The 72,089-nt window shown below is 37.1% G+C and overlaps 4 protein-coding genes across 6 annotated transcripts; 1 reads left to right on the top strand and 3 right to left on the bottom strand.

Moving 5' to 3' along the window:
* Nucleotides 1-14,921: 14,921 nt before the first annotated feature.
* LOC139691059 (E3 ubiquitin-protein ligase RNF25) lies at nucleotides 14,922-26,743 on the bottom strand. The gene is made up of 6 exons (XM_071588790.1): nucleotides 26,519-26,743; nucleotides 26,170-26,238; nucleotides 23,202-23,460; nucleotides 20,068-20,334; nucleotides 16,211-16,432; nucleotides 14,922-15,359 (listed from the first exon to the last, which is right to left on the bottom strand). The coding sequence occupies exons 1-6, from the start codon at nucleotides 26,563-26,565 to the stop codon at nucleotides 14,922-14,924; spliced, it is 1,302 nt and encodes a 433-aa protein (XP_071444891.1). The 5' UTR covers nucleotides 26,566-26,743.
* A 5,658-nt stretch (nucleotides 26,744-32,401) lies between these two features.
* Nle (notchless protein homolog 1) lies at nucleotides 32,402-50,042 on the bottom strand. Of its 3 annotated transcripts, XM_071587628.1 has the most exons (12): nucleotides 50,014-50,029; nucleotides 49,783-49,938; nucleotides 49,544-49,704; nucleotides 46,048-46,184; nucleotides 44,719-44,893; nucleotides 42,939-43,131; nucleotides 40,717-40,858; nucleotides 37,545-37,679; nucleotides 34,763-34,880; nucleotides 34,183-34,286; nucleotides 33,173-33,299; nucleotides 32,402-32,966 (listed from the first exon to the last, which is right to left on the bottom strand). In XM_071587628.1, the coding sequence occupies exons 2-12, from the start codon at nucleotides 49,924-49,926 to the stop codon at nucleotides 32,954-32,956; spliced, it is 1,449 nt and encodes a 482-aa protein (XP_071443729.1). In that variant the 5' UTR covers nucleotides 49,927-49,938; nucleotides 50,014-50,029; the 3' UTR covers nucleotides 32,402-32,953. The 3 variants fall into 3 exon arrangements, with proteins under 3 accessions (XP_071443729.1, XP_071443728.1, XP_071443730.1); XM_071587627.1 differs by having other exon boundaries at nucleotides 49,783-50,042; XM_071587629.1 differs by lacking the exon at nucleotides 32,402-32,966 and having other exon boundaries at nucleotides 33,169-33,299; nucleotides 49,783-50,042.
* Nucleotides 50,043-51,719: 1,677 nt separating this feature from the next.
* On the bottom strand, nucleotides 51,720-57,014 carry Vkor (Vitamin-K epoxide reductase). The gene is made up of 3 exons (XM_071587630.1): nucleotides 56,797-57,014; nucleotides 56,603-56,712; nucleotides 51,720-55,004 (listed from the first exon to the last, which is right to left on the bottom strand). The coding sequence occupies exons 1-3, from the start codon at nucleotides 56,964-56,966 to the stop codon at nucleotides 54,784-54,786; spliced, it is 501 nt and encodes a 166-aa protein (XP_071443731.1). The 5' UTR covers nucleotides 56,967-57,014; the 3' UTR covers nucleotides 51,720-54,783.
* Nucleotides 57,015-57,505: 491 nt separating this feature from the next.
* On the top strand, nucleotides 57,506-68,634 carry LOC139690811 (uncharacterized). The gene is made up of 7 exons (XM_071588389.1): nucleotides 57,506-57,619; nucleotides 57,935-58,111; nucleotides 60,318-60,449; nucleotides 63,019-63,236; nucleotides 64,587-64,749; nucleotides 67,269-67,416; nucleotides 68,270-68,634. Exons 1-7 carry the CDS (start codon nucleotides 57,593-57,595, stop codon nucleotides 68,386-68,388), a joined length of 984 nt encoding a protein of 327 aa, XP_071444490.1. The 5' UTR covers nucleotides 57,506-57,592; the 3' UTR covers nucleotides 68,389-68,634.
* The last annotated feature ends 3,455 nt before the right edge of the window (nucleotides 68,635-72,089 follow it).

Here is a 72,089-nt window from a genome sequence, read left to right as displayed (position 1 = left end):
TGGCCAACAATTCGCGCACAAGTAACGATGCGTGAGCAGGGGCGTTGTCATGGTGCAAAAGCCAATATTTGTTCTTCCACAAATCCGGGCGTTTGTTGCGGATTGCTTCGCGCAAATTGCCTACAACTTGCAGATAATATTCCTTATTTTCCGTTCTGCCCTTTGGCAAGAACTCATGATGCACCACGCCCCGGCAATCGAAGAAAACTGTAAGCAAAACTTACACATTCGACGGATCTTGACGCGATTTTTTCGGTCTTGGCTCGTGCTGCAGCTTCCATTGGGATGATTCAGCTTTAGTTTCCACGTCATAACCATAAACCCATAATTCGTCACCAGTTATGAGCAAATTTGGGGCGTCGCGGACTGAGTCCAACACCTCATTAGCAATGTTAATGCGTCGCTGTTTTTGGTCGAAATTGAGCAATTTTTGTATGAATTTCGTGGCGACCAGTCGTTGTCATGCCCAAATCATTGGTAAAAAGCGAATGGCTGGAGCCAATCGATATGTTTAGGTCATCAGCAACTTCTCTAACGGTGATTCGACGATTGGCCAATACTATTTTCTTCACTTCATCAATGTTTTCGTCTGTTGTTGACGTGCTCGGGCGTCCGGCACGCTCTTCGTCGTTCACATCTTCTCGGCCTTCTGCGAGCATTTTGTACCACCGGTAAACGTTGCTTCGGTCCAAGGTACCTTCTCCATATGCCACAGCTAACATTCGGAATGCGTACGCGCACTTAATTTCGTTTTTCACGCAAAATTGGATACAGATTCTTTGATCCATATTTTGGAACAGGCTAAAGTTGAAGACAAGCCAAAACACGTCCAAGCAAAACAGCTGTCAACAATTAACGGAACATTCAAAATGGCCGAACTTTTCGGTATAATTTAGAGACATAGGTACCAACATAACGCCACAAAAACTCTAAAATCAAATATACGCAACCCGCGAAAATTCAAAATTCGCGATACTTTTTGAACAAAACTCGTATGAAATTGAAGAGTGCGTGATTATGGATGGAGTGCGGCCGTGGACGGAGCGTTGTTAGGCATGGTGTGAACCTAGCCCTTGTGTGATGGTAAAAGTGCGGTTGGTAATCTTAGTGTCATTTTATATATGAGCATTTTGTCTCATATCTGTTCTTCTTGTGTAGATAAGAATGTGCATTGTAAGAGTGGCCGTTGACCAGACTTGACCGTTACCACTACGACAATTGCAACGAGATTTATATAATAATAATTATAGTGGCTGTACCAAATACTTTTTACACATATTCTCTCAGCCTTCCCTAAAATATCAAAATCCTCCAGCATTATTCATTGTTTAAAATAATTGGTATAGGTTTTTTCCTGGTATCAAATGCAACAATAACACAAATTTAAAAAAATAGCAAGTTGATATTCCCCCATCGCTGAAGTTTTGCCTTATTCATGCATATCTATTTCAATATAATATCAAATGCACAATTGCTTTCTCGTCTTAATCTAATACTTGGTACCAAGATTCGAAGAAGGTAGAAAAGAGGATGGAACAGATACTGAGAGGTTTCTTGAAATTACGTTGAAGGCAATGATGGCCTTCAATGGCTAAGCAGAGAATAGGAAGGAATAGAAAATTGTATAAAATAGGAAAAAAACCACGCCAAGTCCAGGTTAGAACTAGGCTTTTCAGACGGCGTGGAGGGGGAACGAAAACATGAAGAGGAGAAAATAATTTAGTACGAACGGCAATTACAACTGCTTTGAGAAGTCCAGGACTAGGAATGTATCGGCCGAAATCTCCCTCTGATCGGGATCGGGGAGTAAACAATGAAATTTAACTCCATTTGATGCAACACACTCGTACTGAGTTAAGAGTCTGATAAAATTAATTCTATTGAATTTAAATCAGAATCAACATTCAACTTTTCAACTTAAAAGTCAAGTTCATTTAACGATATTCTTACTTCGGGAGAGAGCAATGTTCCAAGGGACGCGATTTTTCTATATTTTAAGAAAGGCTGGACCAAGTAACTCATAGTCACTGGCTAGAACTAGTCACAAAGCTAGTAGCATATGGCATAGAAAAAATATCCAGGGTTGGATTGAAGACTTTATGAATGGTCGGGTTCACAGAGTAGTGAAGGATGGAGTTAACTCAAATGCAGTAGAAGGTACTTCAGGTGTTCCCCAGGGAAGTGTCATGGGCCCTCTTTTATTCCGACCTTTCGCTAACGACATTGACTCCGTAGTCACTAGTAAGATACGTTTATTTGCCGACGATGCAGTGGTTTACCGTGATATCCGTGATCCTGAGGACACGGCAGCTTTGTCAGATGACCATAATGCTATACAATGCTGGTATGACACTTGGCAATAAGAATTAAACTTAAAATAGTCCGTTGTTATACATTTTTAGGACAAGAGTAATTCCCACCCGAACGCCTACTGCATTGGGAACACCGAAATGAAATGTGTAGACTCAATTATATAGTTAGGAGTTTCCCTCACTCACGATCTCTCCTGGGTGAAACACATAAGTGGACAAGCTAACAAAAGATTAGGATTTATTAAAAAATTACTTGGTCAATATGATGAAGAGATCAAAAAGAAATGTTATCTGTCGTTAGTTAGGCCTTATTTAGAATACTATATGCTGCAAGTATGTGGGATCCTCATGAAGGCGGATTAATTGCCGAATTGGATTGCGTGCAGCGTCGAGGAGCTAGATTTGTAAAACGTTGTTATCATAGCAACGTATGCGTAACGATATAGCGTATCCAAAATAATAGAGTAGCTACGCTGGAAACCACTCACAAGATATTACAGATTGAAGCTCTTGCATAAATTGGAAGGTGATCTCTTTAGCAGCGATGTTGAAAAATCATTATTACCCCAATCGTGCTACGGTAGAAGAGATCATGCTAGTAAAATTAGAGAGACTAAGTGCAGAACAGATAGATTTAAGATGTCATTTTTTTCCACGAATGATAGGGGATCATAGCATTGTTCGAGCGCGGTAGGGTCTTGTTCGGGTAAAATTAGTCTGGTGCGTATTCACTCCCAGCCACACGCCCTAGGCTATATAACTAAATAATAACACGTTCAAAAAATTAAAGAGTTACGGGTTACTCAAAAAAATGATTTTTTTAACTTAGCTTATTAACGATTACCACCTAACCTACCAATCCTGTACGCTACATATGGTAGACCTATTAAGGGTTCTCAAAAACCATGTCTCCATGGACTTCAGTACCGGTGCAAGGATGTATGGCATAGCGCCCTAAGCAACCCTTGAATCCATCGATCGGATACGAGTCCTGGGAAGGGGGTGAGTTGATTCGCAATTTTTTCAGTGAGGAGGGTCTTATAGGAGTGAGAGGGAGGGGTTGGAGCGCCCTTGAATTAAACACTCTCCATGAAAATCTAATATAAAAATTAACCGTTCCCGGCGACCGACCGCCTAATTATTTTGGGACTACGACATGATTCATCCGACTTGAGTCTTCATTTCGCGAAAAAGATTTTACATTCGATATCAATTAGTATGGGTAGAGCGGTGCATATTTAGAGTGCACCATTTACATACTGCCCCCAAATTGCCACGGAGGCGTGCGGCAAGTGGTGCAAGATCGTCAGCCATTTGAGTAATCGGTGAGAGGTAGTACATAGTATGATAGCTATTATTCGGGAAGTTCAAATTGATTTGACGTACTTTATGTTTCTATACATCTACATATATATATATATATATATATATATATATATATATATATATATATATATATATACCGTCTCTTCTCAAGTCAATATCCTTTAACTCATCAATGTACTCTCGCCTGTCGTCACTGGAATTATTCTTTCAGTGTCAGCGTTAAAAAAGACGGATTCTACTTTTGATGGTTTCTGGCTCAATTTGGTGGAAGTTCATTATCATGGAATTAAGAACACAATGTATTTTTCCACCGCTCTTTATTTTGGTACCACTAGTTTCAACGCTTAGGCTTCACCATCAGGCACAAATTCACTCAAGTTGCAATACGTTTATATGCCCTTCTTATGGAGGAAAGAGTGGGCGAGAGAGGGGGGAAAGAGGAGGGGTTGTGATCGGCGTTGATGGGAAGGAGTAGAGGGGTGTTTAGCGTCAGGAATGGAGATTAGTGGGGTTCACAGTGGAAGGGGGGGAAGGGTAGTTCGGTCTTTCCGTGATGGAAAGGGATGCTTCCAGGATTGGGGAGATGTGTTCAAACGATAACTCGTTGATCCAATGATTCTTTATCAACTTCCTTCTAATTTCCAGCTCTTCCTACTTGCTCATCCCCCTTCCTTTGTCCATTTGGTGTATCGGTTCCGGGTTGACATCGCTCCCATGATTTTATTCCCATAGATGCTTGGCGAAGTGAGATTGCTTGAGGTCACAATGTCTAAAGCAGCGTTTATGTTCCTCCGCCCGTGTTTTTAATGACCCAGCCGTTTGGCCTATGCATCCATATAGCACTGCAGTCCTTACAAGTTAACTTATAAACGCCACTTTTATTTTGTTTTTCCACTTTGTCTTTCGTAGTGTTCCCGAATGATTTTAGGTTGTTCACATTGTAAAACGCTATCCGACATTGTTTCCTAGAGAAGAGGTTGGCTATCTTCTATTAAATCAATCAATAATAGAAGAGTCCACACCATTTGCAATCTTTAACATCCATATTAACTGACTTAAACAAAAAATTGTTTGTTCAAAGGGAACGATTTTTGTGTAGTATTTTTTCTATTAAATCTTCATTAAATCAAGGTTTCTACTTTTCTAAAAGTCGAGCATGTAATATTTGTATTTCCAGTGTCTCCCAAACCAGACTTTTCAATAACAGTCCTATCATAAAGATCCTTTACGAAAAGGGCATCATTTCTGGGTATCCCGTTTGGTTCCTAAAGTAAGTCCTCCTTTCGAAAGGGTTTCTAATAACTTGATGCACATTCGAGAAGAGGTCTCACCAATGCGAAACAGCATTTCTCCCTAGGTTTTCTATGAGAATATTTCCCCGCTCATAGCTTGATGAACATTAGTTTTCTTTTTTCCTTAATTTCAAGTTTATTCACTGTTACCGCTATAAGTCTACTTTTATAAGTGTTTTTGTTGTTGTTTACCGTTATAAATTGGCCTTTTTCGGACGGAACGAGATATGTTCTTCAAATAAAAATCTTGGCGAATAAATTTCTTCAATTAAATTATCCTCCTTAATTAGATACAGAGAGGAACTAATATTTCTAATAGGTAGCTTTTGTTCGCTGGTACCACAATCACTACTTTTCTGAGTAAAATTAGGCTAGTTTCACACCTTTCAACGTGGCGACCATGAAAAAATAACAATATGCATGCTTGGAGGAGCACGACCTACCAATTGCCCAAAAATGTGCGTTATCTTTCTGCATCGCTCAATTCCAGCTACCTAAAATATTTTCGACAGTCGTGTTTTGATATAAGATATTTACAGTTTACGCACCATGTTGCAGGTCAATGCATTTTCATAACCAACGACGACACTGCACAGGTATTTTCTTAAACAATATGTCTACCGAAATTCTCTACCCAATACCGACTACCGGATCCCCTCCTCTATACCCTTTACCGAAAACATGTGTGTTCTCCAATACCTCTGGAAACAGGTAGTTTTATTCACGCTTCTTCCAGCTGTCCGAATTCAAACTACAGGACAATATTCAAAAATCCAAAAGATCAGTAAATCACTATTACTTTGCTGATAACCATCGATCTTCAAGGCTTCAAGTGGAAATTCACCGAATCCTTCCATTCAAACCCGATAACTTCCACTATAATAATGGTCTTCAGTTATGTTATATATATATATATATATATATATATATATATATATATATATATATAAAATATCTTCGAAATGGAACGCTCATCGGCGACACACAAATATATAAAAACACAGATGTAGATTTTTAGAATATAGAGACACAAAGAAAGGACACTCACAATTTGTTATTTTACGTTTCGACAGCACGGCTGTCGTCTTCAGAATCTGAAAATCTACATCTGTGTTTTTATATATATATATATATTTTTTTTTTTTTTTTTTAAGGTAATCTACCGGTTAAGGTAGGTTTTTGGATGGACACAACTACCAAACAAATATTTTATTACTCCTAACAAAACACAAAATCCATCATCCTACTCTATATCAGGCCCCTCTTCATCTCCGAGTACTTTCTTCCTCCCTTCATCCCGTCCAACATCCCTATCCTGTTCCTTCCCTTTCCTCTTTTGCCCAACATTCTACCCTCTATCACAGTCTTCAACATCCCACTGCCGGTCAATACCCCCTTCATCCACTTTTCCTGCCTCCACAGGATTTCTCCCAACAAACCCCTCTCTTCGCCCACCATACCAAGTACTTCCTCATTTGTTTTCTTCTCTGTCCATTTCACCTTCCCCATTCTTCTCCACACCCACATTTCAAAAGCCTGCAATCTACGTCTATCCTCCTGCTTCAATGACCACGTTTCCGCACCGTACATAGCTACGCTCCATATCAAAGTTTTTACGAGTCTTTTCTTAACATCCTTACTCAGAGTCCCCGTCATCAACTCCCTCCTCCTCGTGAAAGCCTCTTTGCCTAGCGCAATTCTTCTCCTTACGTCCCTACTACTTTGACCGTGTTGGTCCAAAACACTACCGAGATACGTAAACTTCTCTACCTGCTCTAGTTTTTGCCCTCCTATTTTAATGTTAAGCTTGGCCTTTTTCTTTCTAGAAAATCGCATAACCTTTGTTTTCTTAATATTGATTCTCATCCCATACCTGTCGCACTGAATTTCCAATTCACTCAGCAATGCTTGCAGCCCCTTGGCTGACTGACAAACTAAGGCTTGGTCATCAGCAAACCTAACTGATTTTACGAATTCCCCGCCCACTTTCATTCCTACCTCGAGTTCTTCCCATGCCTCTTTAATCATTTCCTCTGCATACAGGTTGAACAGCAACGGTGATAATGGGCAACCCTGCCTCACACCCCTTCCTAACACTGCCCATCCTGACTCCCCGTTTCCCACCCGCACCTGAGCAGTCTGAGACATGTACAGGTTGCGGATTAGCCTCCTTTCCCTCCAATCTATTCCTATTTTCAGCAATATACTCATTAGTTTTTCCCAATTCACCCTATCAAACGCTTTTTCGAAATCTACGAAACAGGCAAATACCTCCTGGTTGTGTTCTATATTCCTCTCGATTAATAATCTCATTACTGCAATGGCATCACGCGTACCTCTCCCCTTCCTAAACCCAAACTGATCATCCCCTAAGTAATCATTGGCCCTACTCTCTATCCTTTTGTTTATGATCCTGAGAACAACTTTAGCTGCGTGGGATATCAAACTAACTGTCCTATAGTCCTCACATGACGTGGCCTTTACCTTTTTCGGAATAGGAACTAAAACTGATCTCACAAAGTCTTCCGGCCAGATTCCCTCCTCATAAATACTACGGATCAGCCCATATAGCCTCTTCCTCCCACATTTTCCTAAGCATTTTAAAAGTTCCACGGGAATGTTATCTACCCCCACGGCCTTATTTAGTTTCATCTCCCTTAATGCCCTTTCTATCTCATTGTCTAGTATGCCTGGACCTAAGCTGTCTTCCTCTACGTCATTTTCTTTTTCAATGTCTAACTTTGTTGGTCTGAGCTCTTTACTATACAGTTCTTCTATATACTCCTTCCATCTCTCTTGGATCTTTTCTGTGTCAACTATTATCTTACCCGCCTTATTCTTAACTGATAGCATAGATCTCCCTTTCTTACTTCCCAATAATGATTTCACTTTGCTGTACGGCGCACCAATTTAACCCTTTCTCTGCAGACTTTCCATATCCTCGCACTGCGTCTTCCACCATGCTTCTTTTGCTTTATTTGTTGCCCGCCTCAATTTATTGTTCAATTCTTCGTACTTCATTTTGCATAATTCTGTATTCATATTCTTCCATTTTCTCCGCTCATCCATCTTTGTAATCATCTCATCCGTGATCCTTGGTTTCCTAGTCCTTTTAGCGTTAACGGTTCCAATAGTGTCTTTTGCGGCTTTAGACAACCCCTTCTTGATCATTTCCCATTTTTCTTCGATAGTACTAAGCCCTTTACCGTCCTCCATGATTTTCTCTACCGCCTGTTTGTATTCCTTCCTTTTCAACCCATTTAACGCTTCTACATTCCATTTTCTAACTCGCCGCCCCTGCCTTATCTTTTTGAAACGTACGCTACATTTCATAACAACTAAATTGTGGTCTGAGTCCGCATCCGCTCCCGGGAAGCTGTGGGAATTTATCACACTATTCCTAAACCTGTGTCTAACCATGATATAATCTAGCTGATATCTTCCTGAGTCACCTGGCATTTTCCATGTATACCTGCGTCTTTTGTGGTGTCTAAACCAAGTGTTGGTGATGACTAACCCCTGTCTTCTGCAGAACTCAACTGCTTTCTCCCCGCGGTCATTCCTCGTGCCTAAACCGTAGTCCCCCACCTCATCACCATCTCTTCCTTCGCCTACCGTCGCATTCCAATCCCCCATCACTATCAAATGTTTCCCTGCAGGAACACACGCGATCATGTCCTCTAACTGATTGTATATCCTATCGACCTCTTCTTCCTTATGGTTGCTCGGTGGCATGTATACCTGAATAATAACTAAGTTCGTCGGTTCTGCTTTTATCTCCACTAGTAGTATTCTATCCGTTACCTGCTCTATGTTGACTACGCTTCTCCCTACCTCTTCATTTAATACAATGGCAACCCCTCGTTGGCTCTCGTCCCCGCCGCTGTGTATTATTCTATTCTTATCACTCCAGTAATCCCCGCTATCTTTCCATCTCACCTCGCATAGACCTAAAATATCTATATTTCCCCTTTCCATCTCTCGCTTAACATTCTCCAATTTCCCTGTCCTCATCATTGTCCTAACATTCCACGTTCCTATTCTAACTAATTTGGTTTTCTTCTCCTGCGTCTTCTGTCCTGCTGCTGCTGGTTTTCCCTTGCAAGGGTTTCGTGGGATGACGACCGCGGAAGCCTTGCCTCCCCCGCTGCCGGGCACGACACACGGCCGATTGGGCCGAGCCCCGTGGTTGCCAGGACTGAAAATATCTCTATTATCCATCATATTTTTCTAGGGAATGATAATTGAGGTGGTTTCCCGTTGCCTTCCTCAATAGTGTTTTTAACGTGACACCATCACTTACTGGCCGCCCCACTGGGGTCAGACGCCATTGCAGCCGCCTCACTGAGGAACAGACGCTGCGTGGACTACCTTTCGTCTGGCTCCTAACCTTCGACCTATCTGGCATGGGTGGCCCTACCGGGAGCAATAACTATTACTCCCGCCAGCACAGCTCTAGGGGTCATCGGAACGCACAAGCCCTTCCACCACGTCAAGGTTGTAGTCCGGGGAGGGATATATATATATATATATATATATATATATATATATATATATATATATATATATATATATATATATACACATTCATACACGAAATCCCGCCAAACGGCGAATAAATACTCATATATACAGAAACAGATATAAGGAAAAGGGATAGGAACACATATGAAGGACGAACACAATAGAGGTGGGGAAGGCGGAATCGAACGGATCACAAGAGTAAAAAAATTTCCTCAACCGGAACTCGAACACCGGATCTTTCCACTTGCCGGGCGGATGCTCTTAACCACTTGAGCTATCGAGGATAGTCAATTTACCCTGAGATCCGTGGGTCTAATATGTCGCCAAGCGCCCCGATTCTTTCAGCCAAGAGATGGCGTCAGGGGGCTGTTTCACCCACCATATGTGTTCCTATCCCTTTTCCTTATATCTGTTTCTGTATATATGAGTGTATATATATATATATATATATATATATATATATATATATATATATATATATATATATATATATATATATATATATCGATTATAAGGAAACACTCACACGAGCAGTATGTCCAACAAGGGAATTACTAAAATAACCATTTCTGCGCATAAATAGCTGCAGCCCAGCTGAATAAACCCGTTTTTGTTTTTTAGACTCCAAAAATTCAAGGCTCATTCAAGATGATTCCGGGAGAGATGACATATTTGTTGTACTTCGCTAAATATGCGAAAGAGCGCTTTCACGACGCTTTTTCGCGCTGATTCTGAGATGCAGTGCGTGTCAAGGTAGTAAAACTGTGATTTTTGCTCTCCAACAGCTTCAATAACCGATTATTCAGATCTTTAGGCCACGTTAGAACCATAAAAATTTTACTGAGCCATTAATTCTGCAACCCCCGACTGACGCCACTAATTCTGTTTATATCAACTGTAGATGTTCATATGTAATAAACGTGATACTATATTCGCCGTGCGTTCAGGCCTTGAGCTCAAGCGAAGCTTAACGAATAGGTGCGCCACGTCCACCAAACGGCAATAAATTGTGACTTTATTCAGGTCCCGCAACACGTATTCCTGTAAATTAAAAATTTTGATGAGCTTGAGCACAATGATTCCTCAGACTAGAATAATGATTCTAGAGGAGGATAATTTTAGAAAATGCATCATCAATGATTTTTAATGTTTCCATGAGGCCTGCCTACAGTACGCCGTCTCCCACCAAGCGAACCAACACGCGCAACCTTCTATCTACGTACACACCTAAAACCATCAAATTACATATTGGAACCAATCATGTAATTACTTTTCAACATAAATTATAATTTATTAAATCAAGTCACTCACATCTTCCAGAAAAAAAACGTCGTGACCTTCAAGAAAACTATTAGGCGGTCAAAACCTATAGAGAAACCTTAGAAAGCAAATGAAAATCGACAAGAGAGGTAATTTATTCTCCAAATATTTTAGGATTGAATCTGAATTTGAATGAAGAAACATTTCCTGAAATGGATCGAGATGCGAAGGAAGAAGACGATAAGCAAATTTACGAAGAACACAGTGAGTACTCTCCGTTTATTTGTTATAACGAAAATTTCACGTTGCAAGTCTGGGTGACATGACACGTCATTATCATCGGAAAAACGTTATGATGGCGTCTAGCTCAAAAACATGTAATTGAACGTTAGAATAAATGAGTGAATTGGAGAAGCGTCTTTCATTTATACAATGTTGTTAACCAAATCATCCTGGGCACGATTGGATTAAATTTATAAAAATTTCATCGGTCGAACTTCATGAACAATAAAATCAAAGAAGATGAAAGTCAAAGTGGGAGACTTGTTTCATTGCTTACAATCCAATCCTTTCAGGCAAAGACAAGGACTTGTAAGGGCTTACTGGCCTTCCTATTGATGAAATAGTGCAAAAGTTCGAATCGAGTTCGATGCAAAAGTTTGAGCGATTGTAGAGGCGCAAATAAATAAATAAAGGTATGAAAATAAATACGCTTAATATTCTCGAGCGTACTTTAACCTGTAGTTGTCATAGCAGATGCTGTTTAACTATCCGCGAAACGGTTTATTTGATTGTAGTCCTCCAAATACTGTAATATTCTATGGCTCACCGAAAAGACGTGTTAAAATGGCAAAGAGCATTGATCGAATAACACAAACCTCTTGGGAGAGTAATGGGATAGTTGGCGTTGATACAGTCTGCATCCATATTAAGTTTAAAATGGTCTTGTGAAAATCATCGAGGAAAGAATGACACATGCCAGCAGCGGAATCTAACGTCGTACCTAACAGTAAAATAGCAGCAATTTGAATTTGTACCAACGATGTTGTCTAGGCACAATATATTTCAGTGAGCATATTAAATACAGTCTGAAATTATGGGTCTACCAAACGCATTACAATTGCTAAATACTTGCGCGAAATCTGTACAATAGGAGAGGAGTTACACGTCTGCACGAATTAAAACAGCCACGGAAAGATCTGCTCAGGCTGTAATAAAGTCAGATTTTAAAGCAACACCATCCCGAAGAAAGAAGACATGCGAATATGAGGCAAGAGATGAGAGACCATTTAAAACCCACCGAAAAAAATGCTAACCAACGTCTTTATTCAATGAATATCACATATGAAAAAAAAACTGGTCACTCGATTGAGACAACTATCAGCATTCAAAGACACAAAGTCTTATCTATTCTACACCAAAATTATTCCTGAATAATATAGATTTGAAAATGTTGTACATTTACAAATAAGTGCCATGGTTCATGAAAAATATAATATTTCTGGTTCTTAATTGGTTTATGATCTTTTAAGAATGAGCAATTGTAAAAGGACATCGATTCATCCAAACCATAACAGTTCTTCAAGTTATTAAACGAAATTGTTGGCTGGATATGTTCCCGAACCTAAGCTATACGTAAAAGTAGTTTCAGGAAAACTGAAACTAATTCTAACTTATTGAAGTTTCAACATACTATTGGATCCAGAGATTTTGTCCATTGAAAATGACCTTCCCCAAGTTGTAAATTACTCGTTTGATTCGTAAATTTGCCAATGTTAAGGCGGGAAAGATGTCCAACTAATAATTGAAATTCTTCTATTCAAGCATACATGGCCCAAAATAATTTCTGTATTTTCCTACCAACCACAAATCATAGTCATCCAAACGGTCAATGTGAAGGCTCAACGCGGTTATCTCGCACTGCCTGGAAAAATTACTCAGGTAGCACCAGCGTATATGGAGAGGTAATCGAGTCTTAGGAGGGTAGGGACCGATCACAACGGATGGCAAAATCGAATGCCATAAATTACTTGAATTATGTCGAATTAATGTAACCAACTCCTCGGGCAAAAAGATATGATAATAACTTCTGGATTTAAGATTGAGCTTCCAAAGATAGCACAGGCTGTGGAAAATTATCCAAGGTATTCTAATTACATTCAGTGTAGTGAACGCCAAGAGACCGCCAAAGAGATCTGCGCAAGTTTTCTTCAAAAGTACAAAAAATGTCTGCAAAACTTAAGGAAAGTAGATAAAATGTGTAAGCATAGGACTTACCAACCGCAAATCTCAAACAATCTTTGTAAAAGACCGTTGCCCTTAAGGTGTTCATCCTTCTCGGCCGTCAAACACGTTCTTGCTGCCTTCGTAGCCAAGTATTCAAAACCACCACTTCAGACTTCACTATTCCCGGTATGGTGATCCAATGATTAACTTCTTTTCTCTTTCTTATGACCGACTAAAATGGCTATAACAAACATCACGCCGTGTGTGTAGCATTAATCCCAATTACCGCCGAATTACCCAGCATCCATAGCAGGATTAAAATACAAAGAACGTAGAATGACGATAATTCGATAGCGCAATTTCATCATTGCTGATTTTTCGAATTTGCCGTTTAGCAGGTTATGTATGACATCGAAATAAACGATGGAAGCACCTGTGAGAAAAAATCGATGTAGCACAATTTCATATCATAAAGGTAAAGTAAGTATTTATGCTAAACTGCGATTCAGCGATGAGTATCCGTAACAGTCCTGGCCAAAAACGATTCCATTGAGCTAGATTCTCTATATTTCTTCATACGATTCATATTCCCGCTGAATTTATCATGCAACGAAGGGCGGGAAATAATCTGTACTTTCTGTTAATTCCTCTCTTAGTCATCTTCAACTCTTGGTATTAGTTTTTCCAGTTGTTCACTTTGTTTCCAGCTCAGAATCGTCGTAATTTCTTACGTAATTGGGGTACTAAATACACAACTTACCAATAAATTCATAATGTGATCCTTTTATTTCATTCTCGACATCTCTTTAATTCACCTTTACGGTGTATTTAGCACTGTCTAACATATAGTGTTTAAATTTAGCTATTCCTTTTCATAATCGTATATTATTTGGCCTCCACATTGTCCCTTTGTTTATCTCTTTAGAACTTCCCTTCCATTAAACTTATTTCCATCATATCTAATCTCATTTGTGTCCAGTCCATTTTTCTTTTTCATGAAATGAATTTGATGGGCTTTGACAACTTTTTTTTTCTGCCTACTCCCTTGTTTCCCCAATTTGCCTTTCAATTTAAACCTCAGCATCCAAACTCAAACTCTAGTTCAAGAGGCTTCTAATCTCTGGTATATACTATATTTCCATTAGTTCAGGTATTAAGTGTGCATAGTATGTCATACTCCACATAAAACTTTGCTGTGCACCTATTGGTTCCTTACTTGCAACTATTATTAATGTTGGGCATAATAAATGATACCAATCATAAGATAGTGATACACTAAGGTGGTGGGACTATTTTTACCATTATTTCAGCAGATGGGGAGGAGTCAATATGGGTCTACAGCCCATTCTAAAATTCTTAGCAGAACTTACCGTTATACGATCAACCTCCTTCTATCCTATGTACTTTCAAGGTTTGTGGATTGCAGTTGGTTCATAGCCAATTATCTCATGGGTCCCATCACTTACTCATCCACAGTTTTTCTTATAGATCTCACTGACGGTGAAATACAAGACTTTAACCAGGTGGTTTGAATGGAATAGGTGAAGAAGGCCTTAAAGGATGATGTTGGAATTTACTTGGAGGAATGAGGAAAGTGCCACCTTCCTCCTCAATTGGCAGAGCAAAACAAAAATATTGTAATGTTAGAGGACCTTTATTTAGCAAACAAATCATGAAGGATAAAAAAACAACAAGATGGCACTCTTTGAAATGGAAGTTTACAATCTTGAAGGCAAAGGATACTCATTCTGAGAAGCTTCACCAAAGCAAGGCATGTGTGTACATATTGATTAAAATTAAAACAAAGGAAAAGTAATTTAGAGATGAACCTGTCAATTGCATGTCAATAATTTATTCACAGAAGAAGCAATACATAATGAATACATTTACATACACACACACATTAGCATACATGTAGATAAATTTGCTGTTGTGCATATTTCCACCTCCACCTCTGCCATTGCTTAAGGTAGGCCCATCGTCAGCTGGATGGCACGGCACCACACGCCATACGCACTCTCCCCCTGGAGGCCCTTCTGCCCCGAGACCTGTGGTACGACCAGCGCCCATGGCCCCCCCTCCCCCTCCTCTGGCCCCCACCTCCTTTGCCGCCACCCTCAATCGGCAGGTCATCACTGGAATCCTCATCATCCTCATGGCAGCGGTCAACAGAGTTGCCATCAACAGGACTAGATAACGACTCCTGCCCCGAACCCCCAGTGGGGCCCCCGGGCCGCCTACTGGCCCCACTACTCCGATTCCACGAACGTCGCTGATCTTGCTGGTTGGTCACATTGGTCCAGCTAGAACCACGACATGACCTGTTCCCTCTGTTCTGGTTAGATGCCAATGGCCTTGGTGCTCTTGCTGATGATGACATCCCCATCGAGACAGAGGCATTGGTTGTGCCCTCTGCAGGCTAAAATTTAACACATGAAAAGCTTTTAATACATTACTGAATGAAACTAAATTGAACTGGAAACAAATTATACCCTAAATGGTGATTACATACAATGATAGGAGACATTAATGACAAGGGTTTATTTAAGCCAAGCAGCCTTTAAATCAACCTCATATTGTAAATAATGAAACAAGAATTGCCTTTGCAACAACATGAGAGCATAAATATATTATTAATCTAGTGCTGCACCTTTCATGAGGATTGCTAGTATGCATTAAGCAAGGTTGTGCATGTACCTGAATGGCACTTGACTGTCAAAGTTCCACTGTCATGGGGCTAAGGTACTTGAAAGACTGAGCACACACTGATTCACTGAGCAAGTTTGGAGAAAGTGGCCAAATAATTATATATTTGCGGCAGTCCCGTAATGCAGCACTGCAATTTTAAAACTGTGATTGTGAATACATGACCTAAGAATATGAATGAAATTCTTACTCAACCACAACAAAGAGATGTAAATGTATCGTCACTAATATTCCAGAAAAATTAATACGACAGCATTGATATAGCTTTCATTCTTATTGTTTGCATATGCAAATTTTGCAAAGTGATGTCAATTTATTTAGTATCACAACCACTGACAACACCATATCTATGGGACTAAAACAACTAAGTAAGTGTTTGAGGTTCCTAAGTGTAGTGAGGTGCACTTAGGTCTGGAAAATACCTATTTGTTCTTCCTGCACTAGTTCTTTGCCTTAAAATATGGTAGCCAGTATGCAACACCCAAATATGAACTGAACAAATGGAAAATTAGAAACGGGCAAAGCAAATGGCAGTGCCAGTATGAAAGTGAAATTTTATATTACCCCAGAAGTTAAGAGCAGAAGCTTGTTCTGTTCTGCATTGATATCAATGATTCCTCCTCTGCTCTTCTGGTGCAAGTAAAGGTCAGCCATCTGATGTTGAAGGGCACGCAGCTCTTTAGTCACTTCAAATGGAGGGGCAGCTTCCAGTGCTTTTGGAGGGGCAGCAGCTGACAATGATTCCAAATCTGTACTGATTGGCTCTCGACAAACTGGGCAGGGAACCTGTTCAAAGAGGCAGGTGTAAGAGAGCTTAGAAGATTGAGTTACACTGCTTAATGTGAAGCATCCATTTCAACAGTCTACCAAACACTTGCTCCCTCATAATTCCTAAGCAACACATTGTCCCCAAAGAACTATGTAACAATTAAAAATGGTCACATTTTACATTCCTTCACAAATGAAAAATAAATGAATGAGTTCTTGAAAGATATTTTCTCGGTAATAAATGCAAAGGTCAGTTCAAAGACCTGATTCCATACACAAAACCTCCATTCAGTTATTTAACTGCACATGGTATTATTTGTAATTATAGATGTTTAAATGCATTTCAATGATGTACTTTGGACAACTATGCAAATAGGATTTATGGGAAACTTGATGATTAAATGAAATATGTTAGAATAAACTAAATTATGAATAAGTATTGAGGTAGGACCAAAAGAGATGGAGACAACTTCAAATAGAGGTACCATGCCATCAGCGGGTGAGTAAAGGAAAAAACACAACTAATTCCAAAACTTTATTTCAATCAGATTTACCCTAAATTAGAATTTACTAACGGCAATATTATACAAAGAATTTGGTTTTCTAAGTGTGTGATACTTGAATGCTATATATTTTTGGAAAAATTAGTTTCCAATTTTCAAGGCTCATGATTTCCAAAATGGACTGAAAGAAAAATGGATTATTGGCTTGTATTAACCACAAAATACTGTGCGGATTCCTGCTTCATGCAGTAATTGCATTGATGCACTACACAAAACTCAATTCCATGTCAAGCCCCAAAGCACTCTGATTATGAGCTTCAAAAGAGGTCTCAGAATGAGCATAATGATGTATTAACATGCATAAATTTCAAAGTGTAAAAATCATTAATAATAATAATGTCTATTGGCTCCTAAAAGATACGAGGCATATTCATTAAGTAAGGGCTGTTTGCTTACATTTAAATATTGGCACTTCAGAACACAGTTTCACTCCTGCAGCGCCATCTACTGATTCATTGGGAAACTATAGCAGCATTTGTTTTGTTTCGGTAGTCGTTTTCTTGCCTGCGCATGCAAACAAAAATTTCCGCGACAATCGTTGATCTGGCTAGCTGTGAAGTGCATTCTGTCATACGATTCTTGTTTGGAAAAGGATTGTCGGCTGCTGAAATTCATCAGGAGCTATGCCTAGTTTATGGACCTACAGTTATGAGTGAAGGAAAGATTAGACAATGGTGCCGTGATTTTAAAAATTGACGAACTAATGTCCATGAAGAAGAGCGAAGTGGCAGGCCCAGTATTCTGACCAATGAAATTGTTTCGCAAGTGGGACAAAAACTGCGATGTGATCGTTGATTGACAATTAATGGCCTGGCTGAACAATTTCCTCAACTTGGATGCACTACTGTCTACAATATTGTCACAGAAAACCTCAGATACCACAAATTGTGAGCAAGGTGGGTACCGAAACACTGCTGCCAAAACCAATAAGAAAATTCAAGATTTTCGTTGGGAACTCTTTGACCACCCACCGTACAATCCTGACCTTGCACCTAGCCACTACTTCCTCTTGTTGCACTAGAAACAGCGGCTTGGTGGACTTTTCGAAACCGAAGAGGAACTCAAAAATCATGTCAATTGGTTCAACTCTCAGGCGGCGAGCTTCTATCCAGAGCGGTTAAAGAAGCTGGTGCAGCAGTACGAAAAATGCTTGGAAGTGAAGTAGGTTTGTAGCCAACTAAAAGTGCCAATAAAATGTGTTTCATATGAGTATATTTTTCCTGTGACCAAACGGCCCTCACTTGATGAACATGCCTCGTATGTTTGGGATATATATGGAACACGTCATACTAATTGCAAATATTGCAGACAAGCATAATTCATTGCAATTAGAGTTTGAATACAAATGTACCATCGCAAATAAAATAAACAGTAAACAGGAGCAGTAAGAGCATGCACAAGAATAACATTATACTTCCACAACTAGAGACATGAATTGATCCACAGTATAGCATTGTTGCTCATTCAGGAACTGGTCAAATTTAGACTTAAATAGCAATAAAATTTTCTATTTCCCTTAGGTTTCTATGCAATGTATTGAGGAATTCCACTCCAGCATAACATTGGCTCTCAGCAAACAGAGCTTTATTATAGACAATTATCCTTAAGTCATTACAATCTCTTGTGCTGTCCCTAGGTACATCAGTATTGGCTATCAAATTGAACATGGCTTTGTTTTACTGTACAACAATAATACCATGGAATTTATAAATGGTAGTCAAGTTTTGAAGTTTTTAGGCTAAGGTCTACTACTACTTGCCCTTGGAGCTTGACCTAGGATTCTCATTGCTCATTTTCGCAGTCTAAAGAGGCATGGGGATCAAGATTATCATGTACTGGCTTCTCACCGAGAAGGCCTGGGTTGGATCCCTGGCAACAACAGATCTTTTTCAGTGGTATCCCAATCCCTACTTGAGGTACTATATGGAGAGCATTTTGAGTGAGTAAACCGTCATTGGATGGAATGTTAAACTGCGGATCCCTTGGTGACTTTCATTAAGAGTAGGCTAATGCTGATGCTGGGTTTCTCTCAACCGTTCCTCCTTTCCCATCAATCTCCTACGGTGAAAATGACCTTAGCTACCACTCGCCTCCCCTAAATCTACAACTACTACTTAATGGGCACATGGAATGATACGAGCGCCACCTAATGGTAATTCCATAATTCAGTTGACTATGAATAAATGCATTATTAACTGAGAGGGCCATAACATCATCAACCAGGGTCACAATTTTTCTCAGGAGGTAACATCCCATGGCAACTTCAAAGCTTATTTCATCAACATGAGTTTCCCAGGATAGTCTTTCATGAACATGCATCCCTAAGAACTTTATCACAGCAGGAGACTTATGAGATGACCAAATTATCCTCAAAGCATTCTCCTTGAGTCAAAGCGAATGATTTTTACACTGAAAATATTGCATGCTAGTGCATGTTAGCAGATGACTCCATTTAAGTTACTGCTGCTGCAACTCCCTCAGCTATTTGAATTAGAATAAAAATTTGTCAATCTTTAATCCTGGCATGCATCTACACTATATTACTGGGCGTTTTCTTACCAGGGGCCTGCTAGGACAGCAGTAAACTTTGTTAGTCTTCAATAACAACATGCTCAATAAAAAGTATTAATTCTCAATGGCAATGATATATAAAAAGGGCTTGATTTGTTTGAGGAAAAATGATGTTGAGGAATTAATAATACAGCAAATCTCTAGTTCAAATCTCTCCAGAACAAAGTCAATTAATACATTTTCCACTCACTCCAAATTTACTCTCTCTCAATTTCACATCACCTTCGTTAATTTATAATTGAGAAAATAATGGACAATGATGGAGTGACACATTTTGATACATTCGAGAGAGCAGAAATTTAAAGCAGGCCTGAGACACTGTCAAAGCTCTTTGCCTTCATTGAGGCCCATGCATCACATATCAAAATGTGTCACTCCAGGAAAATTTTGTGCCATGTGACCACGCTAATTCAAGTGCCCCATGATGCCAAAAGCACAGACTCATTCACTCACTCCTCATCAAATGGCCATTTTTGCTCCAAGTGGATTAATCAGGGAAATGTGTGTCAGGGGACTGACCTGGAAGGCTTCAGACTCGTCTTCTGAGCGAGTCTTCCTCACACTCTGGCCCTTCTGCTGCAGCTGCTGTTGCTGCCACAGGGGTAGCTTCTCCCGCTCCTCACGCAGGGTGCACTGGGTGGTGCGCACATAGCAAGCCAAACAGTGAGAGTGGAAGTAATGGAAGCACTCTGTTTTCGAAAATGCATCTCCTTGCTGGAACCCAAACAAGCACACGGCACACACACAGCTGGGGCAGTTGCTGCTCGTCAAGTGCTCTTTCACCAACTGAAACGTTTAGAGGAAGAAAAAAAATGAACATGGCCACCTTATCTTTAAATTCCTGTTTTGGGCACAAGGCAACCCAAATGGAATGCAGAGAAGTAAAAAAATATTGAAAGGACAAGAAAAATCAAGAATTCTTTCAGGGTTGGTAGAGGGAGGAAGCGCTAATCACAGGTTTAAGATTAGCTGCAGTAACTTTTGATGTGCACTCCTCTTCAGTTATTATAGGAACAATCTTGACCATGAATGTTAGAATTCATTAAAAATCAGATCCAAATTAAAAATTATATCCAGAAAGGTGTGGCAGAAGAAGAGAGTCAACAGGAGAAATTCAAAAAAGGCAAGAATTCTAAGAGGTAGTGGGATGCTGAATACTTTAATACACAGGAGAATGATGGAAAAGCAATGTAGAGGGGGGAAAATACAAGTACACACTTTGGACTCAATTAAGGGAACTAAAAAGTATGCTGGCATAGAATATGAGTTATTTTAATGGGTATGATGGCAGAATTTGTGTTGTGTTAGGCAGGGTTTGAAGGTGCAAGGTCTATCAACTAACAACCTACCCAAATACAGTACTAATAATAAAAGATTTCATGCATAAACTATAGGTAACCTATGTACAAAGATTACTTCTGAAAACACTGAAGTTTAGTGGAGTTAAGTGCATAGGTAGGGACTCTGAAGACAACTGAACACTCATATTTAGAGTTCACCATGGAAGAACAATTTCCAAAGACAATAACTAAGAACACTGCCTTTTACATTATATGCTATTTTCTTATTCAAAAATTCATTAGTGATCTCTTACATCCAGAGAGATAATGTGCATTGTTGGTGGTGAAAAACATTTAATGATGAACTAATGGTACACATTTTATCTACATTAACATATGTCCCCAATTTATACATTTGAAGTTGTCAGGGCTATTGCATAAAGAACAACAAAGAGAACAAAGGAAATTTTTGGAGGGTACTTTTTGATTTCCTTTCAGCCTATTTTTAACTTTTCCATTCTTCTCAGCACCTACATCTTGAAAGCCTCCAATGCACACCTATCCTCTAGCCTTAATGATCAAGTTTTAAAGCCACACACATCTTCACTCCAAATTAAAGTTTTCACTAGTCTTTCCTTTACATATTAACTCAAGGTTCCAATCATCATCTCAGCCCAATTTGGTGAGCTTCTTTGCATTATGCAATTTCTTTTTTGGTGCCATGACTAACTTGTCCACCATCTTGTACTACACCTTATAAATAGGTTAACCATTCTATCAGCCCACCCAACTTTAATGTTAAAATTTAATGTCTTGGCTTTCCTAGTGGTAGTCTAACATCTTAGTGTCTCACCTCAGTTCATTGTTTAGTTCTTTGTTCCATTTCTTTTCCATAGTACTGTATTTACATTGTTACATTTCCTCCTCTCGACCTTCTTCTGAATTATATATACTGCATATGCATGGCTTCCTAATTCTTTTCCTTTTTAATGCTCTTAATGTTTAACACAAGGTTTCCTTGCCTGTATCTCCTTTCTTTACTGCCCCTTTCCCCTTATCCTCACTCACAATGTCATCACCAGTCTCCTAGTACTCCTCCTTTTTCCTCCTCTCAAGTCTTTTACATTTAATTTTCTCATACTTCTTCCCTTTCCTATTTTCTAAAATTTAATTTTACACTTAATAAGAACTAAATTGTTATCTGAATCTGCATATGTCTCTAAGAAACTGTGTAAGTTGATCACCAAATCTAAAACTGTATAGAATGTGATTGATATCTTCCATCATTTCCCTTGTGCATCTGTATCTACCACTGCGTGTAGATACCGTATCTACCATGTGCTAGTTAAGATTAAACCATTTCTCCTGTCCTCAATCATTCATCTCTCTCTTAAACTGCCCTCTCCTACCTTATTCATCTTTCCATTCAACTAACATGGCATTGCAGTACCCTATGTAGTGTTTTATGTGTTTATGTACTGAAAAAAATCAATAGCTAATTTATTGATTACCACAATAGCAATTTGAGGCTGCAGTAACATTCTCAGCTACATTTATAAAGATGATCCATGTCTCAAGTCCACATCATGGAAAATTTTTATTTTTCATTATATTTTGTTGATTTTCAGGAGAAACAATCCTTACCAATTATTTTAAGATGATTTTGCGAATGGCCAATAACATTTAACATTGGATGGACAGTAAATTTGGGCTTCGCTATTGCTTGCTTTTATTTCTTCACAGAAGGATTTTTTTAATTTCTAAAATTGATTCATCTGCCTTCACATTTCTCTCAATTTTGCCTGACCTCACATCCACTTCAGCAGTAACTCTGGTACTCTGGTATTTCTGAGATCAGGCAGTTACAGAGAGCAAGACTGGCAAGTGTCTGTAAAACCCATTACCTCTCCTCAATCTGGTCCTCCACATCGAAGATATTAACATATATCTTCAAGATCTGATTTGCATGGAGATAGTATGAATACACCTTTTGGCCATCGATAGTGATATAAATTCACTAAAAAGGTATTGAATTGGCCAAATTTTGTCCGTGGGTATATTTGGAAGGCCTCCATGCCCAAATACACATCAGGACAACCACCATTTCAATCATGCACAATGCCAGACTCTGATGTCATTCAACAATCACACGAAATAATAGACCAAAATCATCACACACCATTGCTATTTCAAACTGGTGACTGGTTTATTGCTTCCATCCAATTATTCCCCTTTTGATGCCAACTGCCACTGTGCAACCCAAATAGCTCCTCCATCACTTTGCCTATGTATTCTACCTTGGTCTTCCACATGGGAACTTCCCCCTCCTGTTTTCTCTTAATGATCAAAATGCATTGATGAAATATTGATTACCTCGATGATTTCATATATGACAGGCTGTCCACTGAAGTCAGCACATTTCAATTTGACATCATCTTCAATCCTCAACAAGACTTCATCGGCCAAACCGCGAGGGTTCCGGAGGACCACATGTGGGCTTTCATCTGGGTAGGCTGCTGGAAGACCAAGGGCCACCGTGACTCTAACGTACTGCTGGTCTGCATCAGCAGCAGTTGATGGCAGGACTACAGACTCGACCACCACAGGAAACAGCTGATCACCAGGACTAGGACTAATATACATGTAAAGAACAACTTTAACCTGGTGTTCTTAATAGTTTCATTGGGTAAGAAAATACTTTGCAAGGTAAGAAAATATGCATGCATGCAACTACTAAAGCATTCCACTTCTTAGAAGTAGGCAGAGTAAATCACAATAGTTATCGTCACGTTTGAGAAGGGAGTAGGTATTAATAAACTGCATTATACCCTTAATTGCATAAGAGGTATTGAGGAGTGAAAAGGGAAGAGATGTTTATGAATAAGTGCAATGTCACATCATATGTCAACTGTGTTATTCCATTGAGTATAATTCATCTCCTACACACAAATAATACAAACAAATTAAAGAGTTCTTTGTGAGCAATTAAAAAAGCATGGATGCATTTCAATCAATCTGTTTAAAACCCATTTATAAAACTTTGTAATCAGTCTGGGTTGGAGAATATTAATTTATTATAACATCTTTGCATGAAAGATTTTTCAGTGCATTTATGTAAAATTCTTTGTTCTTACTTTTGAGACATCAACATGGTAGGCAGATAAAAGGAGCAAAACCTACTCTTAAGGAGTCAATAAACAATTACTACATGAAAATGAAACAGTTGAACTAATATAGCGGATAAAATTAATAGTACCCACTATCTAACTATCAGGTAATCCCAGTTTTCCAAATTTTCTTCCCAAGGAATTTTTACCATTCTGCAACACCAAACAAGTGTATTTTTGGTCATGTGGTAGTAATTATCGACATCAACTGCCAGAGACAAGACAAGGAATGTTTGCTAGCATGTGCCATTGAGAGCCTCTACCACAGTGATATTAGGTGCATACTATGCCATCCTCCTGTGTGCAAGAAGCATATGCTCATTTCTCAATAATACGGGGTAAATACACAAACCTGATCAGAAATTCTCTTTTAATCATATGCTACGAACCATGTACCCTCATTTCAAGGATCATGGACTTCAAGCAAAATATAAATCAGAATTTAAAAAAAATTAATTCTGCATTTTTTAATTTTAAAAACTGCAGTGATGTATTGCTTCAATGCATAGGTACACCAGAACGAAAATAGCAACAATGGAGGTTAGGACAGTAACTTTTCATTAGAATTAAAAATTTACCATTCTCGCTGATCAAATGGAAGCCGTAAAATAACTCACAGGCATAAGAAAATCACATAACTAGGCTGCTGGCAAACAGTGAGACATTTCATTAAAGTAACAAAAATCACAAACATACAAGTACCACAATAATGAAGCACCAGCTCAATTCGTGAAATCTTAATGAGTCATCCCTCAATAGGGGGTCAATTAAGGCAAGAGCTGCAAATAAAAGCAGAAATGCCTAGGTGTAAATTAGTACCATCTCCCAGATGTATCTCAAAATGGCAGGTTGGGAACTTTCCTAAGAGAAATAAGCAAAATACAGGTTTTTCCATAACATCCTCCAAATTATAGATATAATAATTAAAATCTTTTATTGGCTGCAATAGTGCTGGAGAATTTTAGTCATCTTTCCTAAATTATGACTTGCATAGTTAGGTTTGGTTAGAACTAGGTCAACCTGCCAAAACTTTTTTCTGCCTTTCAACTCAAGGACTAAGGATACCAATTACGGCCAAGAGACCAACACCGTAAGTACGCGAGAGAACGACTAGAGGGAAATATAGATTTCACTGGAAGTCATATTTATGAGCTGCAAGATCACCACCATGCCCGGTAACCAATCTCAAGATTGATTTACTCCCAAGGTTCCGCTTAATTCTCCTCCAGTTGGCTAAAACATTTGCTTGCCTTTATATTTCTTCACTTTAATGCATACCTTTATGAGTTAAATGTTCCTCAGCCCACAGGTCTCTATTTGTTCTATAGTTCAAGATAAATGCTACTTCACTCGTTTACCTTATCTTTGATAGTTTTATGTAAGATTTTTCACAGTACCATCCATTATTTTAACTCTAGGAAAAAAATCGTCGTGGTAAAAGGCCATTTCGTACCAATGTATTTCTGAAATGTTTAGGGACATTCCGCACTGTTTTATCTTTGTTGTTTCCAAAAGGAGTGTCCGAAATGATTCATTACTTGGGATTTCACTGGGTTGGGGTATAGCCTACAGATTGGCAGCGTCGCTCACGCAATACCAAATACACAATACTTGCAGCAGAGCCATTCCTTGAGATTCTATTTGGCTGTTTTCTAAAGAAAATTATGGCGAAGTTGTTAGAGGGTATAATCTCCATGCATTTGGACTTTCCTTCTTATTGTGACATAGGCGTTTAAGGAATAAGGCTAACTCACTCCAACGATTCAAAATAAAATGAGCATTTTTTCAATTACCTGCATTTATTGTCAATGTTAAAAAATTAAGAAGCAAGCAAAATAGTTGATTAACTTTACATTCAGCCTCGGATGATAGTTTGCCTCATACTAGGAGGAACCACAATGGTAAGGTATTTCATTTCACTAGCAAATACCATATTTAAAAGATTTAAGAAATAGAAAAGCTATATAGCAACGGTAAAAAAAACCAAACCATCGTAAAAAAGTTAGTAAAAGAAGCTCCTGCTCTCGCTACTTTAAGCTGATTCACGTCGGTATATTGGTGTATAAAAAGTTACGGTTGCCAGAAAAAAAACTTAGAAATATTTCCGAATCATTTTTATGATCCGTCAATTTCCTGATATGGATTTTTGGACATACGGAACTTCATTCACTCACCTTTCATTCGTCTTTATAATGATTTCATCCATAAGAATTGCCTTTAAGGCTTCGATTTCTTCGTTGACCCTATGGAATAAAACATTAAATCTCAATCACTAATAAAAAATCTTTAATACTCCAAAATCGCCCATTATGAGGGATGTGCACCCCGAATGACATACGGAAACAATATGTCAACAAAAACCATGTTATGTATAAATATTTTTCGCCATATTCGAAGACACAGATTTTTCAGTCATTTAGCAATATATTCCACAAATTGGCGTGAAATCAGCAAAATTTCAATGGCAGAATTAATAGAGCATGTTATTTTTGTTTTAATAGCAAAAGCAGACGGTCATCTTACCTTTCATCGATCGAATTGTTCTCCCTCAAAACATCTAAATCACTCATAGTTCCAAAACTTTCGAGCCCTTTCGGACAAACACTGTACAAAATCACATAAACTATAGATTATCACAACAAGTGAATATAGCTCCTTATTTAGATATTTTCCCCATATTTAATAGTTTTTGTCACTCCTTCCTACGCATATCGTACGAAAGCACTGCAAGCCCCTACGTGAACGCCAGAGCGATCTGCTGGCAGATTGTCGAACCTTTCCCCGAAAGAGTAATGGCATGGTGCATCGGTTGAATCTCATGATTGGATGATGCCCCTCGGCCCGGGCGTATAACCGGTACAATGTTCCATCAATTCCGTCGGCGAATAAAAATGATCCCTGAAAATATTTTACCGAAACTATCGAAGAACGGAACGGAAAACATAGAAAAAGGAGTCAAATATAACTCAATATGAAATGGTGTACATATTTTTTTATTTTAAACCAAAATAAACTCAACTGGCACAATTAGTTGTACAACACCTTCGGCCTGAGTTACCTTTCAGCATAGATTTACATTAAAAAATAATTTTTCCCTTTCCTGTCACTGCCTGTAAGACAAAAAGTAAAATTTAATCCCCAGATAGGTTACCAAGGATTACTTGAGCAATGCTTGGTAACTCTATAGGCATGCTTCAAATCCTGCATGCCTATAGAGTTAGTAGTTTCAAATAATAATGATTATTTACCCTTCTTACTCAGAAAAAAATGTCCACACAAATCTCATAGGTGTATAAGTAATTTTTTTTAGAATCAATCGATTATTGTGACATTTTAATCTACTGTAGATGTAGATTGGTAAGCTTTTAGATTGATTCCATGTTGATACGCCTTACTTCCATGAAATTTCATTCAGATACATACAAGTACAACTTTAAAATCATAGCTAGAAGGAAGGAATGACGTATTTCTACATTGGTGACAATGGCTCCTCCACTAATGAGGTTAAAAATTGAAGAAGTTACTCCCAAAAGTTTGAATGAAAGGCAGCAAAAATTGAATGAATTTTAAAATTATTTTTGAGACCATCTAAAATGCTTGTATTTTCTTTAAATGATAACCAAAATACAACCTTAACTCATAGTCGATCCAAGGCATCACAAACCTTAGCAGATACATATTACTAAACTACATTCATATATTGAAATACAGTATACTCAAAGGTTTTGAAATAATTACCAAGATACAACCAATGATTTTGCAGGGAATGCATTTAGGTTGTGGTGTATGGACAATACAAAAATGTTTTCAGAAAGAGCAGACCTACATTTAAGGTAAAAGGACAGTAAAGTAGTCCACGCAGGAATTAAAATTCAAGGGAGATGAGTACCATTTTTTCCATAGTGTTACAAGGGAGAGCAGGGAAGACAAATTATATTTGCAAGTGAAGGCAGAGTAAAAGGGATTGAGAACTGGATAAATCATGTTCAGCTGAAAAGACATGGCTCTGTAGGAAAGGAATTCATTGTATGGAGGGAAAAACTGAGTAAAAGCACCTGATAATACTGCATGGCAGCATGATAAATTTGGAATTGTGGAACTGCAGTTTTTTTACCATTCCTTGCAACTAGGAGATCACAGAAATTTATACTCTGATGACTGGAGAACCCAGGCTCGATTCCTAGGCACGCCTCTCAGGGAACCCTCACCTTCACCCAAGCTGTGCGAGTTTTTGGGTATCAGAACTTCCTGTTAAGCCATAGGCAGCACAGGGATAGGATCTATCCTCCCTATCCTGGTGTGTGAATTTCACATGGTGTTGGCCTTAGTATTGGGTGAACTCAACCATCACCTAACAAAGCGACCTTCGGACTGAAAACTGTGTTTCTGATTTTAAGGATATTAATGAAACTGCATCAAAATGCTTACACATTATGAGCACCCTTAAAATCTGATAACTCTATGATAACGCTTTTGTCTGCAAGGATATGAAAGTGATTTCTAATTACATCAACAAAGGGCAATACAATTTACATTTACAAGCTATTCAACATCTAATTTAGCAATTGTAATAATTTTCTCAAAATAATTTTTCCAAAATTTGTTCTTCATCGACATTGCTATTGTCTTGAAAAATTGTCAACCACAAGTTCAAAGGACTCAGGTGCACTTTACCTTACATTGTGAACAAATACTTGAATCCCAAAGAATTAAGGGTTGTTCCCTCAATTAAATACTCAAATTTTCAATAAGATGAGAATCTCTATACATAACAAAGTTTCTAGTAACTATAAACTCAGTAAGAAAAGAAAATGGTGGCATATAAGCACCTTGGTTGAAGTTACTGGCTTGTTTTCACACTCCAAAATTTAGGGGGCTTTTAAGGAACAAGATGTATTGACGATATACCATACATACAATGCCACAGGTATTCGTAGTCGTGTGTGAAGCACCACAGTCCACGAGATCAACCAGGTTGGTTAAAGCCAACTTTAAACTCTATGGTGTTTTACCATTGACAAATTTCAAGAAACTGTAGGAGATGCCGCGACAGTAACTTTTTTTGAGTCATTCATTAAATAGGCATTACAATGCAACAATGTCAGTGTAAAAATCATTTGCCTTGACCTGGCAGTGTTCACAGGGAATCGAGCAGAAAGAAAGTGTTCAGAAACCCATTTTAGGCCTGGACTTAATCCCTTTGAAGGACTGCAGGGGGTTTTGGGTCAATGTAAAGGTGAGTTGACCATTGGGACTTCGCGAAGACCTCGTGTTCACTGACAACCTTGCTGCTTTTTGTTTTTTCATCAGCGCACCCCCCTCTCATTCAGGCCCTCCTTCTCCCCTCCCCCATCAAGGTACAAGAAGAGGGGAAGAAATTTCTTCTCCCTCAACAGCACTTTCCCCTTCGCTCACTGTTGTTCTGAGCCATGAGTGGAACCTTCAACTAAGCTTTTGGCTTGCTCACTCTGTGGCGAATGCACCTCTTGGAACACGATAAAGCTTTCAGTTGGGGCTGCTTCCCTCCACCCTTCAGTTTCCTTCCATCCCTCCCCACTTTAGGGGTCTCTCTCCCTCTCTTGCAAAGAAATGTTGAATGAGAGATAGTGGGTAGATCATCAGTCAACACCCAGAGGGGTCAGGTTAAAATTTGGGTGATGCCTCTGAAAATTTCAGGCTAAACACAAGCAAGTGGGGATCATGATGGTGCAGCAGCTAGCATACTGGCTTCCCACCCAGAGAACCTGGGTTCAAATCCTGGAGATGGAAGATCCTTTTCAGTGATAACCGGATCCCTACTTGAGGTGCCTTGCACTTTGAGTAAGTATGCTGTCTGTCAGATAGGACGTTAAACTGTGGACCCCTAGGTGACTTTCGTTAAGAGTAGGTTAATGCCGATGCCAGGTTTCTCTCCACCCTTCCTCCTTTCCCCTCCACCCGTAATGGTGCAAATGACTTCAACTGTTGGTTGCTTCCCCTAAATCTACTATTAGAAACTAAACACAAGTTAGATGCTTTTATGAGCACCAGAACTGTTTCTATGAAACCACAGGCACAATTAAGGAAGAATTGGAAATCAGAATGTAACACTTTCACAAAACACCGAAAATACTATGAGAGGACCTCTACAAACAACCTTGGTCAAAAATTAAACTGATGTTTCCAAGACAGAGGGTATATTGTTGTGTTACATACTTTAAAGATTTGTTTTAAAACTCTTAAGAAGGAAGTTGTGACATATATTGCAAACCTTCTTCAATGAGCTCAAAAAGCACCATTATTTTTCACCAATTATCAAATACCCACAGTTCAATTAATAAGCAGATTAGTTTTGATGGTCGAATCTAAATACAATCTTGTATTTTAAGAGATTATGAGAAGCAGACCAATATATAACAGTGGATCCAAAAGCCAAACCTAACATATCTTAAATTCACAAATTAAAATGAATTAAAACAAAATCTGACCTTATGTGAACACCAAAAGTGTGAATTAGTCAGTTATTTCCTATTACTAATCCATTCAACAATTTCCTAACTTTGAAAATTAAATCAATAACAGACATCCTAATGCCCAATGACCATGGTAGCCACTGATTTCATGGATTCTTATTATAGATTTTTCCCCCAAAAATTATGCAATGTCTTTGTCTCAATATTTCTCCCAGCATTTGGAATCTGATTACATATTTTTATGGATCATCCCTCAATACTTGCCAAGGGTATGAGGCACATTTGAAAAGGAATGGCCATTTTCTCATATTGAAAAAATTGCAATATCAGAACAAAATTGAAGTCATGCAGTGCCATCTATGATTGTTTCTGAAGCTATTGTTTTGATTCATTAGTTGTTTGCCTATCAGTGAATAGAGATAATTTCCATGGAAAATGTTGCTCCTCCCAGTTACAAAGTGCGTGCTATGATTCAATTTTTGTGTGCAATGGGATCATCAGCTGCCCAAATACATTGACAGTTGTGCCTAGTCCTAGGATGATTAGTGCTCTGGCTGGCAATTTTCCTATTGTTGGATGCACCACTGTTTACATTATGTTACAGAAAAGCTACGATATCACAACTTGTGTGCAACGTGGATACTTAAAATGCTTACCAACCAGCACAAAGAATTTAGAGTAGATGAGCATTAATGGGCTGCTATCAACAAGACAGAAATGACTTCACCTTGCGCTTAGTGACTATTTCTTCATCTTGCAAAACTTGAAACAGTGGCTCGGAGAACAATAATTTGAAGATGATGAGGAACTCAATACTGCCATTGTCGACTGGCTTAATGGCTAAGTGGCGAACTTCTATGCAGAGGGATTAAAGAAGCTAGCACAGCATCACAACAAGTTCTTTGAAGTAAATAGATATTATGTAGAAAAGTGAAGAAGGTCTGCAGGACACTACAATTGCCAAACAAAACTTTTTCTAATGAATATTTTTTATGACCCAATAGACCTAACTAAAAACACCTTCCATTAAGTGAAGTCAGTTGAATGATAACATCTATTGTTGAACATGATACCCTGCAGCAAGCATTGGGATACTTATCTCACAGCAAAAAGGAACATCATTCTTATCCATTCCATCCATTTGGTATTATATGAGATATCCCATTTCTCATAAAAAACCAAACTCCTGACTTAAAAAAAAAATTGATTCATTTCCTCAATTCTCCATATTTTTTAAATAGAATGATTCCATACTTTTTCCCATGACAGATCGGCCACCCTAATGGAGTGCCCTAGTGCAATTTCCAGGAAATGATGTCAATATCTCAGGAATGGTCTTCTACAGATTCAAAGAGGTATGTGTATGGCATTTAAGCCATTAAAATTCATCAGAAATCAAAAAGAAATATACTAAACTCGAACGAAATACATTTGGTAAAAAGAAATTAATTTAATAGATATTTGGGCTAACCACATACTATTTAAATCTAGACCCTCAAGTTTTCATATTTCATGCCAAAACGACAAAAAAAATACAAAGAATTTTCATTTGTTTTTTATGAAGAGATTGAATGTGTGCACATGATCATCAACCACTGGAAAACTATGCCACAAGCGAGTAAAATAAATATTGGTGTAAAACTTAGGAACATATTTGGGGATGTTTCATTAAGACAGTAAAGGAGAAACAGAAATAGATGAGTTGTACTGATGGCCATCATGATTGAAACTGATTCAACTGGTGATCAAAAACATTCCAGATGATGAATAATGACAGGAGTGGGAGTTTGGATAAATTTCAAGACTACATGGATTTCCTTCAATTTTTTTAATGCTGCACATGGTCATCAATTTTATCATGTACTTCCAGCATCAATCATCCTGATTTTACTCTCAGATTATGTGCAGAATGTGAAATTTAGCATTTTTTTGTGAAAATAATAAAAGTCACATGTAAAAGTTTTAATGACAAAATATATTCCAACAGCAACATTAAAAATGACCAACAACACCCGTGCCAATCTTCTTACTTTTCACAATTCAAATATTCTTGTCACAATGCCATTCCATGAAAAGACTGTCCAATTCACTATCTGGTAACTTTTTTCATTAAACACAATGGGCTTAAATGTTTTTCTCCAGCTCTCAAATTTGTCAACTCTCCTCACAACAGAGGAAGTTTTTCCAGAATCACCACACATTAAACCAAAAAAGTCATAATAAAATATAATTTTCAATGCAATGTGAGCTAACTTATGCATATGTTTGGCTACACTAGCACAGAAAGAGTAAACTACTTTAAGAAAAATATTAGAGAAACCATTATTAGCCCACCGACAACTTAAGATCCTTCATAGACAAGACATTCAACTCCGCCAAACATCCCAGAAGCAGAAGACACATCTCAACATGTCAGTGGCACATTCATCTGAGGGCATCTCATATCAAAAGTCAATTATATGTCTTCCATTATTTCGAACAGCTTTCATACCAACTAGTTTCCAATTCACCTCTGCCACCTAAGTACACAAAAAACAATAATCATTCAGTCATATTCATTTGACAGAAATATGTATTCACTTTAACATTAACAGATGCTAATCAGTAAAAAAGAGACATTCATTAGTGAATGTAACGGTCAAAAAAATACTATTTTTACAGTCTATATCTAGCACAGAGCATGTAATTTTTCAATAATACACGGAATAGTTGCTAATCTGCTTACAGTCTGAGCAGTTTGTCCTTCCCACCACTGGCAACAACAAGCCCATCAGGAGACCAATCAACAGCATAAACCTCATCAGCATGTCCAGGAAGGTCCATTTCTAACTTCTGTTTCTTCACATTCCACACTAAATGAAATCAAAAGGTAAGAATATTATGTGGATTAATTAAAAATTCCCAAAATAGATAATGTATACATTGGACAAAGAAATAGAGTCATGATACATATCCAATTACCAATATTTTCCTTTAACAGAGCAAAGAAAAATTCAACACTTCAACTTTGAATGAACTTAATGAGACCCAGCTGCATACCTATTGTCCATTTTTGCATTTATGGCACTCTTTACGATGGGTTTAATGTTTGAAGATGCCTTTGGTTCCCATTGACCATTAACCAATCGCTGGTTTATTACAACATTGGCCAAACACCCTCGCCGAACATTCAAGTAATGCAGGAGATGCCGTGACAGTTACTTGGACAAAGTCATCCACGGTGTGATAACCTTCTACCTTGACTGGAATTCAAAGCCAGATCCCCTTAATTTCTGGCTGCATGCTTTAGTCCATTAAGCTATCGAGGCAGCCTCTTACTATGTATATTTCTGGAGATTTTAGAGAATCAAAATGTCATGACCATGGTGATTATCCCAATTACATTGAATGACTTTAACACTCCTATTTTGACATTTCAATCCCCATCGTGGTTTGCCATGTAATCACCATCCAAGAAATCTAATAACACCATTAAATCATTTTTATGGATTTAAAGCATTTTAGTTATATTTTTATCATTGAGTTACCAATTAATGATCTCATAATGTATCACTATGAATGATGGAAGTCTTGCAAGACATTTATCTCAACCATATTTGCATATTCAAGTTCTAGGCAATTTTATCTGCGATCTCTATCCAAAATAAATTTCCATATTATATGATGGGGATATTGTAAAATACCAAACCCAATATTCCATACAAAAATATGAAATTTAACTTGACAAAATAGTACCTTTCAATGTTGAATCAGCACTTCCACTAACTAGAAGACGAGAATCAGCAGCCCAAGAAATAACATACACTGCTTGAACGTGACCACGTAATGTGCCTAGGAAACTGATAAATGGGAAAATTTAATTAAAGGATTGAAAGCATTACAAATTACAACATTAATATAATTTAAAAATAAAATTACAAGTCAAAAAATACAGAAATGCCAATATCCAAGGGTGGAAATAAAAATTGCAACTTTGTTAATTCCCCTTAATGAAACTATGCTAATTCCCAAATTAGTAAAATTAACAAAGTTACTATTTATCTTTCCACAATGCTAAGCCTAAATTTACCAATTTATTATCTGAGGAAATGCAGTAACAGTCAGTTGATTATGAATTGAATCTAACAAAAGCCACACTATATCAAATAACTTTGGAGCCAATAAATAGCTTCATGGCATTCTATTCTGATGGGACTCTATTTTATACTGTATTTTAGTCATGCTCCATTACCATGAATCACAGGCATCATTTGACTAATAAGTTTATGGAAATTATGAAATCAGGTAATATGTAGAAAATTTAAAGAAATCTAACCTTCCACTCCTTCCATCCCAAAGCTTGATAGATTTGTCAAAGGAAGCAGATGCCAAGAGACGAGTGTCTGGAGAGAACCTGACATCATTCACCAATTGCTGATGTCCAGTTAATCTAGCTGAAACAAAAATGCATGAGAATTAATTCTTAAGGAAAGAAGTCAATGTCTGCAAAGAAAATAAGTATCTACAGCAAGCCTGTGCATGCAAGAATTTAGAAATGACTGAGTTTGAAACATTATGTACTTCATTTACTCCAAGTGGGCAAGATTTGGAAGAACTGTTTCTTGCAATGATTATTTGATACGTCTACATACTCATGAGGGAGGCAAAAAGAAAAAAATTAAATATTCAAGCAGTTGTTATTCAAAACAATACTTGACTGATCAGGAGAAGTAGAAGAGATAGCAGTAGAATTCCACATTACAAAGTTAAGAAACTTAATCACACATTGGGTTTTAATGTCTGATATTCTTTTCTTAGTCTTCAATATTTACTCTGTTATTACTGTTTGTTAAACAGATTTCTACATTATACTTTGATGTTCAAATATCTATCTTTTCCTTAAGCAGAAAATTCAACGCCCATTAAAAGAAGAAAAACAGAGGCCAACCATAGCTACTAAGAACAGTCTGAAAGCAATAATAATAAGAAAAAATAATTAATTTTCATTCCAACATATAGAGGGGACTGTGGAAGATTTAACAACCACACAACGCAAAATCATTGAGCATTGAAAAGTGGGGATTTGTTTTATAAATCCTGATAGGCCCATCTAATTAAATGCTTTCACCCTTTGAACAATCAAAGAAAGGCTGTGCTCTGGCTTCAACTAAAAGAGATGATCATTGGCATACTTCAATATTGCCCAACTATTTCTCCTGCTAATGTGCTTTTTGCAAATGCACCATTGTCAATGTTTGCCAAGCCCTGTTCTGCCACCAATCTAAAAACTATTGTCTCCTCACCAAGAAACAAATCCAGTACTGGCCCAGATGAAATTCCTGGTAAAGTTGTTCATCATTGTTTTGAAGCCATAAAAAAAACCCCTTTTATTTTTAATTAATGAATCTTTGATACAAGGGATTTTCCCATCCCAATTAAAAGAATCAAAAGTAGTGCCCATTTATAAAAACCATGGCTGTGTTAATGATTTGAACAACTACAGACCAACAGCCATCCAAAATGCATTTGCTAAAATATTCGAAAAAGCCATGTATAGGCAAATAGCATCTTATCATCATCGAAAAAAACTTCCTACTTTCAAATTCTAAGCGTGGATTTATAACTGAAAGGTCTACCACAACTGCTATATGCCAGGCAATTGACAGCATACTTAACTCATTAGATGCTAAATGCAAAACTCATGGAATGTTTTTTGACTTGTCAAAGGCTTCTGATAATGTAAACCACAATAGACTACTAATTAAACTCAATAGAACAGGAATTAGAGGAATTCCTCTAATCTGGATGAAGTCCTATATTCATAATCACACTCAGAAAGTAGTGTTATCAGTTGAAGGGTCAAAATATTCATCTGAAGCATACCAAGTTAACAAAGGCATTCCACAAGACTCAATCCTTGGGCCACTCCTCTTTCTGATATACATCAATGACCTACCTAACTGCTTACCAAATAATGATGGAATAATACCAGTGTTTTATGATGACAAAACTAATGTAATAATATCAAGACAAAAATATCCCAGGATTGTGGAAAAATATAAGTCTGTCACACTTGCAATAAACAAGTGGTGTACAGACAACCTTCCAGACTTAAATGTAAATAAAAGTAAAATAGTATACTTAACACACAATAAGAACGTGTCAGATGATCTGCTGGTAAAAACTAATGACCAATCAATTGTGCATGTGAAAGAATGCAAATTCCTAGGTATTTCTCTGTGCGCAAATATTTCTTGGGATACGCATGTTAAAGTCCTTCAACACAAGCTCAGTTCAACTTGCCACTTATTAAGACACCTCTATGAAACTACAAGTAAAATTGTACTACTCAATTTATACTATGGGGAAATTTATTCAAATATAACCTACAGTTTAATATTATGGGGATCAGCGGCTATTTCTCAAACAATCTTTAAAATGCAAAAGAAAGCTATTAGAATCATCACCAGGAAACCTCACAATGCTCCTTCAAGGCCTCTTTTCCATAAATTAAATTTGCTATCACTCCCGTGCATGTAAATTATGTTTTTAATTCTATACATAAAAAATAACATTGGCAACTATTCTCTTAACTTTGCCTATCCTCATCATTACACCAAAGGAAGGAATGACATCCATTATGGGAATATAAGAACTAAAGCATTGAAATTAGGACCCAATGAAATGGGCATCAGATTATATAACTAACTACCCAAAAGTATCAAGGATACAAACGGAACTGCTGCATTCAGGCATAAATTAAAACGGTATCTACAGCACAATATGTTCTACTCAATTGAAGAATATCTCAACAAATCCCTGACCAGTAAGTTCATACATTTAGTTTATAGCAATTGTCATGGTCTGATTCATGTTGGTGATCAATGATTTTTCTGAATTTGATATTTCATGTGCATGTTACAGCCAATGTTCATGGGTTTGTGCCAAACATTATGTAACTGTGAGCATCATTTCTTTTTTTGTGTATCTTAATTGAGCCTTATATCATGTAAATACACCACCCACCTGGTATTTTTGTATTGTGATCTCTAGGCAAATAAAAAGTAGTAAAAATAATAATAATAAAATGCTAGGCCATGTCAATTAACAATTCTCACCAAGAGGTTTCTTGTCTTTCTCTGGTTGCCACATGAAAAGTGTGAAATCATCAGATCCAGAAACTATTCTTTCGTCACCCTCATTTGGGCACACAGCAAGGTATCGATCCGTGGCTCTCTTCAGCATCTCCTCCCCTGGAATAACAAAATCAGTCTTGCTCATGGAAGCACAGGCAAGGTAAGAATGCAACTTCACTGCTCAGGAGAACTCAATTATGCAGGCAAATAAATTTAACATAACCGCAAAGGAAAAAATTATACCTTTTCATTGATCTATTTGATTTAGAATGAAAATTAGTGGAACTGGGAGTGAAAAGAAATTCAAACTTTAATATATAATTGTCGCAAATTTAAAGTCTCTTAGACTCTACCAACATATCTCATGAAGCCAAAATGGAGGTTAAAAATTATTCCTCTCAGATTAGTGGAATCATTTTTGGCATTTAGAGTGGCTTCACAAGGTCCAAGTAGATGATCCATCAGTAACTGATAGTCATAACAATTTTAAAGCTAACAATATACATGACTTTTATAAAGAGTATCAGGAAAAGTTTCAGAGAATTACATCTATTTCAGAAATTGCTAGAATTCCTCAAAATTCTTCCCTTACATCCCTTGAGCGTCGACCTACTTTTTCCTGTGGCTTTTCCACAACTCAAAAGCTCCCTGGTAGGTAGGTTCTGGAAGGTCCTTAAGGGTATGCATGCAATCTTCTTTGTCTGCACTTAAGTCCCATGGTGGTATCCTCTGAGGGAGAATTTCCCTTTTGGGAATAGGAAATAGCCTTCTGGTGCCAAGTTGGGACTGTAAGGGGGTTGGGGAATTGTCGTGATACCGTTGCAGATATCTGCAGGCAGACACTTGAACCCTACTCTTGGTCCTCCGTCAAGACCTTCCGGTCGAGTTTAGCATAGATCTTTTGCATCGCCGAATTTCCAGTGATAATGGTGTGCACTATCATCATATCAATGCCTCATCTTGCGCACACTTAACCAACAGACTCCTTTCAGCACTTCACGCACATGTCTGGAAACAATTGCTACCAATACTTTTTATACAAACCTTGTATTTAATCGAATATAGAAACGAACTGAGTAATTTACTTTTAACCCTCTTAGTGCGGCGGGCCGATATATCGGCTTTCGTATCCCTGGCGAAAAGTGCGGCAGGCCGATATATCGGCTCTTGCGTAGGCTTTTGTTTAAATCGTTGTAACTTATGGTTTTTTCTTTAATAATTTATGGTTTTTGTGCTATCGATAGGTTGAATTCCATAGAATTACGTTACTATTTTTTAAATTTTTTATTAGCAATTTTAAATGCTTTTAAAAAAGTATAATTCTTACCATAATTTTTCGTTCAGTTTTGTACATGTCGGGAAGCTCTGCCTAATTGTTTGCTCGTTTTTTTTCTGAGTAGTCTTTCCACTATGAAAAGCCACTGAAAGGCTACTAATCTGTTTTCATCTGTAATCTCTTGAATGTGTTGTGGTGTCGTGGTGTTGATATATACCTGCTTATTCAGACTTTGTTGAGACGATGGAAATGAGAGAACTGCTTTGTAATCATTTTGGTTTCTCTTGCCGTCCGTCGTATCTAATCAATTGCGCCCTGTGTAATGGATTACATTGTCAGCAGTTCTCTGTGAGTTAGATCTTAGTTTTTTTCTGCCTTTAGATTGTAAGCACATTGCCGCAGTCTCAAGGAAAGGGGAAAAGTCCCAATTTGACTCAGTGAGATCAGCCTTTTCAACAAAATCGAACTATGCAGAGGCTGACAAAAAAATTTGTAACTCACTGGTTTTTCTTTATTTATTTATAATATTTTCTACATGTCTTTTTGATTCTTTATTATATTTAAATATCGTAGTTTAATTGAAAAATGTTATTAAAAAAATATTAGTTTTGTGTCTAAAAATCGAAATATTATTGCTAAAAAATTTTATTCAAATTTATGATACTGTAATAATTACATTTATTATTCAGATGATGTAAATGTATTACATCATTATTAACTACAATATTATATTTTAAAATAAAAAAAACTGCATATGGATATCTAAACAAATAACTTCATGATGTTTTTTTTCCTAAGGTGATACATTTTCTTAAATTACACTTCGCACTTCTCACTAGTACCCCTGAAATCCCCACTGCACTAAGAGGGTTAATTCTTCAACTGTTGTAGTTAAAGATAGAAATGTTACCTTTCCCCCAATATTTTAAATGTTTCATTTACTTTAACTAATGCTTAGAAAACATGGAGGAAAAATAACAAAGTAGCACGCACTAGTCACTCATATGTTGTGGGGAAAAAACAAAAAACTTTCCTCCTGAGGGAATGATCATCTGAAGGTTTAATAATGCATGTCAATGTAGGGGGTAAATATGAACTTCCATCTATTTGATTATTATATCCTTTACCCATTAAGTAAAAACTATTATAACCACTGACACACTCTAGGTATGGACACATAAAAATGACAATCATTCATGGGAAAAAAATGACAAATGCTCTCAACCTATTCAGCCATCAAATTCCCTGAATGGCTGCAGAAGGTAGTCCAATAACTATTGTTAAAACTCTAAATTAAATCAATTTATTAAAATACATTTGTAAAATGTATAAAAATTGCAACTGAATTTACCAACATTTTTTGCATTTGGCTAACTTATGTACTCTTTAAATAACTGTAATTTTGACAAAAAAACAAAGTGGAGAGAAAGAATGAAATTCCTTTTTAAAAGCGAACACTGTGTACAAATTAGTGGCCAAGATATTAATTTTCATCCCACCACATTAAATGAAATCCCATGAACCACACAGATATGCATAAAAAGATTCATGCCAAAAATATGCTTAATGATTCAAAATATTTTAATACTGGAGGCCTGTCACAAAACACTTGCTTAGTCAAAGCATCTTTGTACATGTAAACAGAGATTCTATATGTCAAGATTTACTACTGATCTGTTGTAATCATGTTTTGGGATACAAATTCAGGAGAACACAATAAAAATAGAAGCCCAGCTCTCATCGCTAGGATCATAGATTATATAGATAAGGATATAAAGTGTATTTTTTTAGTCCCATAAATATCTCATTACATGTATTTAACTGAAACCCAAATGGAGATTTTATTTAAAATCTCCACAACTTCTACTTCATACTCACTGTGGTCTTGGTTGGAGTTAAAAGCTCCTCTCCTGCCAGCCAATGCTGGTTCAAATGGCCCGGTTCGAAGGACATAATCTGTGTTGAGTGTCAGCGAGTTGACCCAATGAGCATGACCTAGCAGAGTGCGGCAAAGTACTCCCTAAATAGAAATAATTCATGTCAGTATTTTAAAGAAAAACTCCCCATATATTATTTAGAAATGGAGAAATGAAATCTTACACCATAAAAAAACACGGTAATCAACCCGAAGGTCGGTTTAGTAGGTGATGGTAGAGATCTCCCAGTACTAAGCCCTATATGGCGTGTGAAATTCACACATCAGGGTAGGGGGGCCAGTTCCTTTCCCTATGCTGGTTATGGTTTCCCAGGAAGACCTGGTACCCGAAAAATCACATAGCTTGGGTGGAGCTGCAGGGGCCCAGAGTGCCTTACCCGGGAATCGAACCCGGGACCCTATGGTCAGCAGCCCAACGCTCTACCCACTGGACTACCGCGACCCACCTTATACCATATACCTCACAAAAATACATGCATTCCAAAGTATTTTAAATATCAGATGAAACTTCAAAACAAAAAAAACAAGTTACATTTCAATGTTTCATGATAATATTTTTTCAACACTAAGGATTTTTTAATATAAAATTTCACTTTAATGCAATTTTCTGAAGTCTTCAGTTTAAATTGAACACTTCCCTCTGATTGAGATTTCTGACAAAATTCCCTTGTTATGCTCATCGCACACCATCAAATACCTTGAATGGCTTTCCCATTTAAAACAGTGAACTTAAGAGACAATTACATATTAGAATAACATGCTTGATTTGAGGCTGATGAAATAATACTTTTGATACAAAGTAATGAAAGTTTGCACATAAATATTACCATCAACCCACTATCCAACCAGATTGTCTTCAATGCCAACATACTAAATCATATGTGGTGCAATGTTTGTTTAAAACACCTCATTTTATTTTCAAATTCACACAATGGCAAATGTCTATCTGTTGCAATCATGGCCTAACATGGCCTAGTGTGTTCTGCTGCAAAATATAAGTGGTGATCAGAAGACATCATCATGATAAAATGGCACCAGAGCTTAGCAATGATGTGATATCAAAACAACTGGTGTAATGATAACATCAGATCTTCAGCTGACACTATCTTCAATCAAGATCAACTGAACCAAGACAACAAGCAAAGAGCTGACCGTGAATCCATTGCTACAGCAGATTGCATATCCAGTTTGAATCTACAATTTATCACGAATGCCCAAGACCCCAGAGGTGCCATAAATCAAATTGATAATACCCATCCATATGGTATCAGAGTGTGGTAGGTCCATTGTGAAGTTTTGCTGTGTAAGAATATGCACGTCATCCACCTCATAGCCTGATCCACCCCTCACATGACTTTTACACCACAGTGTCAAATAACGAACTGGAAGATCAGTATTCCTCCAGCAATAATGAGATTCATGCAACTGTGGAAAATGGCACATCTCAGCCATCCTGCAAACATCAGGTTCCCATCCATCCTCTTATTATTATTTTCTAGCAATCTAACTTTGTTTTTTGCTCACAGTGTCAGCAAATTTTGGGTTTCACTTGTTTTAATGATAACTATCACCCCAGAAACTAACCAAAATAAATAGGACTCAGGTTGGTGTAACTGGTGTTCTACTGTGCACCCACATAAAGCTTCTGCATTCAAATGCCAGAATGATTGGTGATACATACTCCCAACTATGGAGTAATACGGAGCACACTGAAAGTACATTACACTATCCATCAAATGAGAAGTTATAAGCTGTGTTACCTACCAGTATGTTGACTAATCCGACAAATTTATCACATGCATGACTTTCCATACATGTACAGGGACCTGTATTTCTAAAATGCTAAATTAGAAACATAAAATAAATATATTTTTGCTAAATCTAAAATCAGACAGAACAAGACAATCCTATTTATCCATGACCAAAAACTTATAAAATTAAGAAAATATACAAATGCGCAGCAAGAAAGTAGGAATCTTAGAAATTTTGTCGTCATCAATGGTTTTTGGTTAATGTAGAGCAAACAAATTTCATCTAGTTTAAACACAAGGCTTTAACTGGAGATAGAACATGTTGCAAATATCAAAGAAAAAATTTGATTTACAAATATGCCTGATTTTCTATGCTTGAATTTAGAGGCTTTTATGTGATATCGCCTGCTTACATCATTAGACCTCCAAACTTTGATAGTACGATCTTGAGAGGCAGAGTACAGGAGACCTGTCCCTCCCCATCGAACACAGGTGGCTCCCTGCACATGGCCTGACAGCACCAGCAAGCAAGTCCCCAGAATTGCATCCCAAACGCGCACATCACCATCCTTGGAGGAGCTGGCCAATTTACGGCAATCTGGATTTCTGAAAGTTTTCACAATTTGAGAAGTAAGGCATGCCATATCTATACATTACAACACACAACCTTAATTTTTAAAGGAAGGACCTATTTGATCTAGTTGATTTTTTTACTTTAAAAAATTATCATTTCATATTTTTCCATTTATAAAACATAAACATTTCAATCCATACAATTTTTTAAAAATTTAGGATGTGTATTACGCATGTTTACAAACATACAGGATTTTGACTATCACACTTTGCCTGGGGTGATAGTGGACACAAGGGTAGTTTGAAAGGTTCTCGGAATCACTACCACATGGCAGCGCTAGCAAAATGAGATTCCACGTAGTAAAAGGTAATCATTTATGAGTGAACACCCAACACATCAGTGCTCGGGGAAGAGATCTGTGGTGCAAATGCCTCCGTGTTGTTGTTCCCGTGAAGTAATTTGTGATGATGGAAAAAATTGAGATTCAAGCAGTGATTACATGCTTTGTAAAGAAAGGTATGGAAGCAAAGGAAATACATGCAGACTTTCAGAATACTCTGGTGGACTCTGCTCCTTCATATTCAACTGTTGCCAAGGGAACAAAAGAGTTGAGAAAATTGTTTCCCAGATGGGTCGCGACTCTTGATGCAGGATCACAAATGCATCAGAATGGAAATTCCAAACCGACCCGAAGAGTTACCAACAAGATTTTCTGCACCGGTTTGTGACAACAGATGAAACTTGGTTCCAATACAATACTCCAGAGACAAAAGAGCAGTCAAAGCAGTGGAAATGTGTTGACTCATCAACACTAAAAAAAGCAAAGGCAATACGGTTGGCCAGAAAGGTGACAGCTCCAGTTTTCTGGGATGTTAAAGGGATTCTGCTGATAGATTACCTTCCCACTGGTCAAACAATTGCTGAACAATACTACGCTAACCTCCTGGACCAACTACACTAAAAGATACACGGAAAAAGGCCAGGTTTGGCAAGGAAGAAAGTCATCTTTCATCAAGACAATGCATGGCCACACAAAAGTGTCATTGCCATGGAAAAAATACAAGTATGTGAACTAAGATATGAACTTTAGCCACACCCACCTTATCTTACTCCATCAGATTTCCATCTCTTCCCCAAGTTAAAAATTTTCCTCGGTAGATGGAGATTCTCTTCAAACAAAGAACTAACAACCAAAGTTGACAGGTATTTTGCAGGCCTGAAGGAGTCTGATTTTTGAGATGGGATCATGACATTGCAACATCACTAGACCAAGTGCATGAGTGCACAGGGAGACTACATTGGGAAATAAAAAAAATTCACTCATTTATTTCTATTCCATTCCAAGAACTTTTCAAATTACCCTTGTATTTTCAAACCCTTCATTTCATTTCTTGCTTCACCTTCACGGGAATAGAACCGAAAGTAAAAGCATTGGTCAATACTACCCTGACACACTCATTTCCACAGTTCACTACATCTCATATCTTGAGATTTTATATTTTTTTCTAAAGAATAACCTTTCTTTACATTTTTACAAAGATTCATTCATACTTTCCAGGACTCATAAATGTTACCCCGATGGTACGCCCTTCTCCCACCACCATCAGTGATCTACTCGCCTGTGGAATGGTTCCCAGGAAAGTGATGTTATCCACTGCTTGTGCCCAACCAGCTGCTTCCCCTTCTGCTTCCCTGCAATGGGATCCCATAGGAGTATCTGCCCACTCTTGCAGCCAGAGGCCAACGAGGAACCATCAGGAGACCATGCCAGCACTAGGACCCAATGCTTGTGACCTGACACACATCAAAGTACATCATTACATTATTCCTACATTCAACTGCACTAATTTTCTTCAAGTTAATGCAATTTATCATATTGATGAAATACTTTGATTAAAGTATGGCAATGAAAACAGTAGAAATCACCACCATAAACTGCAATAGGCCAAGAGTGAAAAAAGAGCCTTTCAATTTTATTCGAGCAGACTTCTGCATATGATCATGAATGTTTTCCAAAGAATCCTGCAGTATGAAACACCTTTTTTTGAAAAAGTCATCGATGAAAAGCTCTAAATATTCTTTGAAAGACAAATCTACTTTAAATCATGTAATATAGTTTCCAAAAGGAAAGTTATACCATATCTGCAATGTATCAAGCAATTAATAAAACACACACTTGTCAGTATGCAAGAGATATTGGGACTACTTTCTGAACTAACTTAAGTATGAGACCATGAACATTGTGATACTCTTTGACTGTGTAGGGATGGCAATAAGAAATGTCACTTGCGGGAGTCCTCGATTTTGCCTCCACAACTGCACACAGATTGTAATATTATTATTACTTCTCAGAGATACATGCCCAACCACGAACATATAGTCCTGGTTGTCCCCCAGAGTACCACTTTAGGCACACTACTATTCTTAATTTGTATCAATAAAAAAACTTTCATTGGCCTTAAATAAAATAGGTGTAATTAAATTTACTGTTTGATGATTATACAAATTTAATTTTATCATCATCCTCAATTCATTAAGTCAATACTAGAGAGAGGCTAGTAGCAATACCAACAATTGGTGGACAGAAGACCAACTCACACTCAATGTTAACAAAGTTCAGATAATTTTTTCCCATCTCTTTTAAAATATATATACAAATTCAATTCAGCAGAGCAGTAAGGAGAGAAAAGAAGCAGAGAATGACATCTGCCACTGTGATTAAGCTACTCTAAACAAAGTGAGGTGGCAGGGATCGATCTATATTTGTACAGGAAAAGAAAGAACCAATAGATATCTAAGCCAAGATTTATTTTTTATTATGAAACACCATCCATTTTCTTTGGAAGTTTAAAGGAAGGATTAAAATTAGACCAAAAGAAAAAGTTTTTTCAAACATCAAAAAAAAGCAACGAGAATCTTGAAATCTACATTAACACACAAAGAAATACCTTTGCAAACAAAATGTGGTGTCTGAGTCTTCACATCCCAGAATCGAACAGTAGTATCTCCAGATCCACTGGCTAAATGCTGACCATCAGGGCTAAAATTAACTATTGTCACAGCCTCTGCATGCCCCGGGATAGAACTGGAAAAATCACATGAGTATTATCAGGTATGCAGAAATTCAGCGTTACATCCACCAACCATAAAACTTCTCCCAAACAATTATGAAACTGTACTGGACTGGGGATCAACCATGAGAAAACAAATATAATGAGATTCTCAAGAATTAGAAAAGTTAAGATCAACAGAGTAGGAGGGAATTATCTAGAGCACGTTTATCAATTTGGGCAGCATTTTAGAGGAAAAAGCTTATGGTAAGAGTGGCGTTAGGAAAATGATCACATTAGAAAAAAGAGGCATTTGCAAGAAGAAAAAAGATGCCTGGTACATTGAGTAAAGATGTGAAGAAGAAATTACATAAGGTTTTAATATTGAAGCTATTGCTTTATGGATGTGAGACCTAATATTTAAAGTGAGGGGATGAAATTAGATTGGGCAGAGAGGACTACAATGCTGAGGTTTTACATAGGGTGGGTGAAGAAAGGAAACTACAGGGGAAAACCAAAAAAAGGCAGATGTTGGGTAAGCAGGGTAGAAAGATGACGGCAAAAGTTATGATGAAATAAATAATAAAGGACAAGAAAGAGGAGTTCGCAGACTCATTGTACCCCTCATGTGGATTATTTGCAGCAACTCTATGATTCTCTTACCTCTAATTTCTTTTAGAGAGCACGGACTTTTTATTAGTACCAAACTTTTTTTACTGCCAAAACTGTGATACCTCGATTGAATAATTTCTGAAACCCACAAAGGCAGGTCCTTCACACAAATTCATGAAGACTGATAAAGAAATTACGGGTTATTTCGTCAATGGGCTAGGCAAAAGTGAATCGCTCTCTTCATCAGAAAGTGATTTTGAATTTGAAAGAGTGTGAATTTAGGCCAGAAATAACAGACAGTGAAAATGAATCTGAATCAGTGAATGGCAGATGGCAAGTCATTGAAGAGCCCGAACAACCCCATCCCATGCTTCATTTCTTCCAGGAAATGGTTGGTCCAACATGCACCTTCATCAGACTATCTTCCTAATGCATATTTATGCCTATTCTTGATGGAATCCTTATAACCTCTTTTTATCACAAACAAATAGTAACACCCACCAGTATCTTTCAACAAATGCCAAACAGCTATCACCGCTACTGAAGAAATGGAAAAATATTACTGTGGCTGAGATGAAAGCATTCTTGGCATGCATTCTGAATTTGGACTTAACAGAAAGTCTTCTATATTTCTTACTCGTCAACAGCAAATTCAGGACCATTGTTTCGTGAAATGTTTTCCAAGCATTACTTTGCAGTGATTTTGCAATTTTTTCATTTAGTGCACAATGGAAATAGCCCGGATCAACCAACCTCTTGACTCTTCTGATGTATGTTATATATTTGCATAGATAAAGGAAAGAGCGCAAAATATTGGAAGAAAGTTGTATTGAGTATAATATCAAGGATAATAATGAATTTATATTCTATAAAAGGAAAATCACAAAGGACCTGGGAAACCTCAGTCAAGGCTAGCATTTGTAATCAGTATCTTTGAGCATTTGGGTAAAGCATGGGTTTCAATGAGGGACAGTTCATCAAAAGTAGGAGTACTGCATGCAAAAAAAGAGGCTAATTGCTGTGTGTGAAGCTCTCAAAATAAAAGAATAAGATCCACAACTGTCTAGCATTTGACGCAATAAAGGCTTGCATGGGGAGTGTTTGGCCAAACAAATGCTGACGGTGTGAAAAATACTTTCCATATAATGCATTATTTTACATCATTAAATAGGAATATTGGCATCACATTTTTATAAAATAGAGATGAATGTAACATTTCATAATATATCCTCCATTATTCAATAAATGTACAGTTGGTAATAGTTATATTATTTGTAAAAAAAATTTAGTCTTTCATCAAAAAATTTTTTCGCTTAATATTTTAGGTAAATTATTTTTAATTTGACACAGTATAAATTTCTAAATAGAAACTAAAATGCTTTTCAACATTAAGTAAACTTTCATTATCCATGACCTAAAAACAGACTCATCATCATCTTCTAAAGGCAGAGCCTCGTCATTGCAGCCATTGGTCTATCTCTATTTCCATTCTTTTCAAATCATTGTACATTACCACTCCCATAGTGCTTTTAATATCATCAATAAATTTCCTTTTTGGCCTTCCTCTTCCGATTTTTCCTATTATTTTCCCCTCCATATTTTCCAGGAAGGTGTACGTCTGAGAACATTTTAATTTTCCTTTTCTCCCTCATTTATCCCAATACTTCTGTTGCTTACTTGTCCGTCCATCTTGTTCTTGTTATCCTGCTCCAAATCCACATTTCCATTGCTTCCAACCGAGCCTTTCCCTCTTTCCCAATGCCCAAATTTTACATCCATATAATAATGTACTCCAAATAAACGTTTTTGCAACGGATTTTCCAATTTCATATGTTTGTTTCCTAAAAGACTCATTTGATTTTCATATACCTTCTTCGTCAAGGCTATCCTTCTTTTCACTGCCGAGGTGCATCTGTTGTCTCTTGTAATTACTCTCACAAGGCAGTAGAACTCTTCTACTAGGCTTATCACTGATTCTCCTATCATTAAATTTAGAGGGGGTTTGTTCCTAGAAAGTATCATATCTTTGGTTTTCTTTGCACATATTTTCAGTTTCCATTTTTTAAAGCTATGGGCAGGGTGTTGAGCATTCTATTCATATCTTTGGACGATTCTTCCAGGGTCACAATATCATCTGTAAACCTGATGCAGTGCATATTTCTACCATTTAACTTTATACCAATTGTTTCCTATTTTATTGTCTCTATAACCTCCTCAATATATAAGTTAAATAGATATGGCGAAAGTGGAAAAACAGACTAACAAAAATTATTTGAAAAAAGCTTGAAACGTGCAGAAATAAGGCAGGAGCTTTCTTGGCTTGAAAACCAGAAGTGGTGTAAGAGCCAAAGGGCTAAGGGTAATCATTAATAGAGGCTACTTTAGAAAAAGCCCGAAGGCAAGTTAAGTTGGTTTCCCAGGAAGATATGGTTCCCAATAAATTAATTTGAATTTATTTTATTGGCTAGAGAAATTACGTGTAGAGTAAAAATATAAAAATCTATTTAGTTTTAATTCAAAAAGGTCATAAAACAAGCATATGCATAAAAATTCAATGAGTAAACTGCTAATGTTGAGGAAAAATTATAACATTTAATTGAAATCCATTTAACACATTTCTGTTTTTTTTGTATTTACAATACTCAGTACTAATATTAATTAATTCCTAACTGTAGTAATTACACAGCATTGGTTGTGGCTTGGGGTGTCCACCAGCACCATGCACTAGAACACAAGACCCTTCTCCCAAGTTTCCCTTTATGGCTCACAAACTCGGACTCACCTCGTGCATCTAGTAACCGGTCTTACTCGGAAAACAGCTTGTCGTTGATAAACAATATCCAGTACCTGCTCAGTATTCAAAGTACTTTCATCTACTGCGGTGCCTAGGGTATTGGTTATCTCCTTGTCATTCACAAAAAACGCGAAAGGAGTTTCCTCCTCCTATAAGAAGGGAGAGTTGGTAGGAAAAGGATGTTGGTAGACACCACATCCGAAATAAAGTGTATAATAATTACATACCTGCTGTAAGAGGGCGTTACATATAAGCTGCAATTTGTCGACTGATATTTCTAGCGGTAAATCGATCAAATTCCCCACAATTTCTCCGCCTTCGGACTTAAATCTGGATAACACGCGGCGAGAACTCGAGTCACTTTCCATCATGACTGAATAACACTATTTTTTGGGGAAGATTTTACAATACCCATAAAATTTAACAAAATTACAAATTTAGCCGGAAATTTAGCATACCTTCTAAGTAGTAAACAAACCCGCACGCCTTCAATACATGCTGCTGATAGCTGTTTTCGTATGTCAAATGTCAATATGGATGTGCGATGAGACTATCGATAGAGTTCTTCAAAGTCGATTGATCGCACTATATGATTAGGCGCGGCAGCGTTCCTTAAATATCCCAGCCAACGTCGTTAATGAATGTAACAACTGATAATTACGCTGAATTGTTTCGATTCAATACCTGAATTGAAAAAATACAAAATCCAACGTAACTCACATTATTATTAGCTTTAACCTACTGGGTTTGGGGAGGTTTTACTGGACCCTTGAACTATTGTACGTGTGGGTCCTGACTAACGTGACACGAAACACCCTTGAATCCCATGCTATATATTTTAATAACTTATCTTTAGCTCTGCATACTTTCTACATCTTTTGAATTATGTCCGATTGCCTTTTTTTGACAAGATTTGCCGCGCTTTTCCAGTATTCTCTACAATTACGATGTTCAACATGCACGGCCTCTCAGTATCCTTTTGCTTGATTTCCTGAAATTTCTCCAACGGCCCTCTCTTCCTACATGGTGCTTCAACACCTTTCATTATTCTTCCCATCCATTTTATCTCTACCATTCTCCTCCCACCTCGCATTTTAAAAACATTTAACCTATCCTTATCCTCTTTCCACGAAGATATGATGCTAACCTACCCCCCATTCTAATGTGTTCTCGAGTGTTTTCTTTGCATCATCACTTAAGACGCCTATCACCATCTTCCTTCTCTTTTAAAATGCATCATTTTCTAATCTGGCTCAGAGCATTGGTGGGTGTTAACCTAAGATGCTTTTTGTTGCTAAGATGCCTTTTAGCTGCTGATATATAGGTATGGGGTATTTGGACTTAGATATCACGCTTATGCTTCCTGGGATAATTCTTCCACTTGCAAATGATGGAATCAACCTTTGTTACCACACTCTAACTTCAAAGTTGCATACCACATCAAAACCTAGGACAGAAATATCCTTCAATAAACGAGCGTGGTACTCTTACAAGGGTGTGTGCACTTCACATTCAAGGAATGAACTCAATTCCTTGCATCTGGAACTATCCATGACCATGTAACTGAAAGATCGAGGCAACATTTGTTCTCCAGCCCAAGGACAAATAACTCTGACAGCTCATGAAAAAAAGACATCCAAACCTAATGGACGATAATCCCAAGGATTTTGGGAATTCCAACAGAACATACAAATGATGGCATTCTTCAAAGCTAACTCAATGGGAAATTGTAGAACTTATTGTTCACTCACTTCCCTGGAAAACCCTGATGCCCTTCAGCTATTGAGTTACATAGGGTGAGACCCAATCCAAGACTTCTTAACCATGTCAAGTGCACTGAAAGTAATGATTACTTTCTTGCGCAAAAAATGCCCCAACTAATAAAATTAAAGTATTTGATTATGTATCTACAAATGGAAGCACATATATACTAGAAGGAAAGGAAAATAAGAATATAATTCAAAAGATAAGGAATGCAACTTATACCCAGAGTAGAAACATAGGATACAATTAAATGAGGTAAAACTAATTTTCTGAAGTCTGAGGTTGCAAAAGACAATTATGGTTTACTAGCTTGATGTAAAGAATGCTTGCCTCTTTTTGTGCTTCATGTAAAACAAGCCGTCAGTGTAACTTCCTTTTGCTCACAAAAATAAAAATCTGATAAATTTTAGATACTGCTTATATTTCCACATTTATACAAATATATCACAAGACATGACAAAATTAAAACATTAGCAATAGATGCATGAACAAAAGCATAATGATAGTCATCAATTGTTCCCCCCAAACTCCATACATTTGAATAGAGTGCAATGAATATTTATCTCAACATTTTCCTCCCAATGAGGTTATATACCACTCTGACCATCATACATACTCGGTCAAATCATTTTTTATTTCATTCTCAACTACTACAAGTATACTACTCCAAGTAATTATGATTTGAAACTGAACCAAATTTGTTTGTAAATAAATAATTGCTCTAATGTAACCTGCGACTAGAATATTTAATGTCATGGGAACAAAGTGAAAGAAAACTTATGCAAAACTAAATGTTAGGATCTCTCTTTCATTAACAATTATAGGAATTCCTAATTTGGAAAGGCATACTAACATGAGTTGATACACTGAACTCATCTATTTTCATAAGAGTAATGCCTCTAAAGCCTGTCATCTTTCGTCCACAAGTTGGCAGAAACTAGACTTCGTCAAAAAATTATAAAATAATGTTTTTCTTATGAATTTAGTGATTGTACATTACCCATTAAAAATGCTCTTCTTCAAATTTTTTGAATGAAGAGTCTTTCGAAGGACGGAAATTTCTTTACGTTTACTATTTTAGATAATAATCTTTGATAAGATGAATAAAGCTAATATTAACATTGTAACTAATGTATTAAGAAAGAGTAATTACTGAACAAAATTATTTAGTCGCCGTTTTGAAAATGTATATACATTCAGAACAATGTAATAGTCATACAAATTAAGACAATGGCAGCTGAAAACAAATAGGAATGAAGAGTCATGGAACAAAGTAGTGGCAGTGACAGCCTAAACAACAGGTTCTCAATGGCATTCACTGATGACAGTAAAAACAGATACCTGGACAACCTTAAAAATAAGATACAAATCTTAACAATCATTATCAATTATAAAATTTACAAAGTGCACAGAAAGTAATACCCATAGTAAATGACCTAATTGCTTGTCATGAAAATAATGGCATCATTCATCATATTTATCTATTTAAAATAAATTGGGCAAGCTGCCTATGGCCTATCACATTGGTAGAATTTAAGGGGACACTTCAAATACAACGGCATTAACTTTTCCGATGGTGGTTTCTGCTTTATCATGGAAACTCTGAACATAAGTGATCATCGCTGTCTTCTCACATGTGAGATATGTGTAATACTATTTGAAATGTACTTAAATGCAATGAAAACTTGAGATCTTAGGTCTTTTATGTTTTGTTTCCTGATTTTCACATGTGTCACACCAAGGCCATATATAGATACAAGTCTTATAATATGCTTAAAATATGCCATCAGGATAGAATCAGTGAATGCAAAATTACTTTCCACCGACAAAATGAAACTCCATTTTGTGAGTGTATGATTAAATAGACTTAATTACAATAAATAGGAACATTAAAACTGAGGCTGATTAGTTACTTATGTTGAATTGTTACTATTACTTGACCACATACATTCTACACTTAGATTTGAATATAATATCACATCTAACAGAGAACACCAAATATACCAGCCAGCACATTAACATTTTACATAGTAGAGACTTAATAATCTTTACTGGAATGATCAAGATCATGAGAGTCTTCTTTTAAGGGTCGGGCAGGAAATATGACAGGATGCATATTCTTAAGTAGTGGGGGATGATAAAAATCAAAGGAACAAGTATATGAAACTTCCCAGAGCTAACAAGCTGGGTTATACTTGTAAGGACAGAAAAAATTGTACAAAATAAAAAAATAGGATAAAATATCATCATCTTTAAGCAAAAACTGACAAAATTGTAGATAATATAGGAAGTAGTGAGTGCATTTTAAAGTCAAGAACCCTAATGCTTGCTTTCTACAAGTCACTTGGCCTCAAATAATAATAATGTATTGGGTTACAAAAACTGATACTTATCATTATAATCATGATGGAAAATATTGGAAATGTGGAATAAAATTAGAAAACTATATTGTACTGGTTTTCCATATATCTTAGGAAACTTTCCTCAAATATACACAGTTGCCTGAGAATTTTCCCCAAGACATCACAAGAATTTGGCATAGAAGGCCCGTAGAATGTCAACTCACAACTGTGCACACATTGTCATGGCAAACATTCAGAGTCTTCTTGGGAATAAAAACTGGATAACAAAATTCAGGCAATCCTTTACACACAGGAGAGACTTAAGTTCCGTTTTTATATGGGAGCAAACATGAATCAGCAAACCAGAATCTCCAATCCTCTCATTTTGTGAAATCAAGTCTTTGGTATAAGATGGCGATTCCATTAAAACATATCGTATGCATTCAACAACAAACACTTTTATGGCTCAATGGTAGCAGTTAAAACAATGAAAAGATGTAACCTTATTTCACTAACTAATTTTCTTGAACCATAAAAATCACACAAACAAGTACATGCAAGTGTACAAGGTTATTTTTATGCGGTGGAATTAATTATTTGAAAGACAGTCCTGGGTTGCACGGAAAACCCTTACATTTTTATGACTTTGGTTAACTTTATAAAGATGAAAATCTTCGGGCGGAAAATTCGGCAAAAGTTGAAATTAAAGCATAGAGTAACTATCTATGCGATAAATAAAAATTTGTTTTATTCTACTAGTCCTCAAATTTTCATTATATTAACCTCAGACTCAAATAATTTAAGGAACAATGAGGAACTCTTGAATGACTCCTTAGCCATAAACATAGTCAGTCTCAAAAATTGTTCACTTTAGTTATCATTCATGATACTTTGGAATACCAATACATTTTCATGACTTTCCATGACTGCACACACAGTTTACTTATTTTACTTTAAGGTATATACCTGAAAATATATTTGTATAACATTTATGCATAAAATAATCTACCAACCTTAATATATACCCTATCTATCACATCATATATAGAAATAAATATAGCTCGTACATAGAAATATGATTCTCCATATATGCTTTTAAATCATTCCACAGCAATTAGTCTCTTAATTCATCTTATGGTGTGGAGTACGATGGTTCTTCAAGTTTTTAAACCTTAGATAAGTGAGAACAGTAATCACAAGATTGACAAAATAAGTTGAAACACAAACTACACAGAAATCATGCAAAATAAAAGCAAGTATGTAGGCAAGATACGCTGAGCCTATGTTGGAGAAGAGACTGATCCAAAACTGAATCCTTGATGCCAAAGAAGAGTCCAAGAAAGCTGGAATAGAGAAATAATTCTACATTTAAGCATATGTACCAACATACATTTGAATTCATGAGTTTCATTCCTCGACTACATGACAAAAAGGCTCTCACTTAAGGCAAGGTTTTTGAAAATTCTTGATAAGAAAAGATGGTGACAATGATTCTCCATGGGCATTTATAAAAGGGAAAATTTGGTTGATAAATCAGTAGGAATAATGAAAAACGGAAAAGGTAAAGGCTAAATGCTACATCAAGTAAAATTTTGAAGTGTGGTTGCTGATTACTGATGACTCATCTGCATAAAGTTTAACTTAAGCTTGCAAACTTGAGCTGCATGAACTAATTGGAAGCATGCATGCTTGCATCAATGCACTTTTGAGCAAAGAGAAGGAGAAAAATATAGAATATAAGAATAATGGAGAAATTAGTCTTTTTGAGTACTCTAGATATAGTTTTGATAGCAAGGCTACCCTGGGCCAAATCTACGAAGTGCAATGTGATTTTATGTCCAGTAGGGGGTGAATTGACCAATTGTTTACACTTCAGTGAGTACTTGAGGAATGTATGTTTTTACAATAGAGAGTATATTGGGCATTTCCCTAATGGGAGAATTAATACCTAAGTGAAAAATCATGGAAATTTGAGGAAGGTTTTGATAGAATATGGAATTAATGAGCAGTTATTAAATACTACAAAAGAAATTAAGGAAAATAGCAAAGCGATTGCCAGAGTGAATGGCAACCAGAGTGACTGGTTCGAAATGAAGCCTGGCTTGAGTGAGACAAGGATGTGTCATCACCATAGCTGCTCATTGCTTATAGTATTGGAATGGGTGAGAAATGGATGCAAGGATAACGTAGTTGTGAGGATTGGAGATGTAGTTGTAAGAGTTGGAGATGTAAGTTCTTTGTATGCTGGTGATGTGGTATATATTGCTGGCTGAGAGGCTACAAATATACAGGAGTCTCCGGATAGCTTATGTGAGCCAACAGAGAAACTGACATTAAGGATAAAGTCATCAATAATATATGTAGTCATATTTGATAAAGGAGGAGGGAAGAATTACTGCTTAATTGGTCTTATGTGGAGTATATAAGAAAAGAATAGTGTGCCAGAAGAAGCATGCATGGCAAATCATTGAGTGGGTAAGGCATACTTGAGGAATATTTGTGCTAAAAACAGGGGATGTAGGGTGATAAATGACCATGTCATGAAATGCTGCCATTATTAATGAGAAGTGCATAAGAAGAGTGCTCTTCGGGCTATGCTTTGTAGGGATAATGTATCCGAGGCTTATGAAGATGACATTTAGCACATCAACAACAAATGTCAGTATGCATTACTCTGAGCAAAGCAACTATTCAAGTTTGTATCGCATTAACGCTTTATGACAACCATATTAGGACTTATTACGTCATATAGTTATGAATAATTAAAATACACTTTAAGAATAAGAAACTGGAACTTTCCCACATAAAACGTTTTTGCGAGGTTATAAACAATATAGTTTTTATGAGGGTCCGAATGCGCGTCTTTGAGTAGTGACACACTATATGCACGGCCACTCATACGATATGTTAATTTTTAGGCGAAAGGATGTAAAATGCTTACTTAAAGCTCCGATGAGGCAATAAAATGATATTCCATAGACGCTATTTGGTTGATTAAAAATGGAATGTTCTCCGAGAACTGGCCCGACGAATCCAAATCCTTTTCCATATCTAAATTTTGGTAAATAAAAACAACGTAAGAAAACTACTTTTTAACGTTAAACGCAACAAGAAGGTCAAACTTGTTTTAAAAACCTGGATGTGAAGGCCTTGGTGCAGCTCATGTGCTCACTGATATCGCACATAGCCTCATAATTTTCATCCTCTTCTTTACTGGTTTCTACCACATAAGCATAGTAAGACAAGAGCACTCCACAGATGCACATAAAAAGTATACCGTTAAAAAGAGTCGTAAATTTCTTCATATTTAGTTCGGCTAATTTACAAATCTCCCACGTAGTATGTTCAACGACTACAACACCAAACGACAATAAGCTATACTAAAAAGTAATAAACAAAAGCCTATCGGTACAGAAGTGCAATTGTGCTATGTTGTCGTCAGTCATCGTGAATGGCACAAATTTTAAAATGTTGTAATAACATAATTTTTGATTAATTGTGTCCAATTATTTTTCATTAGGAAAAATCAAATGAATGTATTTCGATTAAGCGTTCTCTAAGTTTACGTTAAGACCCAACTATAAGCTGGGTGGTACACATTTCTACATTCCTGATAAACACTAATATAAAACATAAAAGTCGGAAATTACAGTATTATTTGAAACTAAACAGCTGGAAAAAAAATAACCCCATACACATGGCAATCGTAATCCTATTGTGGATTAATCGGATCCCATATCGCATTCATTGTTTTTCAAAACTTGGCAACGTTGTCCTTAGGGGAAATGCGCGCGATAGTGTGAATTTTAGCTGAGCAATTGCTACTGGAAAGAGTTTGGATTAACTAACGCGTATGATAGTCAATCTGCGTTAAAAGGTTATGACATAATTTATTCTAAATACAACAAAATTTAAATTCACGACACTGCAGATGATTGAAATGGATACAATTGTGGAAGTAAGTTCTTAGATTTTGAATTTAGGACAAAAATCCAAATTTTGGGGTTACCTTGCGCAAAGTAAATTCTGTTTCATGGCCAGTTGTTGCGTTCTTATGTATATATGTGCATTATTAACCCATTCAAATTCGATGTACTGCATAGCTTTAGATTGTCGGGCTTACGTGAGAGAGTAATGGAATTTGTGAAAACGGTTATGATATGCTTTTCTTCTCCCATCTCCTTTAGTTGCGTCTTATACACATGATTCCTCCATTGCTTAAAAAATTATCATACAAATGGCAAGCGTTGTATAAAAAGTATTTTCATTGCAGGAATTACAATTGCTAAGTTTGTGGGAGGAAGACATCAAAACTCGGAAAAGTGAGTTTATAACTCAATTTTCCAAAGCTGTCCGTGGTTTACTAGATCTCTATCACATCACTTTCCAAGAGAAGAATGACTTAAATGAGTCATTTGCGCAGCAGGCGGTTGAAATAAGAGAGCTAAAGGTATGCCTGTTGTTCAAAAATCCGAAGATCACAAGCCTTTGCGGTTCACTACACTCATCATGTTTGTGTATAAGAATTGTTTTTATATAATTTTAAACGTTTCTGCATAATGCAATCAAAGGCATTTAAATTATAAAAAGTTCATGCAGATATTTAAGAACAGAATTTAGTATTATAGAAAGTCATTTCTTCTATTTAAATTAACTCAGATATGTTTAGAACATGGTGACATTTAGGTTAATTCAGGGAGCGAAGAATTCTTGAAGAAGAACCTCTGCTATTGGCAACAGGGATAGTGAGGACTTTTCTTTGAATGGAGGGACTCATCGGTAGAAGTCCAACCAGTTTAGTTAATTACACTAAAGTTTGCCGGACTAATTACATTGTTAGTGAATTTGTACCTTTGTTGGAAGAGAAAGGGATAATAATACGCAAACTCTTATGCGAAGTGATAGTTTTCTTAACTTTATTTTCTTAAGAAATCACATTTCTTGTATTTTAAAAAACTCTTAATTGGAATTATAATAATATTCTAGGGAGGGCTATGAAAGTCCTGTCAATGGTTTATTGTCGAACCCTTCCTAAATGCTTTTAAGAAATGGTATGTAAGCATGACCATAAGTTGACGATGGCCCTTGGTGTTAGAACTTTATTGGATCTAACATATCTTGTATAGTATACGTACTTGTTTACCATGACATCGCACCTTCTAGTTAATTTATATCAGTTTACTTGTCATCATGAAGGACTCCCTAGAGTTGTTTTAATATTGACTAAAGTCGACCATGAATTTTCATTATGTACCCAATACATGTTCAGTGATAGAAGGTTGGAAGGGAGGTGGATTAGTGAAGCCCAGTGGTAAGAAATGGACATGGAAGTCTAACCTACTCTAGAGGGTACAGAATATGGAAAGTGGGCCCTGTCTATGGTTACCAGTCATAGTTTCTGAAAAAAGTGGTTTTCAACGCAGGAAAATACATATTTGAGGGATTAAGACAACATACATGTCCGATTGAATGTTCTATGCAAACTTGAAGCTTAAGGAAACATTGAAAAAAACATTTCTGGTTGCCATAACATTGTAAATTTCAGGAGATTGTTGGTTTGATTCCTGGAGGTGCCTCTGGGCACCCTCAGCTTCATTCAAGCTGTGTACTAGATCTACCTGCTAAACCATAGGCTTAGTATTGGGTGAACTCTACCCTCGCATATCAAACCAGCCTTTTGACTTATAACTGTGAATCTGATTTGGTATATACCTGTTTGTGTGAATCCAGATGAGTGAATAACAAGTTTTTTTCCATTATTGAATCACAAGTTAAGAAAGTATGCATGTAATACTCGTATACATCAGTTCCATCAACATTTCCATGGTAGTATAAGTGTCAAGTGTATAATTGTAGCCAAAATTTACAAACTATTATTTGTTTGAGGAATTGTATTCAAACTGATAGTGATGAATGTATTCATAATTTGGACTATCATCAGAATGAAAGTATGCATTAATAAATGCTTCTAAGGAGATGCAGCTGTTGACCTCTCCTGGGGAACTGCAAACCATAGTGATTCCTGGCCTAGTTTCATTACTGGTCACCTATCTTGGGTATGGCTCATTTTATGGTCAGTTTTACTCTACTCTTCGAATTTCCCTGATAAAATGGGATATTTATGACAAACTTGGCCTTAATTATTACCCATATTGAAATGTCAATGCAATAGTAAATGCATGAGTATCAATGAATAAAAACTCCCAGATGTGATAATGTATAATATTGGAAATCACTGGAGGAGATGCACCATTAGGAGCTAAGTTAGGATGACCAGGAATTCTCTAAAAGCTAATTCTTGAATAATGTTATAACTATGACTTTTCGCAATGCCTCTTACATTTTATAACATTGTTTCTCCATGAATTATGTGAATCAACTGTATCTAGAGCAAGAGATGCAATTATTCCTGTTATATTCCAGGATAACTTAAACATATGAAAAGGATATTCTTGGACTCGCTGTATTCTTAGAAATACTTTGGAGGCACGGCATTTTTATGTATTGTGTATGAAAAACAGTGAGTGCCCTTCTTGCATGTGTCTGTGTCTCTTTAGTGTTCGTCCCCTATGTGGTTTCAGTTATTTAACACATGTATTTGTACATGATGTGAGAGGGTGTTCATACAACATTGATGTACTTATACTTCTCCACAGCAGGCCAAATACCGACTTGAGGCTGACTGCTCCAAGCAAGCTACCCTTATAACAAATCTGAAACTTAGAGAAGAAAACCTCCTTGCAAAAGTTGAAGCCAGTTCACAAGAACAGGAACGATTGAGAAAGAAGGTTTGTAGTGTTGCACTAGCACTTAGTGAAGGATATTAACCATAAAAATCCTTATAATTCCCTTCTTTCTTTATATCTTATCGCAAAAAAGGAGATAATTGCTTTGATGAAAGGAGACACTTTGCTTTTCCACTTAAAATAAAAATAAAAACATGTTCAGGTTGTAACAAAACCTAGGTCGTAATAAAAAAAATAATGTGAAAAAGCAAAGTGCCTTCTTTCATCATGAAGAATTTCCACCATGTTACACCTGAAACTGTGTCATTTATTGAGATACTTGCTTTATTTGAACATCTTAAAATTCATAAATTTCTGGAAACATTCTTGTTAATAATAATTTATTTAATACAAACAAGGAGGGCATCGAATTATGCACATACTTTTCGATCAAAATGGTAGCATGAAGTAACAAAGCATACAGGCACAATGACGCCCAAGCCATAGGTGGTGGAGAAAAGCCCTCGGTAGAAATCAAACAGTGACCTTGGGCTTTACCGATGAAGACAGTTAAATCTACTGCCACCAAGGCTGACCATTATTGTTATTATGTTAAATTGCATTCGGGGGACATTCTTTGGTTTTCATGTCCCCAGGCATTTATTGTGCCTCCCTCACCTTCCATGAGATTTCTCGCAAACTTCGCATAGCATCTACTTCATCTTTGTTACATCTATGTGCTCAGCAATTTGGAATCATGCTCCACTTGCCTCTATATTAAACATTGAATATAATGGTGACAATCAAAATAAAACACACATAGTTTCTCCTGCTGGGCACGGTTTATCGTATGACTGGTTTTGCCTATTATGGCATCTTCACGTAAGAACACATTAACTCATTCCAATGGTTATTCCATACATTTTAGGATAACTCAAGTTGGGGAAGGGAGGGAGAAAGTAGTCACAGAAGTAAGAGATGGTGAGATTGGGTAAACAGTGGGGTGTCATAATTTATTCTAATTGTTTCAGCATGCCATTCTGTCTCAAGGTTATGCCGCAAATTAATTTATTTCATAAAATATAGTGTTTGACGCATTATGCTAGTGACAAGGATAAACATTGTCCTGGGATTTATATGTCAATGGATGGTTAATTTCTTATTAAAAAATTGTATTGCAACAATATCATAATGTAAAAATAATTTGCCTTGATCGACATTCGAACCCGGGTCCCTCAATGTCCAGCAGAGTGCTTTAGCCAGTTAAGCTACCAAGGTATCCTTTTAGGCTGTGAAATTTTGAGTCCTTTAAAGAAACCAGATATTATGACAAAATTGTGTGCGTTGCACCATAGTTCACATGGTTAAAGCCCATATTCAAACACTAAGGTGTTCTACCTTTGATTTTTACTCTTTAAAATTGTTGCATTTTAAACTGCATTAGTGGATGGTTCCGTTGAAAGTTACTGTCATGGCATATCCAAAGTTTAATTGAATAAATTAGATATTCGCCCTGCCATCCTGTCTTGTTTTACTAATCAGGTGAAACATTTAAAAAACTAGATGATTATTTAAAATTATTTAGTTTTGAGTAGAGGAAAGAGGACCTTAATGTAGCATTTATTTATTATTATATTTTTATGTGTGTATTTTGTTTGATATTTTCTTATGATCACTCATAATAAAAAAATTTCCACATTCTTTTATCCTTGACCAGGAACCCATTTGGGGAAAATGATTTTTTCACTGCAAATCTTTCATATATATGATGTCATTGCATAGGCTTTTGATGAGATAGCAGCTAAGAAAACTTTTCAGTCATGTAATTTGATATACGAGGGTCATCCGGAAAGTAGTACCCGTTCGTGAAATAAAGACACAAAAGTAAATATTAACAAACATAAAAAATTTTATTTGAAAGAGGATACTTTAAACTACTTCTCAACATAATCTCCAAGCAAATTAAGGCATTTGTCATAACGTGTGACAAGTTTCTGTATTCCTGCTGCATAGTCCTTCGCCGCCAGCTCATTGAGATACGCGAGGGACCCATCTTGCACAAATTTTTGCATAATGCAGATGGTGTTTAACAATTTCATGAACAATTGTTCGAGAAACATTGGGAAAATGCTCACAGATGTCATCAATTGTGACGCGCCGATCGTTCCTCACGAATTCGTCAACTGAGCTCACCAGTTGGTCTGTAATGACAGACGGTCTCCCCGAACGCTCATCGTCGTGTGTGTTCCCCCTCCCCATGTTGAAGTTGCGACACCACCGCCGAACAGACGACTCGTCCATTACATTGTCTCCATACACCTCCTTTAATTGGCGATGAATATCACATGGGCGAACGTTTCTTGCATTGAGGAATTTAATCACTGCCCTCACTTCACAACTGGCGGCGTTCTCAATTTTTTTAAACATTGTAAACAATCACAGAAACAACACAGGCAATGCTAGCGTCACGCAACTTGGCTCAGAGAAGGCAGACAAGCCACTGAAGCTATCTGACCTCGTCCAGCGGCTACTCGCGTCGTCAGCACTTCATGCGGCACGAACGGGTACTACTTTCCGGATGACCCTCGTACATACATTCACATGATATTTTTTTGTGCCATCCATGCTTCAGGTTTTGGAGGAGAGGTTAAAATGGCGAAGGCGATCACAGCTGGAGAGATTTCCTCTGCAGAAGGCGCAACAAGAAGTCTCCGCCCTCAAAGATGAGCTCAGAAAAATTATGTACACTGCTTCATCAAAAACAACAAAAAATGGAGAGTTGTTGGTGGAAGGTGGAAGTATTCAAATCCTCAACAATCATCTTAAAATTAATCCTGATACTCATGAACAGTAAGATGGTTTAATAAGCTCATTTAATTTACTTTGATTAAATACTAATGCTTTGATTCTATCATGTGCATTTAGATACTATTTTATTCATCAGTGCAAGCTGTCCTATGTTTGAAATATTGAATTTGATGAAATTAATTGTTAGAATACCCTTATGCCCTTCTTTGATTTCAGGATTATTGAAATGACTAGGGCATGGACAAATATATACATGTATGTGTATGTAGTAAATGACTGAATTAAACATGCTTGTTCAGAGCCATTGGATATCTGCATACCTGGTGAAGCCTTTATGCCAGTGTTAATGTGTACACCTCATTGGGTTTCTCAGACTAATCAAGTATGGTCATCCACAATCAACCCCACGTGGATTGGGGCCCGAGCAGAAGTTAGCATGCCAAAAGAAATGGAACATGAGCAAAGTGAGCTCAGATGGAGTTGACAGAAGGCCTGATGGGGGGGTCCTTTACCCAGCAAGCTTGTTTGCTAGGAGTTATATGGCAAAGATGCTCTCTTTGTGGTGTAAGATGCATCCAGAGCACTGGGCAGGCCGACTCTGACAGAACATTATTGATGAGCAAGATATGCAATGAGAGACAGCACAGAGAGAAGAACATGCATCTCGAGATTTATCGGAGAGAAGTACAGCTTTCCCAAATGAAGGGCTTGTAGATTGGGGACTCATGACCTCTGGGTGTTCAAATACCTGGTCTAAGCTGCAGCCAAATCAATGGCATTCTCCCATAGTAGTACCTCATGGGAAGAAGAGGCCCTACAATGGCCTTTCAATAGGCATCAAACAGAATTCAATTGTTCCCAGCTCAACTTTGTGGAAGTTCATGTTCATTAAATGAAGAGCACTATGTATAAAGAGCAGTGGAAATATACATTGGGTTCTTCATTTAATGAAGGCATCAAACATTCTGTTTGTGATGGCATCCACAGCACCGTGGCGTTTGTTCACACCCTAGATGAAGTCACATACTAAACAAGCATGTGCTAATCACTATCAAGCAACACAAGACAGAGTATAGTGGAAGCTGGGAAGTTGCCAGTCGAAAGGACTAGAGCCATCTGGGAAACCTATCTTTTTCCTTCAGCTATCCTCTTATATACTCCCCTGCTTACTTTGCTCAGTGTGTCAGCCACACTTTCAAAAAAGTTATGGATCTTTTCGTGTCACATGAGCATTTTAAGTCATCACTTTGTGGAAGTTTCCTTTAACAGAATTTCACTTTTTTGAGTTTAGCATGATGAATGGGCTTGACAAGTGGTTTTATTAGTGTAAAAGTTATTGCTTTTCTATCCAATACATATGGTGTGATTTAACTTTCCATTTTGTTGATTCAGGAGAAATTCATTAAAAGAAGATATACTGAGGAAAAGTCTAAGGCGGCTGGATTCATCTCAAAGAGTGCTGGTCGAAGAAAGTGCAAGCCTATGCTCTTCCCTTCAGGCAATAAACTCAAATATCCAGAAGGCTGTTAATGCTCTGAAGGTGTATATTGCCCAGGTTAGAGCCTTGACCTACAGATAATAATGAAGTTTAAGTTAAGAGTTTCGATTGAATTATCTGCAATACTAAAGTTGATTTTCCCCTAGTCAACATGTCCATAATTGAGTTTGTAATAATTTTATTAATAACCTTACATAGCATGTAAATGGAAAGCTTTGAATCTTCCCATCAGCAATAGTTAGGTAATATATTTCTGGAAATTCATCCAGTCAATGAATAGTAGTTGCAATATTTCAGTACTATCTGTTTAGTCCTTAATGGATTTCTTAATGTAATTTTTTTCTGGAATCTTAGGTAGTAAAGGTGGAGGACAACGTGTAGAGTTTCTTGTAATGTGGTGTTAGCATGTTTATCCTGGAGTGGTTTCAATAGGGATTCAAGGGTATTAAGTATCCCTAATTGAGTACAAAAAGTTTATAGGGAACCACTGATAGCACTTTGGTTATGTAGACCTTAGTAATGGGAAAAGCTGTGGCTGATAAAGCATGGGCATAAAAATTTCTATTGGCGCTTAAGCATTTTTGGAATTTAGAACTCGGAAACTCTTGTTTGATTTACATTCATCAGAAAGATAATAGGTAAAGTTTATTCAGCTTAAGGAGACACACGTCCACTATAAATGGAGTCTTAATATCACTTGCAACTTTGATGGCCCCGGTGGCAGCGGGGTAATGTCCTCACCGACCAACCCAGAGGTAGCAGGTTCAATTACCGCCTAGGGCTTGGTTATATGTAATTGTCTTCAATGTAATGTCTGTAATGTAAGGATTAGGTGGAAGAAGGGACTATAAGTCTCAAACTTGCCCAATTAAGTCGATAAATAAATTAGTACAAGGTTTGTCCCAAAAGTAGTGTGACATTTTTTCCTGGATAAATGAACGGACAGGGGGTGATTTCTCTGGCTGGGTTTGAGGGAGGGGAGTCTCAGGAAACACTGGAGGCCTGTGGCAGTTGGGACTCAGCCTTTGCAGAGTGCGATTTGTTTTTTACGAAACCTCCAAAATGTGACCTTGTTACACTCCATCATGAACCAGTTGTTGGAACAGTGCTGCGCCATCAAATTTTGCATGAAATTAGGAGACTCATGACATGCTTAAGGCAGCTTATGTTGATAACGCCATGGGTAGACCGGGTGTTTTTGAGTGGCACAAGTTGTTTCGGGAGGGTAGAGATGATGTTGAAGACATTGAATCTTCAGGATGCCCTTTGACCTCAAAAAGTGACAAAAATCTTGCAAGGATGAAGGTGTTGTTGGATATGGGTTGCAGATTAAGTGTATGCATGGTTTCTGATGAACTTAATACCCTTTAAAGTGATGTGCACCGACTTTTGATTGAAAACATGGGCATGAAAAAGCTGTGTGTGAAGTTGGTGCTGTAAGTGCTCTCTGATGAACAAAAGGAAACTCCCTCGGGGATTTGCAAAGAGCTTCTTAACCATGTGAATGAGGATCCAAATTTATTAGGCAATGCCCCACCTGACTTCTTCCTCTTCTCCCGCCTCAAATCCATGCTGAAAGGACGTAGGGCTAGGTGGAATCTTCACAACTGGCTTTGATGAAGGAGTTTAGCAGCATTCTGGGCACCGCCTTCCAGAAGGCATACGAGGTGTGCAAAACTGGCTGGTGCTGTGTGGACTCACAAGGGTGCTAGTTCGAAGACTTTTGAGTGAATGTATCAAATCTTTTTAAATTGACTCAGTACTATTACTCTTGGGACAGTCCTTGCATAATCAAGTGGCAAAAAATTATGAAGTCTGTACTGCAGGCATGTTAAAAGGAAAACAAGGGAGGAAGGAAGCTTGTAGATTTGAAGAGGGGCTTATTTTAGTGTTGGATGTCAAGTTGCATTCTGCTAAGAGAGGCAAGCAAATGTACTGTTTGTACAGTTTTATAGGCTGTGTCCATCCAAAAGCTATCTTAACCAGTAGAATACCATTAATGATAACAATATCATAAATGCAATTAAATAATAAGTTGATATTCAGAACATACATGTATAATAGAGAATAATATTTGTGTCATAAACTGCTGGTATAAATATGCAGAAGTAGGTTAACTAGTGAAGGTGCAGAAATATGCTCACAGTTTCCTGTGGCACAGCGGTAGCATGTTTATGTTAGAATGCTTGTCATTAGGATGCAGAGGGGTGATGTAACAGTGTATCCATAAAGGCAGTACACTATGATGAGGGTGTGATCGAAAATACCTGTGATGTGGCAGGAGTGACTGACTGTATCTGGAAAACAACATGAATACCAAAAACAATATTAGACCGTGGATTTTGAGTTAAAATTGTGGATCTTGCCTGGAAAGAAAACTCATTGGAAAGTAAGGATTGAGGTTTGGTTTTTCTCATCACATTAAGAACAAAATAATGTGTCATTTTTCCCTCCATTCTTATACCTGATACCAACCAAGTCTCTACAATCTTAATTGTGCGATAGACTTTTTTGTTTGAAAAATCAATATCTACGGCTAACTTTTTTCAGTGTTTCCTTTTTCATTTTTTTATAAGGATGGTGAACATGAGTTCTGGGATTCATTGAAGCCGAAGAGTGAGCCCGAGGATGACAAAAGTGAAGCTCCTACATGGTTACCACTCTTAGTCAGTAACACTCAGCAGATGTGTACAGAGCTGAACGAGTTGGTGGAAGCCTTGTTAAGTAAGTGAATCATATTGATCGCTGATTATTTCCATTAATTCTGTGATGACCAACCTTTTTATACAATGTTGTTAGATAATATTACATCACATACCTGATGTTTGAGTAATTCTCTTCACACTTAAGTAGCCATGAGATTTATATAAGAATTTAGATTCTCGATACGTATTGTCTGGATTTGACTATTATTTAGTCAGCATATCATTCAAACTTTGGTTTTATCTTGCAGCATAACATATGAACCTTCCTAATGAATGCTATTTGAATATCATTGAGGGTGTCTGTGTGAGCTAGCATACTAAAAAAATTAAAATTCTCATTGTTTATTAGAGCTCTCATGATTAAAGAAAGAGAAACCCTAATTGTTGTTTTTTTCTATCATACCCTAATGTGGCAATCCAAGGCAAATATTTGTGATATCCTTGGAAATGAGGGTTCTTTTCATGACATGGTTTCCTCTGGCTAATTGTGGACATACTCGTAGAAGGGGGTCACTTGTGCCTTGCGCAGGAAAAGGACCTTATCCTTAAACTTTGTAGATTGTTGGACTAACTTGCCAAATTACATCTGTTGGGACTTTCTGGGCTTTCACTGAGTGATTTGATTGAGCAGAAGCATGTGTTGAAGTGTATTTGGAATAATCTACATCATTTTTAAAGTAATGAATAAGCACCTGAATTAAGAAAAGTAGGATAATTCATTGCCTGTTGTCATACTCAGAGAAATTAAACTCACTGCTATAACAGAATTCTGTTATTTGAGGCCCTAGCTGTATCAAAATGTATTAATATGCACCATAGAGCCAATTTTAATGTTTTTAATGCGTTTTTAACAAATTTTCTGTTTTCCTCAGAAATGTCATCTCATTCTAATGGTGGTGTTTCTGGAGAGGCTGTAAGAAAATACGTCCATTCTTTCTGCAGTTATGAAAATGTATTGGATAGTGCTCTGGAATCTATATGTCTCAAATGACAGGAGGCGTAATGGATTTCTGATTAATAAACAAATGATTTAATGGATGTCATTTGTTGCACAATTAGTCTAATATTTCTAGTCATTGGTGGCATGATGTTGGTGTTTACGTATTTTAAAGGACTACTCAGTCATGTATGTCACAATGTTCTTAATTTGATGATCTGAAGAATGTAAGTTCCTAAATGTCCATGGTTAATAACAGATCATGTAATGTACACATTGGCAAATGTAAAAAATGTTATTAGAGAGAAGCTTTTATATTAAGATGGTTTTTAATTTTAATAAAACATTTCTTATGTATATGTCATCTTTGATCAGATTTAGAAAATTCAGTTTCCAAATTCGACTGTCTGTCTACCATTGGGTTTGAAGAAGCAGCACCGGAAACTGCTGGTTTGATGTTGTCATTGACTTTGTAACTTTAATATAAATAATGTCAAAATCAAAATAATTACTAAATCAGCTTTCATCAAAAGTAAATAACCGCAACTCCTATTTAAAGGGTGGTAGCCAAGAAGGTATAACATTTGCCCGACAAAAAAATCGTGGGTGCAAAATTCTGCGTGATGGCTTTAGACTACCATCCAAAACCCAAGGACAGCAATTTTCTGGACCTCAGGAAAAACTACTCAAGGAGAGAACTTTGCCCACCCACACTACTCCCTGCCCCTTAATGTGTATATTCCCTTGACACAAGGTCATTTGAGGAGTTCTGTACCCCATTAACCTAAACCAACCCTTGACTAAAACTGATGTAGTTCAGTGGACCCATGTGTGAGTAGAATGTAGAGACATGAACAGGATTGCTTGCTTTCCTTTCTTTTTCATCTCTTGATTTCTGAATTCTTTTCTTGGATGATTTGATACAGACCCTTTCATTTACATTCTGTTTAGTTGTTACTCATCCAGGATTAGGATCCCTTTTGTTAGGACCTTGAAATCAGCTGCAAAAGCTGATAATACTGTGTAGTGGATGATTTTGTGCTTTCATCTTCTTTCCAAGCCCTTCAAAATTGTCTAGTTGCCTCCAAACCAAGCACTTCGAGAAGTTAGGTGATTCACTATCACCTGGAAATCCAGCTGAGGAAATATTGGCAAAAAAAATAATGGGTTTGAAAAAATATTTTGGTTCCCATGCGTAATGAGGACAGTGTCTTCCCCCTTGCCTAACATCCTATGCCTATACTGAAGACCTTACTAATGAAGCCTTCGGAGTTCAAGAAGTGTTGTGGTGAGAGGAGAAAGAATAAAGACCATAAACAAATAGTACTGATGGAATTGGAAGAAGAGCTACAGTGTGTGATGCAGAGTGGAGAAAGAATCTGAAATGAATACAACTGTAGGAAAGACGAGTGTTGACAGTAAGAAGCAATGAAGCAATCATTGCCATCCGTTTATTATAAAAATGTTGAGCCAGTAGAATCATTTCAGTCTTGGGAGTACCTTGGAATGAAAGCTGTACTGAGGAAGTAAGAGAGAGGACATTTATGAATAAGAAAGGTTTTGTTGAAGTTAAAAGACTTTTGGCAGTAGGTAGAATTCCAATAGAACTGAGAAAGAGATTGGCCAAATGCTTTGTTTGAAATGTGGTGTCTTACAGTAGCAAAACATGAATGGTTAATATGGAAGTTACTTGAAAAGTTTTGAAATTTAGTCATGGATAAGAAAGGGGAAGTAATGAAAGTAATAGAAGAGTGTAGAAAACTGCTGAAGGAAATCAAAAGGAGGAAGGCATCTTGGTTAGGATATAGTATATGTAAAACAAACCAAAGTTTTTAACCCCAGGGTTGGTTTGATGCAAATATTACGCCATATTTGCTTGCTAAGGAGTTAGAGGAAAAAGTTGAAGGGGAAGAAGGAGGGTTGGAATGCTTGATGGGATAAGGAATAGGAGTTATTGGCAAATGAAGGAAGATGCTCACAAACAAGTGCAATGGAGGACAACCAATTGTAACTTTCGGAAAACATTTCCACTTGAGAGAGAGACCTGATATGCTTAAGGTCCTGCTCTCTTTTATTCTCTGTATTTTATCTTCCCTTCCTGACTCTTCTGTCCTTCCTAACATTTCTGTTGCATAGGCTATAATTTAAGTAAATATAGCTGCCACACAATTTCATCGTCAACTTAATGTTAATAACTTAATTTTTTTCATATGAAATTCAGATCAACGTGTTATACATTTAATACAAATTTACTCCCACTTTCTGTACATATACACATACATGTATGCATTAGATTTTCCCTGGCACCATATTATGAACAAAAAGTTAGAAATCTTATATTAATAAATGAAAAAGAAAAACTTTGTTCCAATCCACCACTTTATTTCAGGTACGACTAGTTTATGTTTATGAATAGTTCAGTTAACACAAAAAACATTTACTTCTGGGTCCGCTACGTGGATGACATCTTTGCAATATGGACTGGCACTGAAAGACAATTGCACAACTTTTTGTCGGTTTTAAATTGTCAGTGTAAAAATATCAAGTTTACGTGTGAAAAAGAAAATGAAGGAAAACTAAGTTTTCTGGACGTTACAGTGACTAAAAGGGAAAAAGGATTCGAGTTTCAATTATATCGCAAAACCACCACTACAGACCATGTAATTCCTGCTGATTCCCACCATCATATTTCCCAAAAGTCATCCACATTCCATTTCCTACTGAATAGACTACTTAATATTCCCCTCTCGATAAGAAAATTTAACGAGGAATTGGTGACAATCAAATCTATAGCAACTACAAATGGCTACAGTGAAAAAATGGTGGACAAAATGCTCGGAAAGAAACGCTCCATAAGAGCCCAACGGCTACTTTACAATTCAGGGAAAACTATTAAGGAAAAACTTAAGTGGGTAAAATTGCCTTATTATGGGGTCCCGTCCAAAAAAATTAGCAAATTGTTCCCGAAAGACAAATTCAGAATTGCTTTCTACAACAAACAAAATTTTAAAATGTTCTTAAATAAAACTAAAGATAAAGTTGAGCCACTGGAAAATAGTGGGATATATGAAATGGTTTGCGGGGATTGCAGTGCGAGGTACATCGGGCAGAGTGGTCGAGCTGTGCGGACTAGAGTGGAGGAACACAAGAGGTGCTACAAGAAGTGTAACCTCGCCCAATCCCACTTTGCCAAACATCTGTGGGAGGAAAATCACACCAGTGATTTCATCCCCGAAATTCTACATCGTGAAGAAAAAGGGAGGAGGATGGACAAGAAGGAAGAGTTGTAGATCCGGAGAACAATGAAGAAACATCCTTTACTCAATGAAATTCTGTTTGAGAACGTATCACCTCTCCTGGAAGCCTCCCCAGCAATAACAGAAAAACAGAACCTCTAATCCCTTCCCCCTAACTCCCATTGACTCCGAACCCGTACCTTTACCCCCATTAGCCATTAATCCAACCCATACCGGCCAACGAAATTTTCCCCTTTCTTAACCCACCTTCCAATCCCCCCCCCCCCCCCGCTCACGCTTTTCCTGGTTTTTCCTACCCTCTCCCACATTCCTTCGTACCTACTCCTGTACTCCCCTCCCCGCCCCCTCTTCCCACAACTCCCCCATCCTTTCTGGAAGAGGGTATATGATACAATGATTGTGTCTTTAAACTTTGTACCTGAGGATGACGCCGTAGCGTCGAAACTAGTCGTACCTGAAATAAAGTGGTGGATTGGAACAAAGTTTTTCTTTTTCATT

The sequence above is a fragment of the Hetaerina americana genome, unplaced genomic scaffold (assembly GCF_022747635.1).
Source record: "Hetaerina americana unplaced genomic scaffold, ioHetAmer1.1.p SCAF_3, whole genome shotgun sequence".
Lineage (NCBI taxonomy): Eukaryota > Metazoa > Arthropoda > Insecta > Odonata > Calopterygidae > Hetaerina > Hetaerina americana.
The sequence above is the reverse complement of the archived record's forward strand: the minus strand, read 5'-3'. Positions and strand labels throughout refer to the sequence as shown.

Coding starts and splice junctions, on each gene's coding strand:
- Nle (XM_071587627.1), bottom strand. CDS start 49,926: ATGATGGAAAGTGACTCGAGTTCTCGCCGCGTGTTATCCAGATTTAAG. Junction 40,859..42,938: donor AAGTTTGGAGGTCTAATGAT/GTAAGCAGGCGA, acceptor ATTTCTATTTAG/GGAGTACTTTGCCGCACTCT. Junction 34,287..34,762: donor TGGGATGGAAGGAGTGGAAG/GTTAGATTTCTT, acceptor CCCATTTATCAG/TTTCCTAGGCACATTACGTG.
- LOC139690811 (XM_071588389.1), top strand. CDS start 57,593: ATGATTGAAATGGATACAATTGTGGAA. Junction 58,112..60,317: donor TTGAAATAAGAGAGCTAAAG/GTATGCCTGTTG, acceptor ACTTCTCCACAG/CAGGCCAAATACCGACTTGA. Junction 60,450..63,018: donor AGGAACGATTGAGAAAGAAG/GTTTGTAGTGTT, acceptor TCCATGCTTCAG/GTTTTGGAGGAGAGGTTAAA.
- LOC139691059 (XM_071588790.1), bottom strand. CDS start 26,565: ATGAGTGATTTAGATGTTTTGAGGGAGAACAATTCGATCGATGAAAG. Junction 23,461..26,169: donor ATTATAAAGACGAATGAAAG/GTGAGTGAATGA, acceptor CATGTATATTAG/TCCTAGTCCTGGTGATCAGC. Junction 20,335..23,201: donor TCATATATGAAATCATCGAG/GTAATCAATATT, acceptor TAAACGTTTCAG/TTGGTGAAAGAGCACTTGAC.
- Vkor (XM_071587630.1), bottom strand. CDS start 56,966: ATGAAGAAATTTACGACTCTTTTTAACGGTATACTTTTTATGTGCATC. Junction 56,713..56,796: donor ACCAAGGCCTTCACATCCAG/GTTTTTAAAACA, acceptor ACCAAAATTTAG/ATATGGAAAAGGATTTGGAT. Junction 55,005..56,602: donor TTGCCTCATCGGAGCTTTAA/GTAAGCATTTTA, acceptor TCTCTATTCCAG/CTTTCTTGGACTCTTCTTTG.